General features: G+C 34.5%; 1 protein-coding gene across 1 annotated transcript; it reads left to right on the top strand.

Moving 5' to 3' along the window:
• Nucleotides 1-7,383: 7,383 nt before the first annotated feature.
• RTE1 (protein REVERSION-TO-ETHYLENE SENSITIVITY-like protein (DUF778)) lies at nt 7,384-49,961 on the top strand. Its single transcript, XM_089822163.1, has 3 exons — nt 7,384-8,051; nt 48,647-49,026; nt 49,257-49,961. Exons 2-3 carry the CDS (start codon nt 48,655-48,657, stop codon nt 49,677-49,679), a joined length of 795 nt encoding a protein of 264 aa, XP_089678289.1. The 5' UTR covers nt 7,384-8,051; nt 48,647-48,654; the 3' UTR covers nt 49,680-49,961.
• Nucleotides 49,962-72,089: the final 22,128 nt, after the last annotated feature.

Below are 72,089 nucleotides of genomic sequence, written 5' to 3' on the forward strand. Positions count from 1 at the left end.
ATGGAAGGATCCTAGTGAGCTTCAAATCTCAGATAAACACAAAATATCTTCCCGACAATAACTGTCGACAAGAGAGGTATTTATTTCAAATCGATAGGATAAAGTTTAATGGATCTAAGGATAAATTGTACACAATCAAACATGGCTACAATGTGGTCAAGGCTTTGTCTAAATAAAGGCCTGAATATAGAGAATTTTTTTTTTTTTGGGATCCATCAGTGTTGCCTAAAGCTGGATGTTTCACATGGTTAGCTTTAAGAAAAAGAATACTAACTAGTGCTAAATTATCAAAGCTAAATATAGCACAACCCTTCCAGTGTGTATCGCAAAACTCCATAATTGAATCAGTAGATAATCTCTTTCTTAGTTGTGAGTTTTCACAACGTATGTGGTAACATATCATGCAAAAACTTTTAGTCGTAATGCCTCTTCTTGCAAAACTTTGGGACCTATTTCAAGGATGACATGTTATATCTTTGCATTCTTATTATGTTGTTGCTTTCCATCCTCAATGGTTTGGTCTATTTGGTGGGAGAGAAATAAATGTATCTTTAGGAATTCCCCATCCCTTGTGAATGTAGTCCTCTTATCGTTTGAATCTTCCATTGTTGAAGTAACATAGACTCATGTCAGTAATAGTTCAAAGAAGATAATCATTTCTTCTTGGGACATTTGGGTAGCTAACAACTGGAAGAATCTTCCCCTATGTACTACATTGTACAAAATATAGGAAATTGATTTTTTGTCAAATCAAAATTCAGATGGAATCCCCCAATAGAAGGAATTCTTAAGCTTAATTTTGATGTTTCTTCTCATGGTAACCCAGGTATCTTAAGAATTGGGGAGTGCATTTGGGATCATGAAAGAACATGATTTCCTTCTTGGCTTAATTAATCCTTGCGGGTACAAAGAACACCGTTGAAGCATAAACTTTTCATAGTGGTTTAATTCTTGCAAAAATGATGAGTGTGAACATGATTCATATAGAAGGGGACTAAATAGTCAATATTAATGCATGCATTAACAGATCCTCAACATACTAGAAAATAACTTACATTTTATAAAGAACTTGAAAACTTATGAAATCAATTGAGGAATGCTCCTTATCGCATACACTAAGAGAAGGTAATTTGACTTTGGATATTTTAACAAATTTTGGACATGACAATGTTGTTAGAATATATAGTCCACCAATATAACTAAGAGGGGGGAGGGGGATAAAACAGTTATCCAACTAATATCACAATTAGAAACCTTATTAAACTTTAACCATACGAGCAATATAATCAAAAACCACAACAAGATACTCATACACAATAACACCAGATATGTTAACTAAGGAAACCCTTGATCAGAGGGAAAAATGCATTGGGGATGGTACCCACAAGATGATCTACAAATAAATATATTTTTTGTTAGAGGATGGACCCTGTTAGGAGTCTATTAATACATTCAGTACATATGAGTCCCTCTTAGGAGAATTTGAATCCCTATTAGGAGATTCCAACCCTGTTAGGAGTTGTGGAAGACAACTAGACCCATTGCCCAAGAAACTTCAAGGGCAAGACCAATTGAACCCACTGCCCAAATGATCTCTGTGCTACTCATTGTAGAATAATAGAAATGAAATGTACTTCCTTGCTCTTCTTCTATCCTATCAACCGGACCTCTACTCCCTCTGATCTTGTAACCATATCACAAAACTTGCATCCAATAATCCCTTGGACTGCTTATATGCATTCCTCAAACAATCTACTCCTTTTCACACTTCACACTTGATACAATAATTGCACACTTTGCAAACAAAGAAATTATCTTTTATTTATACCATATCTTCAAAATCATTCCTTAACCTTGAGGCTTTCCTAATTAATAATTATAAAATAAATAAGTAATTATAATTATAATAGCACCGTTGGCTCACAGTCTATACAAAACTTCACACATGTGATACTAGGGTTTGCGCACTTACTAACGTCACCAATGTACTATCCTCTCACTTTTTGAATGCACATATTCTTATTACATCTTAGATGTAAGATAGTGAATAAACATTAGGAACTTCTTTCACAATACTCTATCTCTGAACTACTGTCTGTAAATTAGGTACAACTTCCATACATCTTTGACTTAGACTTTGTGCACTTGATCAAATCATCAAGACATAATTTAGAACATGTCCATGACTACACATCACCAAATAATCAAAACATTGTTCGTACCATCAAGATCTTTGTTTGCTACTCAAGCAGTCTTTACAGAAACCATACTATGTTGACATCAATGAGAAATACAATCATGAATGTGACATGTAAATACTCTCCAATGCTTAGGATACTCCCCCAAAGTAGTATCATCATCATTCATGCTAACAAATGTAAATTTGGATTCTTCAATGCATAACATTAATATTGAAGATTTTCCAAGTCTCGCCTCAATTGTTTCTCAAGAAAAGTTTATCTTATAAGCATGGTCACATGTGGCACGAGAATCATTAATTGTGCTAATCAATATCATATTTGGGCTAAATTTTGATGATAAAAGTATAGAATTAATTATCAAGCGACAATCATTTATTGAGATGCTTCTATATTAACATCCAATATGTGTTTAGAGATATGCTAAGATCATTATCGGTGGAAATGAAACTTTTTAATAAGGATCATTGGTAAATAATTATAACACTAACTCGAATTTGCCTTTGCCAATCCCCTCGCGCGCTTCAACTAGCTCCTTTAATCTCATAGTACCTTAATTGCCTATTATTACCAAGTGGATGGAATTTAATCAATTGTCAGAGGGAACTAAAACAAATTATGCACAATGGTATTATACTATGCTCACCTATACACTTCACACATCTTTGTTCACATTTCATCTCTCCAAGTGTTTTCCTCTATACAATGGATTATTGCCCCAAGGATTTCAGAGTTTAGTTGGGAATAGTTGAATGGGAGCATCCATTTGAAAATTATATATCATATGGTCAACTTGCTCTTGCATCCACCATTGGTTTCCTGCAATATTTTGGTGTCATTAAATGTATTCTTAGTAAAGAGATTAATTCTCCATCAGAATGGTAATTTATCTTTCCATCACAATTGACCTCAATTTTCCTTTAGAACATTATGGGTCAGTTATGGATAGTCCTGGAGGAAATCATTTCAATAAAATAATAAGTGTGAAAAGATTGTGGTAATTTCAACCTACTTAAAATTGTGAAAAAGTATGACCTTTGGAAGGGGAAGGCATTGGTGGCAGGAGTTTTTCCTCAAGGGCCATTAAAGGATGACTAGAAATTCAATTTGATTTTAGATAGTATGAGAAGGACAATCTTTTTACAAGACATTGTCCCATTCCAAAATGTACTGAGGTTTTTTGGTCGAGCTTTCCCCCTTGAAATTCATGTAAAAGCCTACACTAAGTTACATGTTCTAGCCATTTTAGGGCACAAGTATCATTCATTGCCTTGTCTATGGACAAGGGGTCTTTTGTAGTCACCATCTATTGATATTTCTTCATTTGTTCATTATTTAATTAATTTGGATAAAACTAGGTCTTCATACAATTCATTTATTGAGAATGTTGAGCTGAGGGGTGAAATTGAATTATTGAGGTTGGTAATTGAAAATTTGCATATCTTAGAATGATATGATTATGGGTATTGTCAACCCATGGAAGAATAATCCAGGCAAGTTTTTTTGGTTTTTAGGTCTTTGTCAAACACCAACATGCGATTTTGGTTTTCTTCTTCATTTGCAATTCAATGCTTACCAGTGGCTCCTAAGAATGTGGATTTGTATAGATTTATATGGTTTTTGGCCACTTAAGCTTTGATTGAAAAGGGAACTTATACCAATATTTTGATCTGGTGGCCATAGACACACATCATTTGGCTATGAAGCATCATGTGTCGATAAGGGGGTTTACCAGTTCTGAAATGGGCCACATTTTTGCTAATAAGGTGTTCGGGATTACACATTATATATGACAAGATTTCATGGTATGATATAATATCGAATAAAGTAAGCATGGTTATCGATATGGTGGACAACCTTGTTGATACAGAAAATGCTCATTTCCTCATACAAGTTTTCATATGCCAATAGGATGTAAAGTTTTTTGATATGATGCATATATTATCGATTAATATTCTATTAAGTATCAAGTAAAGCATATACTCAGCAAAGCTTATAGATGAGATGTTCATGCTATAATGTGATTTTGAGGAGGTCAACAAGTAGCATAAGTCTTTATACCAATTTGGGCCTTAAATTGTGAATCCTATGTTGTTTCTCATTTCTAGGATTTTGTATTTTAGACTTGCTTATATGTAGCCCAATTTATAAGGGCATTTTTGTGATCATATTTTTTTGAAGGTAAAGGGTCATGAGGCCTAAGATTGTGTTTAGAAACCATCTCAATTGGGCACTGAAGATTAGAGATGGATATGTATCTTTGGTGTAGCCTTAACATAAATATCTCACGATGTTTTATCCAATTTTAGTGCCTTTTTTTTTTAATTTTCAAATTTATAATTTTGCTCTTGATACTTCCTTATGAATATAACATGAAAATTAAACTTGGTTACGATCAAGTTGTTAGAACAAAAAGAAGTATGCTTCATAATCAAAACTTATCTCCTATTAACTTAATCAATTGGTATATAAGGACAAGTTTTGAATAATTGACAAATTATCACTTATTAACATTAAGCTTCCATGATATCAGATATTTTTGTGATTTTATCTTGGACCTATATATTCTTTTTTGTATTCAATAATGATTGGAGGTTTTCTTTATGGTTCTTTCCTCCATAAGCCTTTGAACCATCTTTATATATTAATAAAATATTAGTGACTTGCCACTTTTGCCCAAAAAATTAAAAAAAAAACTTAATTATTCTAATATTTAATACAAGATTTAATTATTCTTATATTATAATTAATCTTAATAATTTCATTTCATTGAGTAAACTATGTTAAAACTCACACGACTAAACCACATGAAAACAACTCAAAAATACTATTATGCTTAAGTTTAGGTTCACAAATTCATGTCATCTTAACATATTCAGATGGATAGTCAATTAGATACTTGTCCTCCTTCTCAGGACAATAATAGGCTTAGGTTGAGATTTGGACCTGAACATTATCTCGTCTCCCTTACTATTGAGATATTGTAATATGACACACTCATCCTTGCAATCCAGAAAAGTCGATGCCCAATACCTGTATAAAAGTTGAACATGTAAGTTTAATATATATCTAAATAAACATACAATGGTGGGGAACAGTAAAACATGTAGATCTTGACTCATAGGTGTCTACGGCTTCCTCCCATCATACCACATCAAGCACATTTGACAAAAATGTAAAACACACACACAAACCATACACATGCAAGTATCAGGTAAGCAAAACTAAATATCCACAAATATAAATAACAAAATAAGAATATAAGGATTACAAATTACCCATTAGATAATTGTAAAATTATCTTGAAATGGAAGTTTCTACTACAAAACCTAGCAACTATATATACTAAAAATTGAGATGCATACTACATATAATATTTTTTTCATTTACTTAGGTTGGACTTTCTTTCAAAACTCTCAATTAATCTAGTTATTTGTGATTTATACAACACAATTAATATTATCATCTTTCAATTTGAACACATTTGCCAAAATACAAGTAATAAAAGAAATAACATAGTATTAAATTGTTGTGTGCCATAATTGTTATATAATAAATTAAAGTCCTCTCAATATTTACAATTAATATAGTTATTTGTAATTCACACAACCCAATCAATATTATCTCCAAAACCAAATACATTCACAAACTTAAAAAAAAACCATCACCAAATTTACACATTAAACAAGAGACACATTGTGTCAAAGTTCTTGCCAATAGTTAGGAAATAAGGAAATTAGAGAGTAAAATATATGAAGAGAGAGTTGAAAGAGATATATTTGTTGTAATAGTTATCTAAAAGAAGGAAAATGGAGATTTATATATATGAAGACAAATTGAAAAGAGAGATAATGATAGCAGAGATTTATAGATAGAAATGAAGGATATAAAGAGATTTAAAAGAGAAAGAATGACATGTTATTATACAGACACTAAATAGAGATAGTTGGAAGAGAATTCAAAAAAAAAAAGATTAAGGATTATGTTATTTTAAGAAATATTTAAATAACAATTATAAAATTGAGTTAAATCAATGAAGTATTCGTTTCTACCTTTTCCAATATAAATTCAAATATTAAATTAAAAAAAATAAATTGTTGACTACTTGATCCAAACCAACAAAAGAGTTAGTAAGTTTAAAGAACAATATCAATTTTACAAATTTTAAAATGTAAAAAAGAATTAAAACAAGATTGGAAAAAATAGCTAGTTAAACATAGTGTGAACAAAATTAGCATTTTACGATTGACAAAAGTAAGGGACAATGTAAAACTAATAAATATATTTAAAATAGAAAATATAAAACATTAAAAACTAAATTTAATTTTTTAACAAAATTTATAAATATTTTTAGTAAAAATTTATCAGATAATTATATTCTTAAAAATATATTTTTATTATTTATTAATTTAATTATAATTTAGAATAAAAAACAATTTTAAAATTAGAATAAAATAATTTTAAATTATTGTGAATAAAAAATTAAGTAAATGTATTTTAAAATGAAATGATAGTTAGTTTTTAAGTAAGATTTTAAATAAACTTAAAATCACAAGATGTTAATAATAATAGATTGATATGTTTACAATCTTTGGTAAGAAAAATGATTTAGTTATTATTGTTGATTAGACATGCATTTAGGTGGAAGATAAAATAATTACTTTTTGGAAACTTTAATCAATTTGTCACAATTGTGAAAAAGATAAAGCTATCATTAATGCATGACGTCATTGTTGTTGGAAAAAATATGTGAATTTTTGTTAAGGAAAATTGATTTTTCTCCCTACCAAAAATAGTATGGACCAATAGAATGAGCACGAAATGTCATTTATAAAATAAGGAAAAATGAAAAATAGATACACACATTGTAAGTTGCATATAAATTTTTAAATTCTTTGATTTGATTGGTTAAATTAATGTCATATTAGCATAACATGAATGCATAAGTATTCTTGCTAGGAGTTAACAATTGTAGTAAAAATATATTTATCAAAAAATTGAAGTAAGAAAACCTAATAATCAGTCGCACTTAAAAGAAACAAAATTAATTATTAGCAACAAATTATTAGCAATAAAAGAAAACAAAACGCACCCATGACATTATTAAATATCAAATGCATATAAGTAGAATATGCAACATCCGTATCACCATGACCTAATGCAAGACATCGAAAATGTCCGACTTTGAAATCCCCCAACAGAAAAAAGGAGAGGCAACATCAATTTCACACGATTGGAATTTTAAGAAAGGTGACTTCACGCTCAAATACAATGGACTCCCACCAAAATACATCCCACTTTACAATCAAAATTGTCAACCATCGAAGAATAGAGTGAAACGAAAACCCTGGAAACATCCGAACCCAGAAGGCGGCAAATCCATGACATCATAGGAGGAAAATAAAATTTACAGTGTTAGAAAGGCCATTTAAAATAGATCGAGAAGTTACGAGGAACTAATTGCGAGTTGGTTTGAAGTAAATTGATCATTTGTCTGTTGGTGGGAATATTGGGCGAGCGTGTTCGTGTTCATGTTCACGTGTTCATGTTCATGCATCTGGTCAATTTCGTCCATGGCCCCAGAAGAAGCGCTGATCACATCCGCATCTGTTGTTTTTAATATTCTGATTTGACATTAAACTGTTTAGGGGGAATAATGTCTTTGGACCTGCGTGGCTTCCTGGGATTTGAACCGGTGACCACTGGACGCGAAGTTTTTGATTTGCATACAGTAGCGCTTTTTATGATATAATTCGAGCAGATTTTCCTTCACAAAGGCGTTATTCCATTTTTGCAGAATTTGAGCTGCTTTGCAAAACTGATCACTTTGCATTTTTATCAATCCAGCTGCAGGTATTTCTCTATGGATAGGTTTAATGACGCTATAAATATTTTTCCTCTTCCTAAGGCCCAATGGTGTGGGTTTTTGCGTGTTCAGAAGAGTCTTCATATGAATGCCTAGTTGTAAGATGAGTAGTTTTGACCATAATTATTTGGAATTTTATGTACTGGGCTATGATCTGGGTAATCGTGAGTGGTTTGCTTTTTCTTTACCCACGAATTGGTGGGTTTTTATATTTTCTACCTTTCCGGACATGAAATTCTGGTGTAGATTTATATACGCAGTGGAGTGACGATTGCTTTTTTTGATTCATGCAGGCATTATGGGGTTTTGTTTGTTTATTTTCATAAATTCTGTTTATTTATTTTCGGTGTAGCGGGAAAAGAGTCTTGTATCATGAGGCGGCTGGTTTGGTTGTCGTGGATTCTTTGGGTTAAATTTGAGAAATTAGCACTCGGGTTGGGTTTGGTGGTTCCTGCCTATTGCATTGTTTGAGCCGTTGAGTTGCAAAATTGTTCCTATTTGTAAAGTTTTTAAAACATTTACCCGGTTGTATTGTTTTAGGTTGAGATTTGCCAAAATGATCTTTAATTTAACACTTACAGAGCACTTTATCTGTTTTTTCTGCTATTGTGAAAAAAGGGGCTGGGTTTTGATTTGATTTTTAATTTTTTATGTATTGTGAGGCAATTAATTAGTAGAACAACCATGCATTCGCATGGAAGCCGCCAGAAATGTACGTTCAGTTTTCACGTTCTTGCTTGGAAAGTCTTCACCCTGGACGAAAGAACCTACCTATGACTCTTGTGGCTGCTCGGACACGTTTTTTATTATTGTCATTTGGGGTTAATGATTAGGGTCTCTCCTTACTAGGCTGTCGCTGTTGAATTTCGTTAAGCGTAGATTTTCACATTACACATCATAGCTGTAGCCATTGTGATTTGTACTAATTGACAACTCAAAGTTTCCAAGATATACTTCTCCTATCCCTTAAGATCCTTAATCACACATTTTCAGTTTTTAATTTTCTGATACAGTTAGGCCGCTACTATTAGGCATCTGATTGTTCCAGAATCATGCTTCTCCTATGCAAATTCTGATGTTCTTTATGTTTAATGTGTTTTGGTAAGTATTTTGGAATCTAGGAAATACTGGATATATGACACACTGAGGAAGACGATATTCTATTGCATTAAAGGTAGACAAGTTTGCCGAATCCCTGTGCAGATCAACGGTGGTGGGAGAGCAATACAAAAGAGTTAATATTAAATGGGGTGTGAAAAAAAAAAAAAAAAAAAAAATCAATACTGATTGGTTTGGAATTCTAGAAAATGAACTGTCATATGATGATTCTATAGGCCAAGTCTAAAAGAATATCAGCCAGAAAACTTGAAAAACAAATGATCCTAGAATTTGTAAAACAAGATTACAACTTGGAAAAGTAAAAGAGAGATTTGTAAATGTAAACCAATAAACTTGAGATCTGAGATTTAATTGCAGAAACAGGAAGAGTCATGGATTTAGTTGCCAATTTGTGACATGAATCTGATTTGGGTACGTGAATCAGATATATAGATATATACTTTTCATATATATATATATATATATATATATATATATATATATACACTTTTCAGATTCTAGTATGCATCTATGAATCTAGTGTACTTGATCCATGATAATTAATCTATTTTCATGATTATAAAGAAAATCAACACATTCGCATTGAATTATTGAAAGTGAGAGTTTGTAACATTCAAAATATAGATCATTAAACTTAAAGTTTGTAACATGATTTACTCATAAATGAGTCAAGAGTCAAGACTAAAGTTTTTGATTTAATCATCAAATGGATTTTCAAGAAAATCCACATCAGAGGGGTCCTGATGAGCTGCAAGTGCTGCATTTGTATCAGTAGAGGAACCCAAACCACTAGTAGTAGCGGGAATTGTGAACTCATGATCTTCCTCCTCATCATCCACATCAATCAACGGGGATCTAGCAAGATCTTGGATGGTCATATCTAAATCAGGAGTCTCAGGTGCTACATCCCAAGCTTTTCGGACCCCTTCTTGTACATTGGATCCTTCTGTGACAACAACTATAAATTGTTGTGAATGAACACAAGGTCTTCTGCTTTTCTTGGAGCCAACCAGTTGCGTTTGATTGAGTGGATAAAAGAGTAAGTACTCCAATTTCAGTTAGCTGTAGAAGAGTTGGCAACCGAAGAGGAATAAAAAATTATCAATACAACAATCAAGATAAATAAATTAAATAATAAATTCAAGGAATTGAAATTGTTAACTTTAAGCTTAATAGATCAACTTTAGGTGATAAATTTTACAAACTTACTTGGGATAGGACCTTTATGGCAAGAGGTTGGAGGTATATGAAGGCTTGCCCATGAAGGTACCACCATTTGATGGCATCCATCTTGCTTTGGTCTGCTATGGCAATAGGGTGGAAATTCTCACCTGAGATGAAGGCAACAAATTCACTCCTCACAATTGCTCCAATCTCTGGATCCTGGAATATTTTAGCTAGTGCCCTCTTATATCCATTTGCAACCTCTACATCTGTAAATGGTGGCACTCTACTTGGAAGGTGAAGTACATTTGCACTATAGTACCTGGGGATAACAAAAGACAATTGAAAATGTATATATCTATATGAACATGTATCTATATATATGTATATATCTATATATATATGTGTACATACATACATACATACGTACATACATACATACATATATATATACATACTTTTCATAGTATGAATCTGTGATTCTAGTATGCATCTATGAATCTAGTATGCTTGATCCATGATAATTAATATATTTTCATGATTATAAAGAAAATCAACACATTCACATTGAATTATTGAAAGTGAGAGTTTGTAACATTCAAAATATAGATCATTAAACTTAAAGTTTGTAACATGATTTACTCATAAATGAGTCAAGAGTCAAGACTAAAGTTTTTGATTTAATCATCAAATGGATTTTCAAGAAAATCCACATCAGAGGGGTCCTGATGAGCTACAAGTGCTGCATCTGTATTAGTAGAGGAATCCAAACCACTAGTAGTAGAGGGTATTGTGTACTCATGATCTTCCTCCTCATCATCCACATCAATCAACAGGGATCTAGCAAGATTTTGGATGGTCATATCTAAATCAGGAGTCTCGGGTGCTACATCCCAAGCTTTTCGGACCCCTTCTTGTACATTGGATCCTTCTGTGACAACAACTATAAATTGTTGTGAATGAACACAAGGTCTTCTGCTTTTCTTGGAGCCAATCGGTTGCGTTTGACTGAGTGGATAAAGAAGTAAGTACTCCAATTTCACTTAGTTGCAGAAGAGCTGGCAACCTAAAGAGGAATAAAAAATTATCAATACAACAATCAAGATAAATAAATTAAATAATAAATTCAAGGAATTGAAAGTGTTAACTTTAAGCTTAATAAATCAACTTTAGGTGATAAATTTTACAAACTTACTTGGGATAGGACCTTTATGGCAAGAGGTTGGAGGTACATGAAGGCTTGCCCATGAAGGTACCACCATTTGATGGCATCCATCTTGCTTTGGTCTGCTATGGCAATAGGGTGGAAATTCTTAGCTGAGATGGAGGCAACAAATTCACTCCTCACAATTGCCCCAATCTCTGGATCTTGGAACATTTTAGCCAGTGACCTCTTATATCTATTTGCAACCTCTACATCTGTAAATGGTGGCACTCTACCTGGAAGGCGAAGTACATTTGCACTAGAGTACCTAGGGATAACAAAAGACAATTGAACACTATCAAATATCAATAGCACAAACATTGGATAAAATAAGCACAAGCATTTGGTAAGAACTACAGTACATCAAGGATAGAGCATATGGAAGGAGGTGCAAAGGTGTGGTCATCTTGTTCCATCGATGATGAACAATTGTTTCCACCTTCTTGTAAAGGGTGTCCTCAGGATTATTCTCCCTCCTCTGTATGACCTAGCATATGAGATATGAATAATAATTATAATTAGTGAATATGTCAATTTAAACTTTAGAATCCAGGTATCTCTCAAATAAAAAATTGTTGTAAAAGAGTGTAGAAGTTAGCATTTTAATTTTTTCCAACATAGTGTCCATGGAATCATAAATATCCCCAAGGCATGGCTCATCACTGTCTGCAAAGCGAAGCATTGCCATTATTGAATTGGTGACTTCCAACACATAAGTTACAAGACCCCACCAATCCTCATCTAGTATCATTCTTCTCACATTTAAGACCCTTGCTATATTGGAATTCTTCCAAACGCCGTATTGGGGGCTGATGACCATATGTTTCAATGCTTCTTTTACTTTTACAAGTCGTCTCAAGATGATTGTGTGAAAGGCTAAGCGGGTTTCAACAACCTAAGAACATGTGAAACTCAAGTTAGTAATACATTTAAAAATTATAACATGTTGATGTAAACAACAAAAAAATTTATGGAATCCAATAATATTCAATTATATATTAAATATACAAATTTTAATATGGTGATTTGTCACAAACTCCTAAAAACTCCTTGTCCGAGAAACTCCTAAAAATTGCTTGTGACATGTGGTGATTTGTCACAAACATTTGAATCTCTTCAACTTCCTCATATATCTTTTTCACCCAATCTATTTCGGTACCAATTGCTTTCATCACCAAATTGAGAGAGTGGATGGTGCATGGTGTCCAAAAGATATGATTATATCTAGACTGTACAATTATCCTGCAGGCCTGCAAACTTTTGCATTGTCTGTGACCAATTGGACAACATTATTAGGACCCATTGACTCTATGGCATCAATGAGAATGCGTGAAATAAATTCTGAATTTTTCACTTGCCCTTCACAATCAATTGCCTTCAAGAACATTGCCCCCTTAGGGCATACAACAATAACATTGATCAATGGACGGTTTTTACAATCTTTCCACCCATCTGAAATAATAGACACACCCGATTAAACCCAAGAATCTCTTATTGGTTGAAGTTCAGCCTCAATAGATTTCCTGTCATCATGTAATATGATAGTACGCAACTTCTCATAACCAAACGGTTTGTAACCACGGGGTGCTTCATATATTGCTTCTACCATCTCCCTAAAACAAGGTGATCTCACAAAATTAAATGAAACACCATTTGCAATTAAACAATGTCCAATTTTGTGATCAGCAATGTTTCTCTTTTCATTTTGGAATGCCCTATCTAGTGGGCCTTTCTTGTGGGTGAGTGGAGATGGGTCTTCATCTTTATCATTTGTAGTTGGCATAGGCAAAAAAGGATGTGTTCTTGTGCTTGTTTGATTGGATGATGGTGTTGGTGTATTTGTTCTTTTGGAAGCACCACGTTTTGCTTTTGCAACTGCTTTATCAGCATCATCTTGCTCTTTTGCTAATGCTGCTATTTGTGTAGCTGGTATTCCCTTCTTATCACTACCTTGACACATGTTAATTCTTTCACCAACAGGGCTCAAAAAATGTAGTTTCATTCGGGAATAGAAACTTCTATGTTGTATATTGCAATAATTACATTTCCATATGTATGCCCCACCCCCAAGACATTGTGTGACTCTTGTTGTGTGTCTCCATAAAGGAGACCCCTTATTAATTTTTGAAGCTTGGTGATGCAGCCCCACCCACTGAGCTTTGACTACTCATTGTTTTATTTTTGCAATCTAGAAAAAAAAATGAAAGAAAACCATGCTTCACACTTACACAAAAACTTGAAAATTTGGAAAATTAAAAATAAATTAATAATCTATGAAAGAACTTAAGAATATGGTTGAAATACATACCTTAAACACTTCTTGCAAGGTATATGGAGCTCCACAACTGATCTCCTTCGAATCCAAGCACTTTACTCCAAACTAGCAAGTATGAGAGAGCAAAATAGAGAGTAAATGAACTTGCATTATGACTTAGAGAGTCGTTTTTAGGGTTTGGGCGACAAAAAATAAAAAAATTGATTGGGCCCACTTTTTACACCTTTTTTTGCCTCCTTTGGAGTCAATCCGCGGTGGATCCTTGAGGATCTGGGTAGGATTTGTAATCCTGCTTGTGGATTTGTTAGGATTTGCGGCTCTGGGTAGGATCCGTAGTCCTGCTTGTGGATCCGTTAGGATTCATGGGTCGTGGATCTTGACGGATCCATAGGTAGGATTATGGATCTAGCCCGGATCCTCATGGATCCACGTGCGGATTTGGATCCGGGATCCGATATGTGAAGCCGGTAACTAAGGTCATGGATATTGTTTCCTTGGTGATTAATAGGTTATGCTTGATATGCAAATGCAGTTTTCATTTCTGTGATATGAAAATGATTTGTTGTGGATGGCAGAAGGCTTCTTCCAAATAACATACTTAGTTGTTTGAAGAGCAATTCTTCATTGTGTTTTATGTGATTGATGTATGCATATTCACTAGCAAATATTGTGTTTATAAATCAAGGCTATATTTTTGATGGTTTAAGAGGAATTTTAGCAAGGACCTTACCCAAAACAATAAAATTAGCTACAATTAGTGTCCATGTAGATTGTAGCTTGGTTGTATGTGGTTATAGACAAAAAGGAAATATTCTTAAACAAAGATTATTAGACAATGTTTACTAGAAGCATGCTAATTCATTTGTAGTGGATTTTGGAAAATTCATGCATTGTCTCTAAATGAGAATCTTCCATACAAAGGGCAGAATTGTATATCATATCTCCAAGATCACCTTACCTACTAGTAAAATGAGGCATTAGGCAACAAAAGAAAAGTAAATAAATGTTGTAAGCAAAAATACTTTTGTTTCAGAATCCTCTTTATTTCTCAAGATGGGGTGTGCCCAGATCCACCATTGCCAGGAATGATGCCACACATGTCATTGTCAGCTGTAGAAGGCGTGCATGAAAATGCCAATTGTTGTGTCAACAAAATGATTAATCAGTTCTAGATTATTCAAATGAGTTTTATGAAATCAACCCACATCTGAATTTTTGCAGCAAATCTCTTGAGAAAAGGTCGAGACACATAAGTGGGCTTGATTCATACATTTATGATTTGAGTCACGATTAAGTTTTCCTTTTGAATCATTGTGGGGAGGTTATTGATGTGCCGTCAATATTGACAAATGAGCATGATGGATAGCTTTTTTTTTTTTTTCCTTAACTAGAGTCTAGATTTTGTTTGAGTTGAATTTGATGATGAACAAATTCACAGATCCTTGTATATCTCGCATGCAAGTAAGCTGTTACAAGGAAGTAAGAAAGACAAAGAGAGAATGGTTTGCTCAAAAAAGAAGAAGATTGAATTTCCTTGTGCAAAATAGAATGAATGAATTTACAAGTGATCAATCCTTATGAAGGAGATCGAAAACCTAAAAGGGAAACCCTAAGAGGCAAATGACATTTAATAATTACTAATTAATTATTAAATGGAAATGCAAGTGCATAAAGGGAAATCTTAAGAAGGGAGTAAAGGTAATTTAATAAATAAAATTAAATTTACCTTTTACTCGAACACTCCCCCTTAAGATGAGCAACAATGTAGCTACAAACAATGCAAAAAAAGCAAAGAAACTACAATGCAATGCTGAAGGAAAACTTGGGTCGTGGCAACAAGGTCTAATGAGGTACCCAATCACAACCAAATCTCTATGAAATGGAAAAATAGAGAAAACCCAGTGGGAAAAACCCTCCTCCAAAAAGAAATAGAAAAGGATGGACAAATGAAATATCTCAAGAGACTCTCTCAAGATCATAAGTACAATGAAAGCCCCCATGATAGAAGCTTGAAACTTCATAGCCCCCCTAGAATGGTAGAACAACATACCAATGCAACTCCAATTTAAAAGAAACAAACGTAGTGGACAAGGAGAGCGAAACCCTTGAATCTAAGGTGAAGCTGGAAGTCCTAGTTGATGCTCATAGGAGAATGCATGAGAATCTTGAAGTGAAATCTCCAATGGAGGTGGGATAATAGGTGTGCTAAATCTGTCATCTAAGAGGAGATGTGTGTCCTTTAATATATCCTTAACAATTGCAGTAGGTGGCTCGATGGTTGGAGCTGTAATTATAGGCAATGCTGAAGAGTAATCCTGTGAAATGGATGTAATTTGAATAGGAGGTGGAGGTGTAGAAGTCACAACATTGGTCTCAGGAACAATACATAAGTTCAAGTGTCCTGACTTCACCTCAATAGTCTCTCGTGAAGAAGGAGAGTGAGTCTTCGATAGTGGAGATGGTGGACCAAAACGAGAGGAGTATGGTTAGGAAGAATGATCAACAATCCTTGTAGCAACAATATTGCCTGTCTCACTATCTATGACGTGCACTGAATCTTGTGCAAACTCAACCGTCTTCCCTATCCCACTGTGTGTAATCTGATAGATAGAGAGAAGGTTAGAGGACAAGGATGGAACGCAAAGTACATCATGAAATGTACCATCAACAATGTCAATAGAACCTTTCCACATATAGTCATAACAGTGTTGTTCCCCTTCAAAATGTGCGGACTAGGAGAAGCCTCAAAAGAAGAGAACAAATCCTGAGAAGATGCCATATGGTGTGAAGCACTTGAATCCAATAACCATCTAGAAGAGGGTGGAGTAGTAGTTGCACATAGTGCATGACCCTTTCCTAAATCTTTACCATCTGACTGAAATGATGATAATGAAGAAGATCTGTGAGAAGAAGAAGGAACATCAATGTTGCTCTTCTAAAGGAGAGTTGTCAAATCTGAAACCTGTTTGGCATAGCCATCTAACTTCTTCTCATAGTAATGTGACTCATCATGATTGGGCTTATTACAATAAGCACACTTTAGTCTTTTTGGCTTTGGTTTACCACTCTTAGGAGGAGGTGGCCTTGATGAACTGTGAAGTCTAGAATCAATCTGAGATTGTAGAATGTGATTTCTGTGTCTTCTCCTTCATCCCAGAAGATGGCCAAGCTACCGATGCATAAGTCTGGAGCTTGTGAGAGAATCCAACTGAGAGAGCTTAGCTTTCTCTTGAGTCAAACGATCACAAAAAACCTCAAAGTATGGCATGGTAAATCTATTACCCAAAGCATCTTTGGTGGAATAGAAGGTAGAAGCAAAAATCTGAAAGTTTACACGAAGCTTAGAAAGGATTAGGAAGATCCTCTCAATGTCAGTCTTGGTTTTCCCACAACTCTACAATAAAAATCTCTGTTGTTTGAACTTCATCAAGAAGTTTTCAATAGAAGGAAAAGATTCCGGTACAAGAGACATAAGCTCTGCCTCAATCTGAAGTGCCTTGAACTCATTCACGGTACCAAACAAGCCATCAAGCTTGGTCCACATAGCTAGAGGGGTATTGCACCCATCAAGATTAAATTGTAGATTGTCGGATGCCTGTAAAGCAATCAACCCCATTGCCTCATCCATCTTGTTTTTGTGCTGCATGATCTCAAAAGCGCTCTATAAAACTAACTGCATTGCATCTAAACAAAACCACAACACTTTCAATCGAAGAAACTATGTCATCAAGGTCTTCTATGTGTGATAGTTATGAGGGGTCAGAAGTTCTAGACAAGAAGAGGTCTCAGCCATTGTTTTAGAAGGTGATGGATTGTTTTTTGAAAAAGTTTTGGTTTACTGATGTAAATAACAAAAATAATAATACAAAACACTTCCCATAATGCAAAAACCGAATCCTAGCTGCTAGAAGGAATGCGTAAACAAGAAGAGAGAAAAAATAGCTTCAGTTTGAGAATCATATGTACCTTTGAGAACTATTGATGAAAATAACAAAGAATCTTGATAAGGTTTGAGAAGAGTTTTTTGGTGCTTCTTTTGGATCGGAAAGCGGAGCTAAAACAAGCAAATTATGCCCTTTAGAAGATCGAAGACGTCATTGGACTTTGAGCAAAAAAAAAGGTACCAAATTGGAAAAAAATCCAAAAAATACTTGCACCATTGTCTTCGTCTTTGAATTAGCTTTTTGGCGCTACTTTGGGATCGGAAAAATACCCTCGTATGCTCAAGTTAGAGCGAAAAGATTGCCAGGGCCTCCATAAAACCAAAAAAATGACAAAACCCTTTAAAAAAAAAATTGAAAAGAGGCTAATAGTTAAGCCCCTTAGTCCTCCATGTGGCCGTTGGCTGTGCGGTGGAGGTTGGGCGGAGTGGTGGTGGTTGGATGGCAGTGCGGCGGTGACCGAAGCGGTTGGCCGCTAGCGGTGATTGTGGCAGCTAGTGGTTTTGGTAATCGCTGCGGTAAATTTGAAACTACTAGTGGTCAAAAACCCACCTTTTTTATTTTTTTTGCGATTTTGATGAATTTTCTGCCTCAATGTGTGTGCCAGAGGTCGTATGACCCTAGTATGCAATTTTTTTTTGCCTCCCAGGTCAATGTTGTCCAAAATTGACAAATTTTATTTGAAAATGGGGGTTTTGATGCCTTCTGAATCTAGTCATGAGGTATGTTTGGCCTCAAAGTGCTCCAAAAATCAAAGACCCCCATTCTCATAGAAAACACCCAAAAAATGCCAAATTTGTTCTGTCAAACCTTCATTCTTTTATTTTCAAACAAGAACAGGCAGCCGCTTGCTGCTTGCAAGGCTCTGATACCATGAAGAATTTGATGATGAACAAATTCATAGATCCCTAGATATCCTGCATGCAAATAACCTGTTACAAGGAAGTAAGAAAGGCAGATAGAGAGAAGGGTTTGCTCAATAACCAAGAAGATTGAATTTCCTTCTGCAAAACATAATGAATGAATTTACAACCAATCAATCCTTATGAAGGAGATCAAAAACCTAAAAGGGAAACCCTAAGAGGTAAATGACATTAAATAATTACTAATCAGTTATTAAATGGAAATGCAAGTGCATAAAGAGAAATCTTAAGAAGGGAGTAAAGGTAATTTAATTAATGAAATAAATTAACCTTTTACTCTAACATGAGTCACTATTGCTATTACTTATGCTGACTGACAATTCCAATGTTTGAATTTGAAGCAGTCATCAGTGCTTGTAAGCTAGGAGACATGGATAGCTTGATTAGAGAGATGCTTCATTCCCTAGCCCTCCTCTAAAGTAAACACGTGCACGAAGTCAACTAGTGCATAATATACAAAAACTTTGCAGTGGCCAACCTTCTTTGAAATCTTAGGTGACTAAACCAAATGGTGTAGCCTATCACAAGGTTGATAGCTGTGGAAACTAATAATGCCGTGCATAGAAAACCCGATGAAAGAAAGGACGGAATACAAGAATTGACATTCTAACAAGCTTGACTGTTAATATTTAGCCAACACAAGTTGAAGTTGGAGAATGACAACATCTTTCTATTTGAAGTGTTCGCTCAAAGGACATCTTCTCAATGCCATTGTGAACACTATAAGCTTGAAGAACAACATTGCAGTATATATTACAAATCATCTAGGTTTGGTAGTTGAATCACACACTCAACTTATTCACTTGGCTAGTTCTACTATCATTGCTCAATGCACCTTCAGTTACATGTAATATGACGGTCACAATATTTTCTTACTTGAGATGATGCACCATTGGAAATTTATGATAATCTTCTTGGTCAATCATTTTTTTTAGATTAGGATGCAGCCTATAAAGCTAAGCCACAACATTGTTTTTTAAAGCAATTGAAAAATGTTTCTTGTGAAGGGCAAACCATATAATTTGGGGTGGGGGGGTGGGTGGGTAGGCTGAATTGTTATATCCTAAATTGAACATGAATTATCATTAATAACCTTACAATCACCACATTTGGATCAATCATAAAAAAAATCTACTTAGTTTATCAAATAAGGAACATAAGCACTAATTCATGTGTATGAACACCAGTTTTACTTATTAACTTAGTAGGGAGAACCCACAATGAGAATAGCTACTTGGATGTAGTAGCCAAATCCAAACCCATACAACATAGATTATTTATAATACAAAGTAAGGATCAACCTATAGGAGACACCCAATCCTCGAGTATGTTTGCAAGCACTAACCTACATGAGACACCAATCCCTACACCAAGATTTGAGCACTAACTCAATACATAATGTACCAAAAGACAGTGAATGTGGACCTTTAAATTTAATAAACAACTTGCTATTGGTCTATACCTTCAATACTTCCTCACACAGTGTATATGATCTTCCAACAAAATTGGACAATGATTGAGATGCAATTCAGATTTCCTTGCTTAGATTACACATAAATCAAACCACCTACTCTAGGATTTTTCTTTTCTGACCTCCTTAGACAAATCCTAGATCAACTATACAAAAATACATAGAAAAACACAAACTCATTATATTGACTTTGTTTTGAGGACAACCCTTTTTCAAAGGCTTTGTGACATTGGTATTTTTGAGATTCTTCTGATAACTATCATGAGACTTTATGAGAGGGTTTTCAGTCATCGTAGGACCCTGTGAATTCTTTGACTTCATGAGGAGAACCATTGGTGTTAAGTAGTGGCCCCTGCCCCCTACTTTATTTGGTATTGACAATGATTAGTTGGAGGGGTTTCTTTAGGTGCACTCTCATATGGTGGATGATTGTTTTCTCCTCTATGTTCTGATTTTTATTTTGCTCGTTACTAACAATGTTCTTCTTGCCTCCTCTTTGGAGGATTACAAAGACATCTTGATGGTCTTATGACCTTTTGTGGCTTTCAACAATTGATTGCTAATTTGGGGAAAACTAAGGTGACGGTTTTCAGTTGTCTCAAGGTTCCTACCTACACTTTCTTTATTGGAGTGGGGGTTGAGATTTCTTCTTCTTACACATACCTAGGAGTTAAGTTCTCTGTCCTTGGTTTAGCTTGAGGCCCTCCCCTATGTTGCACACCAATAAGGGATACCCTTCTTAAGAGGTAATGGTTTTGACATCACTTCTAAGTAAGCATGTCCAAGATGATCCTTATGGACACTTTGGTCAGTGTCTTGTTCTATGTGGCTCCATGGTTTGGAGACTTACCTTATTGGAATTTGATTGGGCTTCCTTGATCTAATTCATATTCTTTTGCTTTGACACATCATTAGGTGCAAGCAGTCCATTTCTTGCAGAGCTTGGGGCTCGCCCCTTTAGACTTGGGGCCATCTTTGATCTTGTTTGGTGGTTGCAATACCTTTGTGGTTTTGTTGATTCTTACACAGGGCCCCATGAGTACTGCTCCTTTGAGTCTATTGCTGCCTATGTTTCTTTGGATTGCGTCTATGGTTGGTTCGCCAAGGCTTTGGCCCTTCTTGGGTCCATAGGGATTGAGATGGATTATCTCCCTCCCGTCTAGTATTCTCTTGATGCTCCTTACAACCTCCTCCCATCCATAAAAGAGATGAACAAGTGAATCAAAACAAACATATGTAGGTAGTTATCCACACTACTTATGTTATAACCCCCATGGGGGTCTTCACCCTAAGATGACATTTTATGTTGAGCACTTTGTAGAGTTGAAGGATGGATTCATCCATATTCTATTCTTATCCCACTAGTTGTCGCATTCCCTCCAAACTCTCCTTGGTTAATTCAAAGTGGGCATTGAGACAAATCATCAACTTGATAGAGAGAACAAGACTTGCTAGTTAGTAGCATTGGGGAGATTGAGACCGATGAGCACTTCATCTTTTGATGTTTTATCTACTATGAGATCAACACAAGATTCATTTGCCTTTTTGTGGAGGTCTAGTCTCTATCCACCTTTTTTAGTTTCACAGATTAAAGATGTCTTGCACTTATCTTGAGGAGCCCATGAGGCTTTGAGACCGCTCACTTCAACTTTAACTCAATGTTAAGCCACAATCTTGTTACCTTATCATCCCTCTCTTCTCTAGGCTTCATTTAGCATGTGGTACCAAGTGCCATCTTGGTCCTCCCTCTAGCCATTCTAAATTTGTGAAGCTCTAGAGGGGTTCTTTCCAGCAATGTTTTTCTTTGTCTTCTAGTAAGCTTCAGAAGCAGTTTGGCCCCCTCGATATCACTTTGATTTACTCTTTTGTTTCAGGGTACTCTATTGCTCGAGTTTTGTAGTGAGATTTTGGGGTTTCCCTGTTGGTCCTTCTCCCAATCTCTTTCTTTCTTTTTTGTTGTTATCTTTCTTTGGGTACCGTTTGGTGTCCCTACTGTGGGTTGGCGCTTTGTGTTGTGTCTATAGTCCGGTTAACCCTCTTGTTAAATTTGCCCAGAAATATTAGATAAACAACAATAAGGAATAACCAAAATTGATACAAGAGACTCAAAAATTACCTTGGGAAACCCTTTTGAAATTGAAGGGAAAAACCTAGGCACACAACAAAATATCACTTTATTGATCATAAAATTTTCAAGTGTACAATGCTTTTCGCATGATGCAATATATATAACATATAGAGAGACTTTTCACATTATAACTGAAGATCTCTTCAATTTCCCAAAAAATGACTCTTTTTTTCAAATATAACTCTTCATATTTCCATGCCTCAACGCATGTTGTATGGCACATGTCTTAATATTTAAAATTACAATTTATCATAAATGTTTGAAGGTGACCATAACGATAATAACATCCATATTTCTAGAGATAAAGATCTCTATCGCAACTACAATTGCCAACACTCACTTTTAGTGAGAGAGATCTTTAGCGTATTGTTTACACAAGGCTGTAACCAAGAATGTCAATAAATTCTGATCACATTGATCCAAAACATAATTCATGGAATCATTCAACATGAAACAATTGCAAGAATCACAATCTGTAACCAAGAATGTCAATAAATTCTGATCACATTGATCCAAAACATAATTCATGGAATCATTCAACATGAAACAATTGCAAGAATCACAATCTGTAACCAAGAATGTTAATAAATTCTGATCACATTGATCCAAAACATAATTCATGGAATTATTCAACATGAAACAATTGCAAGAATCACAATCAACTTTCATCACGGACTTGGTCAACGTGATGCTGTCATTGAATCTCTCAACATGACAAATCTATAAGAATCACAAACAGCTTTCATCATGGTCTCACTCAACCTGATGCTGTCATGGGATCTCTCAACATGACAAGTTAGTAAGATTTACAACTAGCATTTTATCATGGATTCTCTCAACCTGAGACAGTCATGGACTCTCTGAACATGACTTCCAACTCCCATTACGGAATCTCTCAATGTGATGACATCATTGACTCTCTCTATATGATGCTTACTATGAATCTCTCATAAGTGAAAGAGTTATCAGTTTGACCTTATAACTTTAATTTATTGCACATAAATAGGATACCATAATTAACAAGAAGGAGAATCACAACTGATACTCATTTCCATCAAGAGTCGCAATATCCTATATCAATAACTTATCATAGATAAGGAAACTCATTAACAACATCCATTCAATGATTGAAATACCCTCTCAACAAAGACTCCCTCTTAACAGGGATGGCTTTGATCGACACAAAAATAGTGATGTAACCTCCCTCTGAGCCTGCATATTTCCCTCGTAATAAGTAACATCAAGGCAACATCTTTATCTCGTTGCTTTCTGTAACCAAGAGAGATTAACAAGATAGATTAGAACTGAAGTTACACCATTTCTAGTTAAATAAAAAAATGGAACACTTATCTCTTTTCCAGTCATCTATAATTCTGACTCAGTCTGCATTTGTATATGCAATGAGATTCAAATGTGTGCTCTTCGGATACCATAGACCAAGCTTGTTTCTAGATATCTGAATATTCTCTTCACTGCTTTGACATGAGTTTCCTTAGGTACTACCTGAAATCTAGCAACCATTCTGATTACCTGCATTATATTCAGTCTAGATGCAGTAACTGCAATGAGCTACCATCATTGATCTGTACACTGTCTGATTTGCAGGAGCAGATTCATCATCTTTACTCAAATTACACCCAGTAATCATTTGGTATACTTATCGATTTCATTCGTACAGCTTGAACCTGCTCTATATCTCTTTTATGTATTTGGTTTGAGATATGAATTTGCCCTTTTCAGACTAAGAATTTTTTAAACCATGAAAGAAAGATAACTTACCAACCATCGACATTTCAAATTCCTTTTGAATAGCATTCTGGAATTTTCTGCACATATTATCACTACTACTTCCAGAGATAATGTTATCCCTATGAAGTATGAACAACTACTATCAACAAATGATTCCCTTTTGTCTTTATGGAAAGATTGATATCTGCATTACCTCTCTTGAATCCTTTCTATTGTAGATACTTGACCAACCTAGGATGACATGTCCTTGGCACTTACTTGAGTCCATACAGAGCCTGCTTCAATTTGCATGAATAATCTGAGTCATCTAAAAGTTGAAAACCTAGAGGTTGTTCGATGTAAACTTCTTCCAACTCGATTTAGAAATGCAGATTTGATATCTGCTTGATACACTATGAAGTTCTTGAATGCTGCAAATGCCAGGAGTATTTTGATTGCTTCCAGTCATGCCAATAGAGCAAATGTTTCCTCAAAATCAGCTTCACTTGCTTCTTTTGCATGCAAGTCTCGCCTTATTCCAGATTACTTTTCCACCTTCATTCTGTTAAAATTTGAACCAGAATAAATAGGAATGCAATACACTGAAACTTAGAAGACAAAAGAACAGAGGACACAAAAATTATCCTGGGGGAACCCTCCACTTGATGGTGAAAAACCCAGCCATACAGAATATAGATCCTTTATTGTAAGCTCAAATGAATACAGAGTTCAAAAGCTTAAACAGGAATAGATCACCAGCGCTTGTTTTCTCTTAACAATCAAGCAATATTCCTTAATCACAGTTCAAACACACTTGCTGCTTTTCTATCAAACATACAAGGCTTTAAGTATCACACAGATACTACCAATAATGAAATGATTAAACACAACAAATTGATCATGCCCAGATCACTGAGAGTAATCTTTCAGACATGAACAAGACTCTTTGGATTCTGCCTATATGGTTATCATGCATAGTTCAATCGATCACACATTGTGAAACAAACAATAGATATCACAGTCCTTCAGACATCCTCTACAAAAAGTTATCTCTTTACGACAATATTTTTCTCTTCACTTGAATCATTATAAAAAGACAGAAAATGAATACTAGACTGGCTCTTGTTCTGCCACAATAATATTGCACTTGCCTTCTCCAATGATCACTGCACACACATAACTCTAACAACACACAAAACCGTCCAAGATTAAAATGGCAGGAAGCCCAAAAGGTTATTGCATCTAGCATTATTAATACTCGTCAGTGGTTACAAAAATACCAGTACATATCAATAACTGTAAAGTCTAATTCTCTTATTAACAACATTGACAGCGAGCATGATAAATTCCATATAACTCAACACTCAATGTGCCTTCATATTAATAGTTAGGAGAGAGTCATTTCACCTTGAAAAGATTCTAAGAGCTGAAGAATGATAATCACTGGTGACAGTAATGGTAAGAAGATGAAACATCACAAAACATATAGAGTAACATACTTAGACAAGCCATCTGAGATACTCGATCACTAATAGCTGTCTGAGATACACTAATAGCCATCTGAGATACTTGAGCACATGAAGCCAATGGTTGACATTAGAGAATGAATAGCAGAGATGGAATAAACTCATCAGCACCATAAAAGCAATACAATAGCTGCCAAGCATACCAAGGAAGTAAAAACTCAACATCATGAAACAGACAAGGCTAGAGAGCAATTGAAGTTTAAACAACCATCACAGGTAGATGATATCTCCTGCAGCTATAAAATGCTAGCACTTCCTCTTAGCAAAGGAGATATCACTTAATAACAGATCTCTATCACGGATTCTCTTAACGTGGTATAGTCATCTTAACATGAGGTTCACCATTGCTACTCTAGAAGGTGAATATTTAATAAATGCAAGTGATAAGTCATGGAGTCTCTCATATGACATCCACCATGGCTATTCTCAAAGGGTGGAACAGCGGCTTTCACTTCAAACTTCTCACGCAGAGAAGAATGCATTAACAAGAGTCTGTACCTCAAACTTTTTTCTCAAAGAAGAATGCATTAATAAGGACAAACTTCTTTTGCAAAAAAGAATGCATTAGCAAGGGCTTGCACCTCAAACTTCTTTAGCAAAGAAGAATGCATTGAGAAGGGCTAGCACCTCAAACTTTCAACTCAAATTTCTCTGTCTTAGAGAAAAATACATTATAACGCATAATAGGAACAACTGAATGTTGAGACTCCCTCTCAACAAAGATTCCCTCAGTAGGGGTAACAATCTCATTGCTTTGACTATCACAATGAATTAGAGCTGATTCCAATGTTTGACCAGCCAAGGATATTTTGCAGTCACACTGCTACACAAACTTGTTGATACTCTTGAATGGACTTAGCACTTTTCATCTGCCACTCAAGCTCCCTCTGAATCTTTTGGTGCTTGCATCAGCCTCTTGACTATCTCTTCTAAGATTGCTTGCAGTGCTTGCCAGAGAGTAATGATATTCAACACTCTAAATTGAATGAAACTGCGGAGCTATCAAAGTCAAAACCAGATTGATTGGGTATTTCTGTTCTCTGCAGACTTTAGAACTTGACCTTGAACTACTGCAACTCACATAGCTGACATCTCCACTTCATAGAACTCCCTCTTGATCTCTGTTGCCTCAGATTGCAAAGAGGTTTTGTGGAATTGAACTCCCTCAATAATCTTAGAATATTAATGCTTTTAACTCATGCCTTGAATTCTCGGAATTTATCTTACGCTGAATGTCATTTCCTCCTCTTAGAAGAGACTGAATGCAAAGTCAATCTGTAGGTTCTTCCTCTCCTATGAAGTTATGTGCCATTAACTCAGACCCATGACAGCAAGTTGTCTTCATACTTCAGCCTACTTGACTTCCTCACAGGATGCACCAAGCTCTTCCTCCCTCTCATGCTCCTCGATCATCCTTATCTCTTAGTTGTTGATACATCAAAGGAGCTAGAGTTGAGCTGAACTCATTCTTTATCTTCAGATTTGAAGTTACCATCTCTACTAGTTGAATTAACTCAGTAAATACCAATGCAACTGTTCCAAACTCCACTAAGTTGATGTTTATGCCATGAGAATACAAAACACCATGCAAATCTACCATCATGAGTGATCGTGAGCAAGCTGAGTTGATACAGAACCCTTCCAAAAAAAATAATCTACATAACATCATAATGTTTCTTAATTCATCCTGCAAACAAGAGAGATTAATAATAATTCACGAGATTGAACTATCTTGAAGATAAATATAGAGACCAAGGCTAAAAGAGACGTGAATAATTATTCCAAAAAGAACTACTTAAAAGATGCACAACATTAGTTAAGAGAACGAGGTACTTTTCTATTTTGACTAAGATGAGATGGCAATAGCTTCCACTTTGATCAAACAATAAAGATCTCATGTTCCTACAAGATTTTAACACTTGTTTAACACCTTCAATGAGTATATATAGATCTGATGCTAAAATCTCGAGATTGCTATAGCAGATTGTGCAACTCAAGCAGGGCAACTGAGTCTTTGAGCTTCACACAATGTTCTCAAAACTCACCCAGTTAAAATTTTTGGTAGTAATGATAGAGATCTTTGTGCCTGTGCAATTTGTGCGTGTCTCTATCCTCTGTTGCCTTTGTCAAAGTTCAGCAGTCCTCTATATCCAATGTTTCAGATTGTGATATCAGCATAGATGGCTTTGTTCTTTGTGTTTTATTTGCATTTGTTAGTCCTGTTTTATCTCTTACTGTTTGCCAGAAATAAAATGGTGACATAGCACTGTAAGTGTTTTGGCTTGATGTGATTCAGTACCATCATGATATACCTTGGCATCGTGGAAGTGCATATGCTATGCTGGATATGAGTATGGTCTCTGTCCCACTCATCTGACACGTTCTATTCATTATGGACGTCCTTTATAGAAGTTGACAATTCCCGTATGATTGTTGTTTTCAATTATGAATGCATCCGTTTTTCATATAGCTGTTGCCATGTATGTTTCACGATGATGGTCAATTTGTATTCACGAATGTTGGAGATAGTAGCTGCGATAGAGATCTTTATCTCTAGAAATATGGACTTTATTATCATTATGGTCACCTTCAGCTGAAAAGGACATTTATGATAAATTGTAATATTATATAATGACATGTGTCTACATGTGTTGAAGCATAGAAATATAAAGAGTTGTATTTGAAAATAAAGAGTCATGTATTTAGGAATTTGAAGAGACCTTCAGTTGTAATCTGAAAAGTATTTTTATGTGGTATATATATCACATCAAGCGAAAGGCACTGTACACTAGAATATTTTATTATCAATAAAGTGATTTTTTGTTGTGTAGCTGGGGTTTTTTTCTTCATTTTGGAAGGGTTTTCCCAAGGTAATTTCGGTTGTTTATTGTATCTATTTTAGTTCTTCCTTATTGCTGTTTATCTCTGTTTTCTGGGGAAACTCTAACATGATATCAGGGCCAGGTTGATAACAGCAATAAAAGAATGCATCTAAAGCTAAATGTGATTGTTATTATAGCTGTGAGAAAATTTCATGTATGTGACTACTCATCTATGATTTCTCTTGATCTCATAGATTGTTATGACTGTTTTCTTTCTGTCTTAATCAACACTGCCTAATGAATTAGCAGTGAATGAGCTGTTAAAGGCCACATTTGTTTTAGTTTATGTGCATGGCTCGAAGTTAATATTGCAGACCATATGTCATAGCGGATCTTGATGTCTTGGTACTGTTCTAAATGACTTTGAATCATTTTTTTTTTCTTGCTTCTTTTTATTGTTGATTGTTATTTTTCACCAGTTTATTTTTGTGAAAAATATTCAACTCTGTAGAGTCTTCTTCCGTGACTGTATTTTTTTATCACTTCTTCGATATTCTCTTATTGATAGAGTCTCCCATTTCAATAACTAAATTTTACCAGTATTGAAAATTCGTTCAAGTTCCAAGAGAACATTAGTGCCTTCTGGATATCATAAGGTGTCATTGTTCTCACTGGTTCAAAATTTGCATTCACATCATCCCATAACTGACATGCCTCTGTTTGTGTTTCCATAACGATTCTTGTCTGCTGTCAAAGGTTGTCTTCCCTTTATCGTCGAGATATATCTTGGTGTAATGGTTCTTCTTCGATATGTTTGTGTGTGGGAAAAGTTTGATATGTAATGAATGCCGACTCCAAATGCATGAGGCTCTTTCATGCAGTTTGAATTATTCATCTGTGTAAATTGTTTTTGTATTCTTTTGATCATTAACTCAGCAATATTGCCTTGAGAGTTTTGGTTTGTTTGTGTGATTTGAATCACTGTGGTTTGTGTGTATTTTTTTTCTTGGAGAAGGATTATTATAGCTCTGAATCATATATTATTTCAAACTACATCATTATCTTCTGTCTAAGGTCTAAAATTCTCTTGTATCGACAGAATTCAAAGTCATTTAATCTTCATTCAAGAAGGTCAAGATTGTTAGTAACGTGTTTTCTTTTGGTTCTGTAGGAGTGTTACGAGCATTTTAATCTGGATATTGCCAAGGTGTCAAGCTGATAGAAATAATTTGATGAGCTCATCTTTTATTGTTTGTGTGTTGCACTATGGGACATGACAAGTTAAAGGCTTCGTGTGTAGGGCATTATGTTACCTGGCATTGTGTGTCTTGACATCATTGTCCTTGTCATCATTATCACATGGCATCACTTTGGTGCCACGTTGATTATTCATGGTGTCTGTTTGTATGTGCCGTTTGCATTTGAAGTGTAACGGGTGTTGCTCAGGCTTCGTTTTCACCTCTTCTTCTCTGAGAGGAGGTTATGTCAATGAAATAACTTAAATGTCAGTTTCCTTTTTTCTCTTTGATTCATTGTTTTTCATCTTCTTGGTTCATGGGGTTCCAAATTATTCTTGTTCCTATCATTTTCTTTTCTGATGTCATTGGAATATTTTCTTATCCGTAGTGTTACTTTGATGTATTTACTGTGAAAGTCATCCACTGACGATGAAACACCTCCCTTGTATTTTATATATCCTAGAGATCATTTGATACATGTTTGTGAATTCATAAGGTTGGAGATTTACAGAAAATATGAGCTGTAAAATTTTTAAGGAGAATTTTGGGTATCGGTTTTAGGAATTTTGGTAAAAAGGAAAATAAATTATTCTTTTGAAGTAATTGAATTCTAAAAGGATATTCTTAAGGATGATTGGAAGCTACCAATATGGTAGCTTAGTTTATTGAGAGTTGACTGCCTGTATGTGTGTCGGAAGTTGTGTGTATCCATGTCAAGAGTTGTCTGTGTTATGTGTACCAAGCTTTGATGTTATTGTGTATATACATATAGGGCTCTGAGTCAAGAATAGTCAATTTGTGTATTTGATCAATATATGATCAAGATCCTTGTTAGTCACTGTGAGAAGTATCTGTTAGATCTTTTTAATCTGCATATTCAGCATACTGTGAGAAAAGGCTTATTGATTGACTGTTGAGAACTTGAGTCATCATTTGTAAGGGTAAAGATCACATTTTGCTAAGAGATCTGTAGGAGAATCGTCCTGTAAACTGAAGCTGTGAATATTCAACACCAAGGGTTTGTCTATGTGAAAGAGATGAGTATTCTATTTTTGTTATTTAACTAGAAATGGAGAAGGCCTTAGCATTAATCTCTGTTGTTAATCCCTCTTGGTTACAGGATGCAACAATATATAATGAGATGAGGATGTTGCCTTGATGATACATGTTCAGAAAGAGGTACTCATCTCCATAGGGAGGTTACATCAACCATTGTGTAATCATAGTTATCTTTGTTGAGAGGGACTCATTATGGAATCCCCACCAGTCTTATATATGATATTGTAGGTTTTGAGACTCTTGTTGGTAAAGAGTTTCTTTCATATTAGATTTTGACACTTGTTGGAAAAGAGTTCTTAGCTACGATTTCCTTTATTGTAGATTTTGAGACTCTTGTTGGAAAAGAGTTTCAACTGTGATTTTATGGGGTATTATTCACATGAAAGTAATAATAAGTTGTAAAGACAACTTGATAGCTCTTTAACTTGTGATAGCTTCATAGTAAACATCATGCAGAGAGAGTCAATGATGTCATCATGTTGAGAGATTCTGTGATGGTAGTTGGAAGTCATGTTGAGAGAGTCCATGATTGTGTCACGTTAAGAGAGTCTGTGATAAAATGCTGGTTGTAAATCTTAATGGTTTGTCATGTTGAGAGATTTCATGACAGCATCACGTTGAGCTAGTCCATGATGAAAGCTGATTATGATTTTGGCAAGTTTGTTATATTGAGAGAGCTTGTGATGAAAGCTGATTGTGATTCTTGCAAGTTTGCCATTTTGAGAGATTCCATGACAGCATCACGTTGAGCAAGTTCGTAATGAAAGTTGATTGTGATTCTTGTAGGTTTGTCATGTTGAGAGATTCCATGACACCATTGCATTGAGCGAGTCTGTGATGAAAGGTGATTGTGATTCTTGCAATTGTTTCATGTTGAGTGATTCTGTGAATTATGTTTTGGATTTATGTGATAAGAATCTATCATTCGCATTTTTGGTTGTGGCCTTGTGTGACTGATTAGCTAAAGATCTCTCTCACTAAGAGGGAGTGTTGGACATTGTAGTTGCGATAGAGATCTTTATCTGTGTTCCCGAGGATACGTTCCCCACCTAAAAACCCCTGTCTCCATATCGGAAACGTTTAAGGTACTTTGGGATGGCTAGGGGACATCCCCATCGCATCCACCTTTCCTGAAAATCCTTGTGAAAGGAAATTTGGGGACTTGGGAATTTTTTTTGTGGATGTCCATACGTCCCGGTGACGGTTAGGGACACCTTGGAAGTCCTTGGGATGGATGGGCGTCCCCGATATGATAGACAACATTAGCATTCATAAAATATTTTTTTTTTATAAAATATATATATTTTAATTTCAAAGTGGGACTCTCCTTCCAAGTTCACCCTAATATGCTTATTACTGTTTGGTTGTTAATTCCTGCTATTTGGGGCCCTCTGATTAGTATTTGACAACATTATGCTAAGAATCATGGAATTAATATTGCTGTTACAGTCACGCTACACACTCAGAATTATATAGAAGACTGTTTGCAAGGTGCTGGGAAAGTCTGAAAAGTGCATTACAGGCTCAAAACATGCATCCTCATTTTATTTTCTGTCAATACATCAGTACTGAAAGACAATAATCACTGGTGATAGTAATGGTAAGAAGATGACATATCACAAAACCTAGAGAGTAGCACACCTAGGCAAGAGCCATCTGAGATACTCGAGCACATGAAGCCAACAATAGACATTAAAGAATGAATAGCATGGACAAAATAATATCATCAACGCCGTAAAAACAATATAATCGCTGCTAGGCATAGCAAGGAAGTAAAAATTCAACATAATGAACTAGAGAGGCTAGATAGCAATTGAAGTTTGCACAACCATCATAGGTAGATGATATCTCGGGCAGCTATAAATCATTAAGACATTCAACTTGGTTTTGAATACTCACTTTGTTCTTATAACATTTTTGCCCTCTGGCATTGGAGCCATCTCCCATGTTTCATTCTTTTCAATCTTAGACAATTCTTATTTCAAAGCATCTAACAATCCTTTATCTTTGCTTGCTTCTATACAAGTACTAGGTTTAATTTTTGACAATAACGCAAAGTTTATGTACTCATTTGCTTCTAAGCTTTTTCTGGGTTTGAATTCCATTGTTTGTCTCCTATGATCTAATCCTCATAGTGATTTTTCTAAACATATATTGTTGGACTCTTTGTAATTGTGTTTTCTAATCCACATATGATATTCACGTATTTCTGCTGATTGCTTTTTTATTCTCATCTTCCTGATCTTAATGTTCAATTGATTGATTTGTTTCATCCACTCTTATGTTTACACTTTCAAGACTTCACTGCTATATCTGTTGTAACATTTGCAAAGTACCTCCATTAGATCTAGTATCACACTTACCCAAATTCTCTTTGTCTGTTCATGTAGCATACGCTTCCAAAAATCCTAATATATCATTGACGATGTCCTTCCTTTTAGAACTTTGTTGTAGAATATATATCAGGTAACTTCGTTTTACTTAACATGGCTCTATCCATCTCATGAACAATCTGTCTTTTCCTTTCGGCTACTTGATTTTGCTGAGGAGTCCTGGGTGTTTGTTTTTAATAATCAGAAATAAGATAAACAACAGAGAAAAAATAACGAACTCAATATACACCAATTTATCCTGGGAAAATCCTCCAATTTGAGGGGTATAAAACCTACCCACACAAGAATCATTTTATTAATGAAAGAGGAGCAAACAGATTTACAATATGTCCAAAACTAGGTCAAATCTGAAGCAGACAATAAATGAAAAATCCCTTATGATACAATCATTCTGCAAAGAATGTCAAAAATCCATCAGTGAATTCCTTCTTGAAGAATATAAAACATTGTCTTGACCTGTCATTGTCTCGTTGTTACAAAGTGAAGACGCTTTGTTGTCTTGGTTCTTTAATGTGTTGTCCCTTCAAGGTGAGGACCCTTCTTTGACTTTAATAAAGAATATATTATTTATATATTTCAAATTTAGGAGAGAAAGATATCTCCTGAAGCTTTATCTCCAACACTTGGAGCAGAATGCCTTTCTCTAGATTCCATGCGTCTCACCAAAATTTTCATATCTACTAAAAGTTAATTCTCCAGCTTTTTCTGATTTTAAACAGTTTATTGTTATTCCAGTTTCATTCTCTACCATTGCTTTAAACGTGTCAAAATCTTCAAGGGTTTCTGATTTTTCTTTGAGAAAAGTAATCCAAGTCTTTCTAGAATAATCATCAATAAGCATCATAAAGTACTTGTCATGTTGTGGACTCTGTTCTCATTGGTCTGCATAGACTTGTATGCACTAGATCCAATGGCTTTTTAGTGATATACACTTTGGTTGGAAATTCGGTCTTTGTTTCTTTCCCTTCATGAAATGGTTTGGAGATGGTGGATGGGGGGCTTTTTGATCTTTGGCATGTCTCTTACCAATCTATTTCCACTCATAGTTTTAGCTAGAAAGAATCCCAACCACTTATTTTTGGTTTGTTTGCCTACGTGCCATCTATATGGTGATATAAGTTTTGTAATCCTTCATGGGTCTTCGGATCTATCTCCATTAGATATTCACAATTTCTACTTGACAACATTGATACTTATTGGAGTGGTCACCTTTGCTTGATGTGATTATTGTGTCTGTAAACTTCCTATCAATAAATCTTAACTGAGATGTTCCATTGGTCCTTGAGCGCTTTTGGGTACATCCAAACCCACAACCCTAACCAAGACCTTGATAATCGAGGCATTCACTAGTTGCTTCCTCTTTACCTCTCAATTTCAACATCTTAGGCTTGTGTTTGTGTTTAATGAGCAATTCTTTGGTGCGTTAGAGATTGCTGTCATTTTCTATCTTTTCATTTGCCAAACATTCCTTAGACTTTATTTTACTCATAGGACATTCAATTAGTTCCTATAGCCAAGCTTGATTTGCGAGATCAATGCATGCTTATTCAAGCAAAGAGAATGCATTAATATTTTGACTTATTCTTTCTTTGTATGGTTGTCTATAACGGGTTGATTGTGTTTATGCCCTCACAGTTGTCTACATCATCACCTACACTTGCTTGTGACTCTACTCCAAGTTGTTCCTCAACATTAAATTTGCATTGATAGAGTTGTTTTGATCTCCTTGTTCCAACTGAAACATACCATTTATGCTAGGCTGAAAATAGAGAACATATCCTAAGATTATAATCGAATATTATAGCGGAATGACATAAAGTAGTTGAAATCCATTACATCATATAGAAAGGAAAACTATCAATTGAATTCATTATACAAAGATAAGTAATCAGAATTTAAGCAACAACTATATCCATTTCATATGAAAGACAACTAATATAACTTCCACAACCAACTTCTACATTTGCACTTTGAAAGAAACTAATAATCTAACTATATCTACAATTATGCATTTCAAAGTAACATAAAAAGTATGTACAAGTAAGAGATTAAGAATTCATACATGAAACGTAATAACTGTCTATGAGTTGTGCAAGCCTCGACATGTGGTGAAGAGGAGAAGCATGGACATAGGCTTAACCTCCCAACTGCGAACCTTATATATGCCCACACAATCTCTTACAAGAAAGGCCCTCCCTACTTGGGGTTACGCTTGGGGCACCATAGTCCTACCATCCGAGCATTCCGATGTTGTTGGCTAAGCAACAGACAAGGCCGAGGAATTCCTTCATCAACCTTTCCTTTGTTAGCTAGCACTCTTGACCTCTAGTGATCAATTGTGGCAAGTATGCCTCTAATCTACCTTGGCCAAGGATTTAGATGGGCAAATAAATAGCTTGAACACCACCCCTTGACTTGACAACTAAATATACTTTGGACAATCATGAGCTGACTTGGACTAAATAGTTTACTTTTTTAGATTTTCATGCTCGTTGGTTACTGAATCTTAGTTTATTCTTGCAGGGGTGCCTTTCCTCTTCACCCATTTATATTCGACCCTGCTGGTCTTGGGTGCATCCTGGGAGATAGGCTGATATCTATGTACTCTTTATCAATCATAACTTATGTACACAAATCTGATTCTTATCTTAACTAGTAAATGGATAATACCACTGTATAAGTCAGATATTCCTTTGTAAAATATCAAGAAATATTCTTATACCAGCGTTTAGTATTAAGCATTGTACAAGTAATTAATCAACAAACATAATGGAGTCACTTCGGTTTTGACTCTGTGGGTCTGTACTAGCACCCGACATGTATGAAAAAAAAGAATAATTACATAAAATAGAAAGCAAAGCTGATGTTCTATCCGAGTGCTTAATACTCTTGAGCCTTGGTATCGCCTACAATACTTATTCAAGATTGTGGATGCATTTAACATAATATTCTATCATTCCTTGTGGAATTTATCTGAGAGAATGCAACGTAAGAGGCATACATATGAAATAAGAAATACGACTGGTCAAATGATTTCATAACCCAAGATTGTAACTTCATATTTGATGCCGTGGTCTGGCAACACGACTCCAGCATGGAAATACTATCAAGCGTGGCCGATACTGCAATTGAGGTATCGAAATATGATCCTCCAAGTAATGCTGTTCTCAAAAAGTGTAATGGAGAGAGAGGAGTTTTGGTTTAGAGCAATCGCATGAGGAAAGAAATGACTGTGGCTGTGGGGAGAGTAAGTAATGTCTCTCATGGTTTCGTCTATTACAAGAAGGAATTTCGATCAAAGCCAAATATCGGTCACAAGAAACTTCTCATAACTTTCAAAATTTTAAAAGAAAATAAAGCCAATATGAAGGTGACAAGCGCTCATCGATATGGAGCCAAAATTAAGACATAAAGATTATACTTTCTCATGATATATATATATATATATATATATATATATATATATATATATATATATATATATATATGTTTGTTGTTATGCTATTGGATTTTTACCTATAATTGTACATACATATACATATATCTATGTGTGTGTGTAATTTTGAGAGTACATATAATTCATTTTTATCATTATATTCTCTCTAGGTACACATGCATATATGTATACATACATGTAAGTGCAAATTATAGAGATTAATAGAATATCACATATATATATATATATATATATATATATATATATATATATATATATATATATATATATATATATTGTTGACCACTTCCATAGTCTCAAAATAAAAGAGAGGTAATAGTTCTTCTCATGATATTAAATGTTTAATGTTTTCTCTTGTTTTTAAGAACTGACCATGTAGCTCATGACTGTCCAAGTTGTACATAAGTATTCATTTAGTCGAAATAACAATAATAAACTAACAAGTCATTTTCACATAAATCAATTCGGTTAATTATAACTTCTATTTCACTAGATCATGATATCCAAGAGTTTTCAGCTAACCATTACAAAGACTATAAGATTATTTTAAAAGATCAAAACTCTGGGATGTAACACCAACAACCTTTGAAACCATTAGATCTATCGAACTTGACCTTATCATGATCTCTTTTCACCTTTGTTGGTGTCTATGGGCATTCATTTTTAAATTCGATCTGATTTCTTTAAGAGAATTGTGCCAATGTTTACTATTTCTTTTGATAAGATTAGTAGTTGCATAAATGAATATGAATAATAGTGCCTGCTGAGTAAAGTGACAAAATTCGAAGTTTATTCATGTGAAGGTCTTACACAAAAGTAGACCAATGATCCAGAAGCTACACTTGCAATTAACATGGACCTAGAAAATTTGATGTTGTAGACCAATAATAAAACCACTTTCGAACTACGAGAAGTCTTTTTAAATACTTGATAGTTGCGAAATAAGGCACAGTCAATGACAACTACCAACTCCCCACAAAGTTACAAAAGATTAATGCATAGGCGGATAGTAGGATACAAATAAATGATTGAAACATCAGAACATCATTTTACGCTAACTACAAACTGCAAGCATGATTTTGTTGAGGGTACATCACTGTATGAGTGGTCAATAGTCCAAGAAGACAAAACTCTATGGAATTGGACCAGTCTCTGCTCTACAATGCTGGATTTAGAATTTGAGAGGATTAGGATCATGTTAACCAGTACGCCAAAATAGTTGAAGTGTTGGAAGGATACATTTAGACATTCATGGAAAATGCAAGGGATGCATTTTTATTGTCTACAATTACAAGTTTATTTGAACACCAGTTTTTCATTTTTTCCCAAGTCGTAGTATCTAATTTCTGTCTCAGACTAGTTTTCTTTACATGATTCGGCCAGAGGTGCCAACACTTTATGCATTTGATGGTAATCTGGACGTCATATGGTTTTCATATTTTTCACATGACATTCACAACTGTGTTGCTGAAACTGTGTCCTAGTTTATAATTTGTCCCATTCAGAATTGTATTTTATGTCTCGTGTAAGGCCTTTGGGAAGGATCGTGCCTTAGTTGCCCACTTTAAATAATTTGGTGTGTGTGCACTTGTTCTAGACATTTGCATGGAGTGATTGCCACACTTGTTTGAACTGTGTTTTTGCCACTGATTTCCATGCCCTAGACATAAATCGTTTCTGGAAACAGAGAAATACACCTGAATCGCTTTTATTCTTGTGTATTCTGGAAAGCAACTTTGTGCACTGGATGCTCTATTTTAATGATTGCCAACAGGCAATTTGTTTTACAGTATTGTTCACTTGTAAGCTTCAAAATCTAAATAAGAAACTTTGACCATCATTGGTCCAACATTGCTTCCAACAGTTTTCTTGTCTAAATTTGATGATTTCCATTTTCCATTTTCCATGTTCCATGTTCCATGTGCTGACTTAATCTTGATGAATGGTATCTTAGAATATCAGTGAAAAAGGTATAAATTTTGAACCAGGGAAGTTTCATTAGTTTAATAAAAATGCAAAACTCAAATAGAATTGAATTATAAATATATGTAGACGGAAGGCAAAACCTAGGGAATGTTAACATAAATTTGTTTTCTCTAAATCAATTTATTCTGTTAGGTGGTTCTGATTCAGAACTATAGCCCCCTTGACATTTTAAAGAAAAAAAATTAGATTTGGGACGAGTTGAATCCATTATTTGGCTGGCAAGCACATAACACAATTTTGGTTTATTAGCCAGTTACAGTGACTTAATATAACCATTGATATAACCATGCCATGTGTTATGATTTATAAATGAATAGAGATCTCCATTCAATTAAAGATCAAATTTGAACGTAAAGATTCTAAAGCCTAATTGTGGAACATCTCAGCCTCCATTTACAATTTTAAAAATAATAGATTATTTTACACTCAATTAATAGCATCCATGATCATTGGAAGCTTTTGATCTATACAAATTCTTTCAGAAGGAAAAAAAAACAACCGAATGGAGGTGAACCATGATAAACTGTCTTGTTTGAAGAGGTAACCTGTAAAAAAGTAAAGGATAGTAAGAGAGATTAAGGAAATTTTGTCTAAGTAGGATTCTTTTCCTATTACTCTGGCAATCTAGGATGTATAATTTGATACTGGACAGTTAAAGTTAGAGCAAATGATATTCTTGAAGGAAGAGAAAGAGTAACAGCAAGGACAAATTACTATTGTGATTTACAATAATGAATATGGCAGGAGAAAGTGTTGGTTATTCATATATGATAACTTCTCTTATTATTGCATATTTGATAATGAACAATGGTCAGACAGGGAGACCAATGACGATGTCAAATTTAGTACATTGTTGAGGTGAATATATTGTATCTAGCAGAGTTCTATTAATATGGTAATGAGATATATTTAAGTTTATGAAACAGCTATGAAGTGGTGTCCATAGCCTTAGTCTAGTTATGGGCTGAATTAGAGCTCCATAACTTTGCGAGTCTTGCAGGTAGTCCGAGCCACTGAGCCAAGCAGAACTTGCCAGCCAAAATTCATTACTTCTTTTAAGAAGCTATATTGATTATTCCAAACTTATACACATTTATATCATTGGAAAGATCATATTCAAAATAATAACATGTATCATTCAAATGGACTATATCCATATAGATAAATGATAACAATACACATTCAAATTGATACATATTTCAAACTAATACATATTTAAAATAATAATAAACATCCTCAATGTAAAATATAATAAGAATCCATATTCTAATAATAATAACATAAGTAAATTAACATTACCATTCAATGTCAACTCCAATGATAAGCAACTTGTATGTGGAGTCTGCTCAATTGCTTTGTACAGGTTCTGAGTAACCTGTCCATATCTGCTGCTCTTGGGTGGGCCCACACTATTGTTACACGTGGGTTCCGTTCTCCACATGGTCATCCTGTACTCACTGCTGGAAAAGGAGTTAATGCTGCTTAGTATGTGGTTTGTTTTGTTTATTTTCCATATCTCCTATGGATGCGTAGAGTATACTTTTCCATTGTTGCATACATCATTCCTTCAATGCTGACTATGAATTGTTAGTGTGTAATTCCTCATGACCCCCCGTTGCTCTTGCCCAATGAGAATCTCTTCTTTCAAATACGATTTAACACATAATTTCTGATGCCCTTTTCTCTATGTCTGGTGGAGTCCATGTAGGATGCTCCTTTAATCGTATGGATTATTCTTATTATATATTCTATTTCATAGTAATCTGCGTATATCCATACATTTCATATTTGTGGCTTATATACATGCTGCTTGATTTGTGAAGGTCATGATGTATGATAGGGTTGGGTCAATAGTTATCATCCTATTCAGTAGTGTATTTAGGTATTAAATTATTAGTTAGGTAATGTTATTAATTCGTTCATATAGAATTTAGCGATTACTTGTATCAATTATATAGTATTTGTTTATGTAAATATATTTGTTTAAAGTCAAGTTTTCTCATTTTATTGATTTTTAGTTGCTTATTTAATAATTTGATTTTAATCATTAAATAGTTCATATTGGAGTATTCAAATCTATTTATTTATCCTATAATTTATTATAGGCGTATAATCAAGATGTCTAATATTCATTCTATTCTATGATTATTTAGGGATACCAGATATCATGATTTAATATTGAATTCCATTATTAGAGGGGATTTCACAGATGATTCATTCAAGTGGATTAGTAATAGATTTTTTTTTTGTGTAATATGGCTTGTGCAAGTCTATTTTGCAATATTTTAGGGTGACATGACTTCTTATATGTTGTAACTGAAATATCTTTATCGGAGCGCCAATTCAGGTATAGCTCAACGTAGTTTGAGGTAGAATAGTGTGTCATCTCACCGAAGTTGTCATAATAGCTTTTTTTAAGGTAGCATTGCATGAGCATGACCCTATAAACTGCTGTTTTTGTTTAAACTAGACTGTCTTTGCAAGTTTTTGGATTCAATTGTGTTGCTGCTTTTGCATCAATGTTTCAGATCACACTCCGTGATTCATTAAACTAGACTGTGTTATGATGTAATTTAATTGAGTGTTTGATTGGTGGTCACTTTGTTGGTGCTTTAAGGAGATTTTCCCGTTGCTTCTAGAAAATTGTCATAATAGAGATCTTGAGCAATTTAAGGGTGATACAGCCATTTGAAATTGACTTTTTATCAGCATTAAACCCTCAGTAGAAAGGGAAAAAAATCACCACTTCACATTAGGATAAATTATTATTATTATTTTAAATTTCTTTTAATATTTGTGGTTTGAAGAATTTGTTCCTAGATCCACTTGTTTGTTGGTGTTCACAATTAATATTTTATCAGAAAACGAGATACATTGGATGCATGTTTGCTCTTTGAATAAATCTTTAACTTAGTGGAAATTGGCTCAAATTGACTTGTTTTTTTGATTGGGTTTTGTCAATTATAGGTAAAGCTAAGTTTTGATTTTTTCCTGAGTGAGTTTTAGTTATTATAGATGAAGTTGTGGATGGGAAGATGACCTTTAAGGAATTAAACAATTGTCTTGGAAAAAATTGAAGCCTTCATGGTATACGAGGTGGAAATAATAAAAATGTGAATCTAATAAGCAAAAAGAGGAGCATGAGATTAATGGAGAAGAATTTGAGGAGGCTCTTCATTTGGATGAAGCTGTTGAAGTTGAGGAAAGCTAAATCCACAACTCCCAAGAATCACTTGCATACAAACACCTGTCACAGAACATTCTTGATGTGCAAAAGATAAATTGTAATTGTATTGAATGAATAAATGTTACAAAGAGAGATCAAATTTTTATAAAAGGAGATCAAAACCCTAAAAAACAACTAGCCTAGGTTGCATGATAATAATTAATAAAAGAATTAATTATTATATGCCTAAAGTTTAGCTTAAGTGAATTAGAGATAATAAGTGATTTAATAATTAAATTAACATGGTTTTATTAATAAGACAATATCTTATTACTCTAACACCCCCCCAAGATAAACTAAGGGAGTAGCTAAAAACCTCAAAACTACTATTGGAAATAAATTTGGGTCCCAACAACAAGGCCTAATGAGGTACCCAATCACAACCAAATCTCTATAAAGAGGAGAATTAGAGAAAATCACATGGGAAAAACCTTACTCCAAGAAGAGATGGAAAGATTGTTGAAAGACCAATGCAAAAGGCTCCAAACTAGAGAATGTTCCATAAGATAGGAAAAATGACGATCATGAAGAACACCATTGAAGCATGAAGTTGCAAATTGTTGATTTGAAGAATCTCCACTATATAGAACATTGACCAGGTAGAGAAGACTAAGTTTGAAGAGTTGATCAATTGAAGACGGAAGATATCTTCATGGCCTCCAAAAACAAAAATGAAAGAGTGTTCATATAGTAAATGATCCATCTTACTGAAATGCATAGGTACCTAGCCACTACATCTGCCTAGTATAGAGGAACAAATATTGAATACATAGTGCACTTTATCGAACCAAGAAAGCATTAGAACCAACAAAACCCTCCTATAATGCTGAGAGGTAAGACAGGTGCACAGAAACTAAATGCATAAACTTTCGTAGAATGAACCATGAACGTCGAGAGTGCGGAAGAAGTGCAAACACTTATAAAGGCAACACGAGGCTAATGTTGTGGAAGGAACACTCACTTGACAAAAGATGACAAAAGGGCCAGCATTCCCCCCTTGACACTTTATAATATAGTGTGAGTACAACAAGACACAAAGATGTGCAAGATCCTGAAATGCAATAGAGTGGCTCTTTATCTTAGTGCATTTGCAAAAATGCGTATAAAAGATGTCAATGAAGATTATAAGAGATATAAGGCTGGTACAACATAAGTACAACCCAAGACGAGTCATCCCAAGCAACAAAATGATCCCCGAACTTGAAACAATCAAGATATCCACTAGAGTGCAAAAAATAAAATAAAATTGAATACGATGTTTTTGGAGCAAAATCTGAAAAAGCAATTAGCATCATTGGAAAGAGTACAAAACTAGCGTTCCAACGATATAAACTTTTCCCAAAATGTAGATCAAATGCTTAAGATGTCTCCCAGAGTGCGAAGAGTGCAAAATAAAACCTCTGGCTTTGATTGCATAAATAGGCAACCAAACAACAAAATCAAAAAGCAAACCCTGAACCATCATGAAGGGTTAGAGCTTTTTGACGATATATGATTTGTCAAAAAATACCTCTGTACACCCAAGATACGACCAAAAACCATCAACAATTTTTTAAGGATAAAACAAATCAAAGAGATGACGGTTCGAAGGCTGTCAAATTTCGGCTCAAGATGATGATGTCAGCAACCTGCACATGCGTCAGTGCCATTGATGTTAGGGTACTTTTTGCATTTTTTTTGGTCACTCTTTTTTTGTTTAAAAAAAGGCACACTTTTTATTGTAAAAGCATGAGACTTTTTTAAATAGAAGTTTTGTGCTCCAAAATTTTTCTAAAAGAAACCTCAAAAAATCTATTGTTTTTTGAAAAATAAATAAATTGCTGCCTTGGGAAGCATGCCAAGGGGCTGGGGGCAAAAATATTTGCCTTAACAATCAGCTGTGTCCAAATTGGATGTACCTTACATGGAAATGAGGTTTTTGGGTGTCCTGAGCTCAATTGTGATGTCCTTCTGGGCTTAAAGTGACCCAAAATGTCCACCCAATCCAAAAAAAATCCTTTGAAAAAACAAGGCCAAACCTGTCATAAAGAGACTAGGGGCATGAAAGTCTGAAGCTCTAATACCATGTTGAAATTGAGGAAAGCTCAACTCACAACCCCAAGAATCACTTACATGCAAACACTTGTCACAAAAAGAGAGAAGCAAAGCTACAGAGGCTTGAATTCAGAGATCCATAGAAAATGAGACATTCTTGACGTGCAAAAGATAAATAGCAGTTGTATTGAATGGATGAATGTTACAAAGAGAGATCAATACTTATAAAAGGAGATCAAAACCCTAAAAAGGTAACTAACCTAGGTTGCATGATAGTAATTAATAAAAGAATTAATTAGTATATGCTTAAAGTTTAGCTTAAGAGAACTAGAGATAATAAGTGACTTAATAATTAAATCAACATGGTTTAATTAATAAGACAATATCTTATTACTCTAATAGAAGCAAACCATAAGGATGAAAGTGGTCAAAATTTTTTTGTTGATGAAACTCCATATTGCAAATTTGAGGAAATTTAAAGAACATCCTTGTGTTGTAGCAATAAATTTTATTTTGCAATGTTGACTTGGAAAAGTATTTGTATAATATATTGGAGATCTATGAAACATGTTTATGGTGACAAATTCATAGTATACACAAATTCAAAGCTCTCTATCTCAAATACTTTTTATGGTAATGTTTATGTTTTATCTATGAATGGGCTAGTTCTTGTTCTTGGTTTATATTGGTTTGAAATTTTGGGAATTGTCAATTTTAATGGACAAAAGAAGATTATTAAGCTTTCATACAAGAAAATGAAATAGCTGTGTAAGGTGTTCCATATCACAAGGAATCAATACATTGCTGTTTTTATTGAACAAAAGTCTTTTGTATGGTAATTAATCCGAAGGAGAGCTTATAGAGGATGTCTGTACATATGAAGGAAGTTCCGTTCCACATTCAATTGCATGTAAAGGAAAGCTGAAGCCCTTAACCTTTTTAAGAGCCAAAAGTACATGTGGAAGAGAAGGGCAAAAGCTTACAAATATAGAGTAGATTAAGTCTGCAAAGATCAAAGCATATAAACATATAGTCAACAACAAGAGGCAATAGTCATGCAAGCATAGTGTGGAGCAACAAATCAAATGAGCAATAAATACTGGAATACACTATGTTAAAAGAGTGATGACAATGGACATGCATGGAATCAAAGAATTGCTATCCATGAAACATGGCACCGGTACAACTTATTGCCTTTGAAGATTGAATGTGGATGGATTGATTTTTAAATTATGATCCCAATTGTTTGCAATATCAATAAAGTTAAAATGACTCTTTTCATATATTTCAAGGTAGTATGCTAATGGGAAATGTTATGTTATCTCTCTTAGTTTTGTGTGTTAACAACGGAAAGGCTTATGGAGTAGTTGACAAGTGATTGACTAAGAGTGAGTATGAGTCAGATGGGTAGAATTTACGGTTAGTCGTTTATCTTTATTAAGGTTCAGGCTATATATATGAGATTGATATCATTTCATTCTCATGCGAGTCTTCATTAATATTGATTTGCAGTTTTTTTGAATTTTTGGAGTGTATGCCGAGAATTTCTTATGGTATAAACCTATCTTAAGTTTTATTTTTTTGGTTGGGAGGTACCCAATATTTGGGTGCTTTGGACACTACATTTATCTTTATTTGGCTTTTGTCATTTTCATTGTGTTTATAGTGCTGGTATTTTGATACATCAAATGAACTTGGAGATGAAGCAATATCTTCAAGGGGGGGTTTCAGGTCCATTTGAACACTACTTATATCCTTTCTTGTTTTGGTCATTTTCAGCTTATTTGTAGTACTGTTATTTTGTATCTATGCATGAGTATTCAAGATAGCTTAAGAGGAGGATGCATGCAATTAGATAAATACATTGAATGCAATAAGAGATGGAGGGAGATCTTCATTGTTCAAGAGTCACCTTGGAGATGATATGGATCATCATGTCTTTGTTACAAATGAGAATTAGACAGCCAAGGCTTCAGTTTCTATATTATATTATCTGCTACATTTTTACTATACCTTAAATTATTTAAATTTTTAAGACAAATGAAACTTTTTATATTATTAAGAAATAAAATTTACAACAGCCAACATGTGAGAGATAAAATCAGAACTTTATGAATGTTTGAGATATGCGCCTGAGTAATGTTTTAGGAAATGATGATTGTCATGCCTGAGTTATGAATGTGTGAGATGTTAAGTTGTAGTCTTCGTTCTCATGGTTGTTATTTCATTTCTTTTGATTTTCTTGTTGTCGACTGTTAAAAAATTTAGTTTGAACAGTGGCACATATTTTGTCTCTCTTATTATAGGAGCCTTCAGAATATAGTATATACAGAATTTAGATAGCATATAAGGCGAGGATGGGATGTTGTGAAATCCATGGCGGACTAGGCGTCTATCTTTATTAAGGTTTAGGCAAAACATTTGTGATTGTTGTCATTTCAATACGATGTATTGATTTTCAATTTTGTGAGTTGGAGTATGTCCTAAGGATTATAATATGGTATAACTGTCATTGGTACTTTTTTCAAGCTATGCAATATTTGAGTACAGAAGCAACTGGCATAAATTGTTTGTGTTTTAAATTTTTTCTCAAGTTTTTTGCATAATTACAGTACTATTATGGTATCATAGAGAATGTGAGCCTTCTGATGGACAATCAAGATAACTGAAGTTTGATTCAAGTAATTGGATTACACCAATTATAATGCAATCAGAGATGCACAAAATTTTCAAGAAGCACTGTGGGATGAATTGAATCATGTTTTGTTTTTGAATAAAGAATATAAAGTTGAACCTTCATTGCTCTATTTATTTTATGAACTATTTATTCATTATGATCAAAACGTCAGGAATAAAATTGTAAAGGTCCATGAGAATGATGTACTTTGTGCTGTTAATATATATACCCATATTTTCATACATAGATTATAGATGCATGTATGTAAATATATGAGTATGTATATACATACATGCATATCTTTCTTTATATATATTTGCATATATTTATATACATGAATGTTTGTATGTATATATGTAAATATGAGTGTTTATATTTATATATATATGTGAATACATACATGTATATATATTACCCTAGTCAAAGTGTTTGCGAAATTTTGGCCATGAGGTTTGAAATTCAGTGGACTTCAAAAGCATGGCTAAAAGTTTGGTTGAAATTTATGTAGTGTTTGTATAGGTGAAGTTCATATATTCTTTTAATAAAATGCATCTTAAAATCCACTTTTTTATAACTCCTTTGGTGCAAATTCCACTCCAGGCTTTTCCTGTCTGAAAGTTATTATGTCTGTATATCATCAGATAAGCAAGATCCACTACCTTACATGTTTTAAACGTATTTGAAGAAATGTAACTCTGTTCACGGGGTTGTCTTCAATGAATGTGAAGAACATGTGATTAGGACTCTTTTTGTTACCTGAATGTTCATCACGTTAGAGTTTTTAATTCCACTGCCAACTTAACATAATCTGTAATGTGTGCCTTGCCATATCTTTTCCAAATTAATTGCTATTTATCCTTGTTCAGGGTCAGAGGCTTGTCAATACATCTGTTGACTCTAGATAGGGTGGTTTGTATGGGCTAAATTATCACAAGTTTTTTTGTCAATCAACAATAGTAAACAATGCAGAGCTTCTGTATTAGATGTACAAAAAGCTTATAGATTTGCCAAAGTTTGCAAATATATTAAATGCATCCTATATTATTTATCAAGTATTAGCCTATATCATCCCTTCAAATCTTGCTTGTGCCTGTATTTTATAAATTATCTCTGTACCTCATATTGGATTCTATGAGACAATGTTCAAGAGTTATTCTTTGTTACATTTTGTTAGCTAAGGGCGAGGAATGGTCTACGAGCTTGGAGATTTTTTTCCTCCTTAAAATTTATCTTTAGTGCTTGGTGGTACCAATCAATCTTATTCCCCAGGAGCTGGATATCTTTTGCAAATCTTAATTGTTGACAGATTTCATTAATTTGCTCTACAATCTAAGAGCATTAAGGTGGTTCTGATTGTCCTGGCATATTTTCTTTTGCTCCAATTTCTGACAATACATAATTGGTCTGTATAATTTTTTTTCTAAAACAAATGCTTCCAAGTTGACAATTGTTCAGGCTCATTCCTGAACTTGATTCTCTCATCGGTTGAGAAATTTTATGGAGAGCCATGTCTTCATGCTACATAGCATGTCGTAAACATGTCTTTTTTTAATCTTCATAATTAGCTTCTGTTTGATTATTGAGTGCACACGTTCAATATTCTGATCGATATATATAAATTACAGTTTCTTCCATATTAATCGTACGACACAGACAAAATCACAGATTTTATTTATTGATGTTATCGCACCATTTTATCTGGGAATAACTGTCTTTAATAAATACTGTCAAGATTTGATGATGTACGATATGAAAGTTTGTTCATTTTCTACATTTGTTGTAAGAATAGGTAGCCTCTTACATTTTGCTATCTCAATTATGGCTTTCTTAACAAACAGTAGAGCAATTTTTTGGAGTTTAGAAAGACAATGTTAAAGACAAATCTAAATCCTACCTGTCTGTCCTATGCTTTTTTGAAGGTTATGTGACCTTGTCAGATACTTAAATTTTGCACTACACTATATCTGTGCTTTCCAATCTCATACTGTCAAAGACAAATCTCAAACAGTTGAGCAATTTTTTGGAGTTTAGAAAGACAATGTTAAAGACAACTCTAAATCCTACCTGTTTTTCCTATATGCTTTTTTGAAGGTTCTATAGCCTTGTCAGATATTTAAATTTCTCACTACACTATATCTGTGTTTTCCAATCCCATACTGTCAGTGTGAAAATTTTTCATGCATTGACATAATATTATTTGTTGAAATGTAGGGACTTGCATGGTATGTGTTGAAAGAAAGCTGTCAAAATCTCTTAGGCTGGGAAAGCGAGGAAAGAAAGTTGTTAGGACTAAACTATCTAAAATAATGGAAGTATCCCATGATGAGGATGAAGAGATGTGTCTGAACGATAAAAAATTCAGTGAATCCTTATCGCAAGTCGCACAAATAAATCCTCAACAGTCTAGGTTTCCTTATTGTGTGGTATGGACACCACTGCCAATAGTTTCATGGTTGGCGCCATTCATTGGTCATGTAGGTATCTGCAGGGAGGATGGTATAATTTTGGACTTTGCTGGATCAAACTTTGTGAGTGTTGACAACTTCACATTTGGTGCAGTTGCCAGATATATCCAACTTAGCAAGCAACAGGTTCGCATTTTCTATTAAATTTATTTAAACTATTTTAATTAACAGAGCATTATAACATATAACCACTCTTTTGGTTACTTGAGGCTGTGAAGTTTTGTTGACCAATTTATACAACTTTGAGATGATTCTGTTCTTTTTACTCGTGATAAATTTCTTACGAATGGACATGTTCCTTACAGTTCCTTAATATGGGAAAGTAAACAGTTTATTTATTTATAATTGTTTTGCAGTGTTGCTTTCCTTCGCATTTATCTGGACATACTTGTAAAAGTGGATATAGGCATACAGAGATTGGCACATCACTTTCATGGGACGATGCTCTTCATGGTTGTACGCAACATTACCAGCATAAATCCTATAACTTGTTCACCTGCAATTGTCACTCATTTGTGGCTTCATGTCTAAATCGTTTTTGTTATCGAGGATCCATTGGGTGGAATGTCATCACTGTGGTTCTACTTGTTATTTTGAAGGGCCAGTGGGTGAATAAGATGGCAATTGTCAGGTCATTTGCACCTTTTACTATAGTAGTGTGCATGGGCTTATACATGGCTGGTTGGCCCTTTTTAGTTGGATTGGCTCTTTTTTCTCTCCTCTTGGCTGGATGGTTTCTCATTGGAACTTACTGCATTAAGAGTCTTATTGAATGCTGAATAGAGTTTTTTCCTCAAAAGTTTTTGTTCAATAAGCTTTTTACTGAAGAAATCTGAGAACAGGCACTCAAATATTAGCACAAGTGCTGTTTTCTATAAGAGTGAGGTGTAAGCATCCTTTGTTTTTCTGATTCACAAAATTGAGATTGAACATACTTCGCAAAGTAATTGACTCCAATCTTTGAGTAATCCCTACTATATTTGCTTGATAAATCGTGGCAATTGTTTCAGTCTGAAACGCTGATCTTTATTCCAGACAAATAAAAATTGTGTTGAGTAGTATTGTGTGACTTTTATAGAAATCAAGAATGATGGATGGTAACAGTAATACTTGCTGGAAGGTAGTGAAGTATTTGACAGATTTTCATTCATTCCATATATATCGATGTTGCTTATTTGAAATTCTGGCACAGAAGTTGGGAGACTAGTTTAAGGAATCTAAGAATGATGAATGGTCAACTGAAATGCATCCTGGAAGGTGTTGAACTATTTGTCTGATTTTAATTTTTACACATTTTGTTAATGATTCTGGTAGAGCAGTTTGGAAACTGGTGGTAGGACATTTCTTATGTCTAGCTGCAACTTTTCTCGCACAGTACACTACAGAAGTCCCAATTATTCAATTCACAAAATGGTGGGCTATGATATTCCCTGCCATGTACAACCAGGAAACAAAGGGAGGGTTGCAAGGCATGACATGCATCAAGATACTGCCAAATGAGAAGTTAGAGGGTGAGAAGTTATGTCTCCTGTTTTTTTTGTGTTAATTATCACTGTTCCTATTTCATGCCAACAAATGCTTAGAGGTGCTTGTGTGCTTTGTGGGTCCTTCGGGTTGTGGTTATTAGCACGTACTCACTGTAAATTAAGAATTTGACAACTATTTCTAGAAAGCTGTAATTTTAATGCGAGGACTTCTCTATGAAATTACTGATGGATTGAAAATTCTCACAACATTAAAATACGTAAATAGCTCTCTTAGCTTGAACATTCTTTCTGAGAATGTTCAAAATGTTGTGCACTTATTGTGTGGAGACTTGAGTTTCATTCCTCATGTTTGGATCATGGACTAGTACATTTTACCTGTCAACATGCTATGATTTTCTATATGAATTATATTAAACTTGTTAAGAAGCTACTACGGATATGTGACAGCATTGCTGGGTATAAGTAGTAGTCAAGTTCTATAGTTTGCAACATCAGACTCGTCCGAAATTTTTGATAAGAGGGGCATGTAGAATGCTTAATGGTGTTAGGTTAGCACATAATTCAAACTCCTCATGCACTTGCATTATGGTGGGCACAAAGGGCACCAAATTTTCCACATCTATGTAAGATGTTCAACAAGTAGACATTTCTAGGAATTCAATCCTATGTTCCCCTAGGTTTGAGTGATGAGGGGACTGAGCAATGGGTTTCAGGCAGTGGGAATATCAATATAAAAAATAGTGAAAATGTAAATATAGAGCAATTTTAAATATTCATATGAAAACATGGATAAAACATGTTTATATATATTATAGAACTTTAACATATAATATTTGTGTTAAATAATTCAAGTTTATATTTCATATAAGAGTGGAAGTTAAACAAATTATCAAACTGAAACATTAATTTTATGGGACAATTGGGAAATGAGTTTCAGAAGCTTCCAGTTTCCAAAATGTCCCCATTTACGAGGTGGGTCAAATAATGTTGGAAATGCATCCTTAACTAACACTGAAATTTCAATCCTTTATTTTGAAAAATGTAATTTGGATGCCCCACATTCTAAATTGGGATCAATGTTTTATGATTTACTAACAATGAGTTCTAATAGCAAACAAAAGATGTCTGCAATATTAAAAGTTTGTGCTAGTGATTTCTTCTTTAAGTTAGATATCAGTGAAAATATATTTGTTTAAGTGAAGATGCTCATGAAATATATTTTCCAAAATTATCAAAGATGTAAAATGACTACTTTTACTTCCAAGGTATAAAAGATGAAGGTGATAATTAGTTTTGGTGAAATTTGTATTACAAATGTTTGCAAAACTTCTAACCTCTTTGTGAAGTACAAACATGTAAATTTTTTAGAGTTGGTGCAATTATTTTTAAAATTATCTTTGGTTCAATAAGACCCATTAATAATGTGATTTGTTGGGAGGCTTCAATTTTCAAAAAATATGTACGTGTTCATGTTATAAGAGTTAAATTAATTCTAGATTTGAGTTCAAAACACGAGGCCAAGCACATAATTAATGCATTTTACAATGAAGAGGGGAAGGAAACATGTTATAGGTGGTGAAAGGAAGCACATTGCTAAGGGCATATTTATTGCATTTCACAAATGGAGAAGATTGAAAGGAAATAAGTCATAAGTGGTGGAGGGAAGCATGTTGCTAAGCATATAGTTGTATTTCACAAATGGGGAAGAGTGGAAGGAAACATGTCATAGGTGGTGTAAGCATGTTATATTGGGTAGTGAAAACTTAGATAGATAATGCTATTGTTTTTGGTTAATATCCATTAAATGCCAAAAGCAATATTTTTAACCTTTCTACTAGATATGCGAAATAATAAAATATCTTAGTTTTTGATTAATACAACTTATAACATGTTTGAAAGACTTGACTATTTTCTCAAGTAGGATGTACCTGATTAAAGGTAAAGAAGCCATAATGTGGGCCAATAAGTAGGATGGGTGGAATGACATATGGTGTTGGGTAACTAGAAGTTGATGTTGCTATCTAATTTGACGTATGGATCAAATCGACATGGGGCAACAACAATGACTATAAATGGGAACAACCATGAATGGCAAAATGGTTGTTGTCAATTATAGACAAAGATTAAGAAATTAAGGTTTATGGGGTGGTGACATGAAGCTTTTGTCTATAGATTTAATAACGAATCATGTAGCATTTTATTTATATTCCATATTGAAAGTATAGAAAATCCAGTACACCTTTTTAATTTGTAAAACCAAAACATGTGAGAAGACCAAAATGTATAACAAAAAAAAAATTTGGATCATTGAATCCAAAACAAAACTTCTCTAAAACTAATCTTATTGCAAATTATCATGTTAAATTCAATACATGTTTCAAAATCTTATTTGAATCTAAAAGATAATTTACTAGGAAAAAAAAATGATTGCCATTTTGAAACGTTGGCTATTCCATTGTAGTTTTGAGTTGCCACTATGCATTAGGGAAAAATGTTGCTATGATGCTAGATGAGCATGTTGCTTGCATATTATTTAAACATTACCTTTAAAACATTGCCATCTTTTGCGAGGGGCTTCAAATCTACGACGTCACTAAAAGATAAATCTTGATAGTGAGATCTATAGGGAACATTAAAAAAGGGTCATATCTATCTTTAGCACTTCATGAGAGAGTTTTGGTTTGTGATTTTAATACAAGGATTGCAAACAATCAATTTATCTAGTTGGACAACACGAGGGGATACATCAATATTTTATGTCTAGAGGAAAATAAGGACCAATTTTGAGGTCTTCTGAGATTTGGAGAAGAGCTTCTAGGTATATGTAGCTTGTATGACACGGAAAATTTGAATAGATTGAATTGTTTTCCATAATATGGAGTTGTAACATATACAATGGACAAGTCATGGTAGATCATGTTTTGTGTTCTCAAAATTCTATTTATAGATTTTTGGATTTCAAATTGGGAGTTGACCCCTTGAGTTGAGATTTGATCATATGTGACTCCTTGTTAAGTTTGACATCTTGTAATGTCCCCAACTTTTTAGCAACTCAGTGGAGTTCTTAGCCTTTACATTCTTCAAAGGCTAAGTGGAGAAATAAGAAATTGATTAAATTAATTTCTTATAAAGTCATTAAATAAATTAAAATTAAAAGGTGACTTTATATTTAATTAATTTAATTAATTATTGTATTGCAAGGAGAAGCTTCTAGATAGTGCATTAATTATTGGAAAAGGGGAAGCTTTTGATAATTTAATTTTCTAGAAGCACAATTAATTATTGTATTGCAAGGGAGGAGTTTCTAGAGAGTGCTTTAATTATTGGAAGGGGGAAGCTTCTAGTAAATGCAATTAATTAATATTTTATTTCCTTCTAGAAGGATGAAGGAAAAGTATAAATAGAGGTGGGAGCTTCATTGTTTAGCATTGGATTATTCTATCGGATGACTATGAATTGCATTTGATAAGAGTTTGGAGGTGTGAGTCATAGATTTGTTCTTGGCATTAGAGGACGTCTATCCTCTCTTGTGACATTCTAGACATCATTCCCTTGGGGTTTGGCCTTTGAAATTCATTGCTATGTATTTGATTTTATTAGTTTGAGAACTAATATTATTTCAACAGTGGTACAATCTTCAGTTTGCATAAATTCCTTCTTGTTCATGTTATGTGGTTTTAAATATATGCAAAGACATTAAAATCTCTATTAGTAGTTGGAGTAGTTTTTGGGCATTTCTAGGGTGCCCATTATAGTGGTATCAGAGCGGTTTCCTGCCATCTTGCGAGGTAGGAAATTTATATTATTGTCAAAATTTCTATTGCATTTAGAGTGACCAACACTGTAGCATTTTCTAGCCATGGACAAACATAAGAGGACGGACAGTTCTAGAAGTCAGTGGAGTAATGATGAAATTAGCGCGATGATGAATGCTTTGTAGGAGGGTATGGAGAAACTTGAGCTTCATCAACAAAAATTGAGGGAGAGCTTTTTAGATCTAGAGAAAATTGAAAGTGCAATGAGGTATATGGTTTTTTCTTTTAGAAGATAAGGTTATAGGGAAGAAAGTTTGAGTTTTTTGCAACGGGAGTCCCTGATGCAAATGTACCTATATTTAGTACGACACCTGCTAGTCCTATCTGTAGTGTTGATGATGGACTTATTTCACAAGGACATGTGGTTGTGTCAGTGGCAAGTAGCATTGAGCTTCATTAGGTTGAGACTCTCAGAGTTGTTGCCACATTTAGTGTAGAGACAGTTGATGCAGTTGTTACCATTGATACTTTTGGCTCTCTCAAGGACAAGATTATTATTGAAGATTTGTGTGTGAGATCTCATGGTGTTGCTCTAGTGCTGGAGGTAGTTGATTCCTTAGGTGGGATCGAGACACGTGTAGAACCACCCAGCTATGATGTTGGTGATGTGTGGGCATTTCAACGGAGTCAGTAGATGTGGACTTACGCTCTAGTATTATTGATTTGCAATTTGGTGTTGAGTCATGTGTGCAGAGTTAGGAGTCCACAAATGAAGCTTTGTCAGGGGATGACGATGCAACAATAGTGGGATTAGGAGAATGTGAGGATATTGTCATATCAACAATGACTTCTGTGTTAGTTGAACCATCCAATGAGGAGTTTAGCAGTATGCATGTAGTGGTTGATGTGTGTTCTAACGATGGCGCACATGTTGATTATGAGTTTTCATCAACTACATATTCGGTTTAGTTTTTCATTGCAGTAGTTAGTGTTGTTCCTATGTCTATATATTTTGATGCAGCTACACCTATTGTTGATACAGTTAGCATGAGTGCATATGGTTCACCTATAGCTACATCTTTTTCAATGCATGTTGGTGATGATTAGGATTCCAATCCAATATATATTATGTGGGTGGATACAGGGAAGAAGAGATTTCATAGATCTTCTACAGAGTTGCCTTCTGGCGACATTATGACTTCTACATCATCAGCACAAGTTTTGGGTGCTAGGCTGCAAGACATGTGGTTGCTCCTTATGATGCTGGTTTGTAGTTGGATTAATGTTCATAGGAATGTCACATACTACTTCATTTGGGATCCAGGTGGAGGTTGGAGTTCATTGTGTTGCTGAATTGCTTGAGGACAAGCAATTTCAAGGAGGGCGGACTGTAATGTCCCCATCTTTTTAGCAACTCAGTGGAGTTCTTAGCCTTTACATTCTCCAAAGGCTAAATGGAGAAATTAGAAATTGATCAAATTAATTTCTTATAAAGTCATTAAATAAATTAAAATTAAAAGGTGACTTTATATTTAATTAATTTAATTAACTATTGTATTGCAAGGAGAAGCTTCTAGATAGTGCATTAATTATTGGAAAAGGGGAAGCCTCTAGTAATTTAATTTTCTAGAAGCACAATTAATTTATTGTATTGCAAGGGAGGAGTTTCTAGAGAGTGCATTAATTATTGGAAGGGGGAAGCTTCTAGTAAATGCAATTAATAAATATTTTATTTCTTTTTAAAAGGATGAAGGAAAAGTATAAATAGAGGTGGGAGCTTCATTGTTTAGCATCAGATTATTGTATTGGATTATTGTGAATTGCATTTGATAAGAGCTTGGAGGTGTGAGTCATAGATTTGTTCTTGGCATTAGAGGACATCTATCCTCTCTTATGACATTCTAGACGTCATTCCCTTGGGGTTTGGCCTTTGGAATTCATTGCTATGTATTTGATTTTATTAGTTTGAGAACTAATATTATTTCAACAATGGTGCAATCTTCAGTTTGCATAAATTCCTTCTTGTTCATGTTATGTGGTTTTAAATCTATGTAAAGACATTAAAATCTCTATTAGTAGTTGGAGCAGTTTTTGAGCATTTCCAGGGTGCCCATTACACATCGACCATAACAACCCTAAAAAGAATTGAATCATCTCTTGCATAAGACAAATCCTCTACAAGGAAAAATCATCATGAACCAAGAAAATCATGAGCAATTTGTTGCCAGACTGAATCACCATCTTCAAATATAAAACAATAGCATTTTGTGCAAGGAAGTTAGGAAAGAAAGTGACATCAATAGCAACGTGCTAGTTCCTTTAATTTACAAGCCCCTAAAAGTGTGCAAGAGGTCTTAGCCAAAGAAGAGAACTATTGAGCATCGTTATTACACGATGATGACAACATGAATTTGGTACAAATTCCTCTCTTCAAAGGATAATGAGATTATCACCAAGGTTTGTTTAAATAGTTTGTCAATTGCTTAGATAACTCAATTGAAGATTGATGTTTCTATTCACAAGCCTTTGTTGGTTCGATAAGAAATCTATAAAGTTGTAGGAAATAACAATATACGAGTTTTTTTGTATTTGATCATAATGTTGAAATGCATATTTTACTTGTGCAACTAAGCCTATCTTTTAAAATCAATTCCTAAATTAATCAATATGCAAAATAAATCGTAAAGAGGATATGGTAATAAGAGCTTAAGCAAATTGCAGAAATGAAAACCTAAACAAACATAAGTTATTGCTGAATTGTCTTGTGAACTAATCTCTTAGGAAGATGAGAGAAAATCCACGTAGCAAAGAGAAACACAACCAAAACTCCACAAATGTGATTACCAAGAAAAATCACAGAGAGGTGTGACGTATAAAAACTCATTGATCATGAGGCTACCATAGATGTACACACACGTGAGACAAACTTATCTTAAAGCACACAACACAAACACTCTTCCCAATTCATCACAACAAAAAGATAGCAACAATGACAAACTCCATAAAAACTAATAATTGCATACATTTCTTATACTAAAACAATTGGCTCATCAAAATTCACAAATTAACGCTTAATTTATAAACCCACTCAAACAACAAAAAATTCACATCATGAGTGAAACATCAATTGCATAAATGCTATTATGGAAATTCTTGACCTTAATTATATTATACATTTGTGCTCTTATAATGATTCAACTTCTAAACCTAGAAAATCATAGCTAGGGTTTATCTTATGCAAAAACATGAAAATATAATGCAAATACAATAATTTTTATACAAAACTACTTCTAAACTAGTTTCTAATTCATTATTTGTTTTTGGATTAAATTGTATATTTTTTAGCATTAACGTTTTAGATCACACTTTGATCCATCGACAGGATGAGAGAATGTAAGAATAGAATGACAAAATATGCAGACCAAGCCTCACTCATGAGGAATAAAAGAGGGGAAGAAGGTAAGCACACAAAACGAGGAGGTAAAAAATAAAATAAAATAAAAGGAGGCAAAATAAAATTAGGAACAACAAAGAAAAGAAAGACAAAAAGAACTAAACTGAAAAAAAAGAAACATGCAAAAATAATAACTAAAAACGTATGCCTACGGGATACAAAAATTCAATAACAAAAAATATACCAAAGAAAAAAAAGAAAGAGAAAGGAAAAAACAAACAAAAAAACCAACAACTATATATGAAAGAAAATGTAGATGAATACCAAAATACACCAATAATTAAATAGTATATAATTTTTGTATCCACACACACACACACACACAAGTGTTATATACATTTAACATGCATATATATAACTATATATAAAACTTACTTATATGTATAAAATCTATGTATGTGAGTCCTATATATGTTACACACACACATTCATTATATGTGTGTGTGTGTGTGTATATATATGTATGTATGTATGTATATGTTATATATATATGTATATATAATGAATGTTTATATATATGCACACACAAATACACATACACACACATATATACATATATATGTGCACGCGCATGTGTGCTGCACACACATATATATATAGAGATAGAGAGAAAAAAAATCCAGAGCAAGAAAGCCACACAACAACGAAATAAGCACAAAGAGTAAAAAATAAGAAGGGGACACAAAGGAAAAAGACAAAGGAGAGCACTAAATAGACAAAAAGCCAAAAAGCCAAAAAAGTGAAAAAAAAGAGGGCAAGGAGATACAAAAAGGCCAATGAAGGATAAAGGGGGCCATTTAGATGAGAGCGACAACAAGGACGACCAAACAAAGAGACAAGAGAGGAGATGAAACAGGGAGGGAGGCCAAATAGATAGAAGAGATAATCGAGAAACTAAAGAATGGGTTGAAGATAACTATGGTCAAGAGCTAACCAAAATGGAAAGGGGTCCTAGCATAAATGAAGTAAAGAATGAAAGAGGCCAAGGGGAACCTAAAGAAAAGCAACAAAAATGCAATCCCAAGAAGAAAAGAAGGGAAGAAGGTGCAAAGGAGCATGGTAGACAGAGGAAGACAACCAAGGTGACATGATGACTTGGGGGAGGGGGGAAGCAAGCATCAAGGTTGATGGTGGTTTTTGAGTGTACTTACTAGAGGTTGCCAAGACAAATTTATGGACCAACCATCATCTCGATTGAGGTTCATGGGATGGTAGTTGCTTTCAATAGCCTCCTTGAGCTTCCTCTTGAAATAGTTATACTAATGAATTCAAAATATATTGTGGAAATCTAATAAAGTTAGTTTCTAATTACTGTGCATTGATTTTAATCCATCTTAATTGTGTATGTAGTCATTACATCCAAAGAAGACTGAAGAAAATGAAGAGGAAGTGCAATAAAACTAGTCTTCAAATTGACATTGAATCTTCACTTCTATTTTTATGGCTGAATTCTTGTCAATGGATGTATCTCATAATATGCAACTGATATATACTCCCAAGGCATGCAACCTTAGCAAAAAAATCACATAGAAGCCCTCTAAATTTACAACTGGCATTAAAAAAAAGTGAAAACCTATCATTGGCCGAAATCATCAGAGCTTGGCCTCAAAATAAAAATTATGGGTACACAAAATTCTTAAGTGCTGATCACTTTTTGTAGTTTTCAGAGTTGTTGGATGTTCGACTAGTCTGAAATACTAAACTGCAAAAATGACTAAGTCCACAAAATTGAATTTCTATCTTCTGGGTTTCTTATATTATTCATCCAACAAGATGTCTAGATGCTTGGCACAAAATCTATTAATGATATAGAGTCTTCTTGTATGCATGATATTGGAAGATACTTGAGTATTCTCTATTTTTTCTTTTGAAACTTCATGATATGCAATGCAAACTCCTCAAGCTCATCAACTTCATTCATGGCTTCCAAGATAAGTTCCTTGTTCTTAAATAGTTGCCGAAGGCCTCTTTAGTATTCACAACTTCAAATATTTCTTTAAATTGTTGGATCATTGTCTCTTCTAGGTATAACTAATATTTATGATCATCTTTGTATATCTTAAGACTAACTTTGGTGAAAAAATTGTCTTTCATTTTACTGCCACTTCTCACGCTCCCTCTATGTCACTAAACATTTGGAAAGGTTCAAGGATTCTAACCTGTATTTCCTGAAGCCTCCCATTAAACTTGTCAAGCTCCATGCTTTGATACAAGTTGAATAGATTTTGGAACTTTTGCTTCCTTATTTTCCTTAGATTGGATATCACTAATTCCTAAGCGTGCACTTGCTCTAATATGCTATTTATGCCTTTCATATTGTCATCCTATACTTCTTTATTCTTAATAATTGAATGGTGAAATTATAAAATTGTTTTGACACACTCCTCTCCAAAGGCAACACAATTAGGCTTCATCTATCCCACTAGCTTCATAGCTCAGAGTCAGGTGTCCACCTTGTTTCAGTCACTAGCCACCGTGATTTGGGAGTTGGTTCTCCTCTCTATCCCTCATTGCTCCATTCCTAGCACCCCAAGATTTGTTTGACGAAATATTTGCCCCATGAACTAGTGGTTTGATGATACCTATAAAAATTTCCACTATTCCTTGTGCTTTGCTTTCAATACGCATTCCCTTGCTTTCACCAACATATGACTCTCTTACAAACTCTTTCTTTGCCATAAGAAGTGGTTATTTATTGCTTCACAGGGAAGATCCCTCTGTGACACACTTCTTCAGTGTCCCAAGATGTTTTAGCACATCATGTTCCCCTGGCATAGCATGTTGGAATTATAGATGAAGTAATTGAGGGGGGGGGGGGGGGGGGTGAATCAATTATCACAAAAACAAATCCATAGATCCCTTAGATGTTTTAAAACTTAATTACTGCTATCACTCGATAGCCACACAAAAAATTTTTTGTAATGCGGTAGATTAACTTGTTACTGATCTTAAGCATTCATAATTATTAACATGTATGCAAAAGAAAATAACATGAACACAAGAGACATCGAATTTAATGTGGAAACCCAATATGGGAAAAACCACCAAGTAACTGGCTACCAATTTTCACTCTTCTGAAGTGAGCCCTGTTAGGAGCCAACCCTGTTAAAGGTTACAAAACACACTGTTAGGTGTGACCTGGTTAGAGGATTTAATCACCCTATTAGGAGTGGCATTGCCAGAGGACTTTAGAACAATTCAATTGAATTGTCCACCTTGTTAGAGGATTTACAAAATGGCTATTAGACCAACTCTATTAAGAAATTTAGGAATTATTGCTACAATGTTGAGAAAGTAACAATAAGTGACTTGAATGAGATGCAATTGAACTTTGCTGATATAGATCTCTACTCTGCTTCAATAGATCCTCATTGATCAAATACAACTCTGCTGCTCCTCAAGAATATCTAATCCTTCTTCAAAATTTGCTCACACTTCCTCTTCACAATCTATTCACTTGCATGCTCACTCATTCATACATCCATTCATACATTTGAAAACTTATCTTGACCTTTTATTTATACATTACAGATTGTCAAGTTGACTCATTTACAAGTTACATTTACTAATAAATAATACATCAGTCGGCTACAAACATTACATGAAACAATTAAACTTTATTTTCCAAATCAATGAAATCCTTCATTGGCCGACCCTGTTCGGTAACCACTGCTCTAGAAATGATTTCCAGTGTTAACCAAGTGAAGCTCGGTAAACACTGCGAATTTCGCAAAATCCTTTGGAGACCGAGAGAACTCGGTAAGAACTAATTTTCTTTCGCTGACCTTGTGAGCTCGGTAGAAACTGTCTTCATAGTGTAACCACTAGAAATACTCAATAGACTTTGTAATTCTCTTTGCTAACCTTCTGAGCTCGGTAGACTTTGTCTTTTACCTTGCTGACAAACTAAGCTTAGTAGATTTTGACTGATAATTGATATGACATTTGTGCAACATCAAAGACAACACAAAATTGAATAACTGTATCCAACAATATCCGTTTTTGGCATTGATGGCAACACAACATGTCATAGTAGAATGAAATTTGAAAGCAAGTCTTTTTTGACAGAATGTTTCTCCCTCTTACGTTTCATTCCTCAAACTCCTCAAATACAAAAATCTCCCTCTATGAAGGAATTACATAGCTTCTTTACAAACATCAAAATTCAAATTTTAGAAAGATATGATAGTATACTCTCCCTCTTTGACAACACATGCCAAAGATAAAACAAACCAAATGAATAGCAGTGTACCTTATGTACTGATTCATATGCAATGTTTCCATGATTATTTTCAATCAATTGAAAGATCTTCAACTTGATACCTATTGATGCATCACTAAAACTTCATTTTAGTGAGCTTCAGATAGGGGAATGATCCCTAACTTACTTCTTAGATACAAAAAATGCATCCTTAGGTAAAGGCTTTGTGAATATGTTAGCAATTTGTTCTTTTGTATGGACATACTCCAATCTGATCTCCTTATCCTACACCAATTCTCTGACAAAGTGATACTTTATTGCAATGTTCTTGGTTTTTGAATGCATGACTGGATTTTTGGATATGTTAATTGCACTTGTATTGTCACAAAACATAACAACAGGTTCTTTGATTTCCTCCTTCATGCCTTCGAATAATTGTTTGAACCAAACAATATTAGAACAGTTTACTGTTGCTGCAAAATAATCTACTTCTGTTGTGGATTGGGATGTACAATTTTGCTTTTTACTTGTCCAAAAAACCAACCTCTTTCCAAGAAAGAAAGCTCCTCCACTTGTACTTTTTCTGTCATCAATGTTTCCTGCCCAATCTGCATCAGTAAAAACTTTTAAATCCATATTACCTCCAAATTTGTACCATAATCCATAATCTTCAGTTCCTTTCAAATATCTTATGATCCTTTTGATTGCCATCATGTGATTTTCTCTTGGTTTTGTTGAAAATCTTTCTACAATACCAACTGCAAGGGCAATATCTGACCTTGTATGCACTACATATTGCAACTTTCCAATCATAGATCTATACAATATCTGATCTACCTCATTTGACTCATCATCCTTGGTAAGTTTCAATCCAGTACACATAGGAGTCCCAACTGGTTTGCAGTCTTCCATGCCAAAGTTTTTCAGTATCTCCTTAATATATTTAGATTGAGTGATATAGATGCTATTCTTACTTTGCTGAATTTGAAGACCAACATCGAATTTGATCTCACCAAACATTGACATCTCAAATTCCTTGTTCATTTGTTCTGAAAATTCTTTGCAAAGATCATCATTTCCTATGAACAAAGTATCATCCACAAATATTTTTGCCAAAACAATTTTATTATCTCATCCTTCCTTGATATACAAGCTACTATTATCATTAGTTCTTTGAAAACCAATCTAAATAAGACAGTTATGCAATCTTTCATACTATGCTCTAGGGGCTTGTTTCAGACCATACAATGCTTTGTGTAGTTTGCAGACTATGTTCTTCTTGTCTGGGTCAACAAAACCTTTAGGCTGCTTAATGTAAAATTTTTCATTCAGTATACCATTGAGAAATGCTGACTTAACATCCATTTGATAAACCTTAAATCCTTTGTATGCAGCATATGCAAGCAAGGTCCTGACACCTTCCAATCTTGCAACAGGAGCAAATGTCTCTTCATAGTCTTTTCCTTCTTCTTGAGAGTATCCTTTGCATACCAGTCTAGCTTCATTCCTTGACACCTTACCATCTTCATTCAACTTATTTCTAAATACCCACTTAGTTCCAATCACATTTTTATCTTTAGGCTTGGGTACAAGAGTACATGTTTTATTTTTCTCTATCTGCTCTATCTCTTTATTCATAACCTCAATGCAACTTTCATTTTCTAATGCATCTTTGACATTTCTAGGTTCAAAATTAGCAAGTAAACAAGTACCTTTCAACTTACTTCTTGTCATAGTACCTTTAGATTTGTCTCCAATGATCTGATCTAGTGCATGATGTCTCTTGACATACTTAGCTAATACAGGTTCCTTGCCTTTTGAATGCTTTGCATTCTCATCCTCTTGTATTTCAACTTTAGGTTCTGGCTAATTTGTCTACTGCTCGGGTCCTTTAGACTTGTTAGGCATTGGCTCGGTAGCATTAGAATGTGACTCAGGTTCCTGTAGCTCGATTTGAACTTTGTGCAACTTGGTTACTAAAGACTCAGGAGTAGAAGATTTCTGATTGATAGGTGTATTTGGCACCGTATCAGGTTCAATTAAAACAAATCTCCTATAATCTTTTGGTTCCCTTTTGCTTTTTCCTTTAGCTCTTTTTGCAAACTCATCAACTTTCACATGTGCACTTTCTATGACTTTGTGAGTAGACAAATTTAAACATCTATATGCTTTACTTTTGCAAGAATAACCCAAAAATATTCCTTCATCACCCTTCACATCAAATTTACCTTTTCTAGATTCTTTCAAAATGCAAAATTTGCTTCTAAATACCTTTAGGTAACTTACATTAGGTTTATAGCCATACCATAACTCATAGGGGGTTTTGAATGAATCCTTCTTCAACTGTACTCAGTTCAAGGTATGAATTGCAGTGCTAATAGCTTTCTTCCAGTATTTGATAGCAATGTTCTTTTCAATTATTAAGGTTCTTGCATAGTCCATGATAGATCTGTTGCTTCTTTTAGCTATTCCATTTTGGTCAGGAGTTCCAGGGGCGGATACCTATCTTTTGATTCCTCTTTCAATGCAAAATTTATTGAACTCATGTGAAATGAATTCACCACCTCTGTCGGACCTCAAGCATTTCAACCTTTTCCCTGTTTCTTTCTCTACTCTAGCCAAATACCATTTGAACTTCTCAAATACTTATGATTTCTCTCTTAGGTACATGACAATCATCATTCTTAAGTAATCATCAACAAAAAGAATGAAAATTTTTTCACCAGTATAGCTTTCAATTCCAATTGGTCCACATAAATTAGTATGCACAATTTCTAAAACTTCTTTAGATTGATAGTTTTTACTTTTGAAGTTAGTCTTTCCCATCTTGCCAATTTGACAATTCTTGCATAGACCAACCTCCGGTTTCTTTATATTAGGAATGCCTCTTACTTTCTTGAATTTACTTATTTTCACCAAGTTATCAAAGTTCACATGACACAACTTCCTATGCCATAACCAACTTTCTTCAACTTGAGCAATAAAACATGAACATTCACCAAGTTCAAGATAGAACAAGTTACCTTTTGTCTGTGTGCCTGATCCAATCAACTTTCCTTTTTTATCCATCAGTCTTGCTTTTTCATGCATGAATTCCACTTTGAATCCATTATTGAGTAGCTGTGCCACACTCAACAGATTGTATTTTAGTCTTTCTACCTAATATGCATTATCACATACAAGCTCTTTGGTTAGTGAGATTCTTCCTCTTCCTTTTATGCAACAAAGTTCATTATTACCAAATCTCACACTACCACCATCATAGTCTTCAAAATGTTCAAACTTATTTTTATCACCAGTCATATGATGAGAGCAACCACTATCTATAATCCATGTATCATTTTTGCTTACATGAGAGATAAGTGCCATTTCCTCATCATTGTCAGACTCATCTTTCACAACAACATACACAATTTCATCTTCTTCATCATCAGAATCATTAGAATCCTTAGCCGTGAAACATGGTTTCTTACCTTTGTCTTTGAATGATTTGAAGTCTTTCTTGCCATTACACTTGTGACCTTTCTTCTCATCCTTGTTCTCCTTGTTTGGGCACCTAGCAGTAATATGTCTAATTTATTCACATGAAAAACAAGTTAGAGGAACCTTACCTTTGTATTTCCCTTTGCTTCTAGAATATTTTCTTGCTAGTAGAGCTTCAACTACCTCAAGATCACTGTCAGAACTCTGTTATGATTCTTCTTCACTTTTTGACTGAAAATCCTTTATCTTCTTGCTTTTCTCCTTGAGTGAAAGCTTGGCTTTAAATGCTGATTTAATGTTCTTGGTAGCTGGAACATAGTTATCATAATTATCTAGCTCAAATGTAGTCAATCTTCCAACTATGCCCTCTAAATTTATCTTATGATTTGCTTCACATCTTCTTTCTTGAATTGCAAAAACTCTAATTGCATAAATGGGAAGTAATGTTCTAAGAACTTTACATATAACTATTTCCTCCTTGATATCTCCTCCAAAAGCTTTGATTGCACTAACACTTGCTTTGACTCTTTCAACATATTTTGCAATGTTTTCATCCTCTCTCATCCTCATCTGATCAAATTGTCCTCTTAAACTTTCTGCTTTGGCTCTTCTTACATTATCATCTCCTCCATAGATATCTTTCAGCTTGTTCCACATTTCAAAGGTAGTTTTGTAGTCCTTGACATCATCAAATTCTTCATAGCTTAGGGTAGATGCAATATCTATCATCATGATGTTATGAGTCTTCTTCTTAGCAATGTCATTAGCAGATAATGTACCAGAAGGAGTTACGTATGCTTCATCCATATATTTCAATCCTATGTCTCCAATAGTATCTAGAGGGAGTCTCATGAGACCTTGCCATGCTGAAAAGTTATCCCTGTTAAGCCTTGGAATTTCCCTCTTGTAAGACATCGCAATCTTTAGTTTAGATCCTTGAAATCCTTCTTGCAAGCACCAAAAGCTTTGATGCCGATTGTTGGAATTATAGATGGAGTAATTGAGAGGGGGGGGGGGGTGTGAATCAGTTACCACAAAAAAAAATCCACAGATCCCTTAGATGTTTTAAAACTTAATTACTACTGTCACTCGGTAGCCACACAAAAAAATGCTATAACTCAGTAGATTAACTTGTTATTGATCTTAAACATTCACAATTATTAACATGTATGCAAAAGAAAATAACATGAACACAAGAGACACCATATTTAAGGTGAAAATCGAATATGGGAAAAACCACCAAGTAACTAGTTACCAATTTTCACTCTTCTGAAGTGAGCCCTGTTAGGAGCCAACCCTGTTAAAGGTTACAAAACACACTATTAGGTGTTACCTGGTTAGAGGATTTAATCACCTTGTTAGGAGTGACCTTGTTAGAGGACTTTAGAACAATTCAGTTGAATTTTCCACCTTGTTAGAGGATTTACAAAATGGCTGTTAGACCAACTCTGTTAAGAGATTTAGGAAATACTACTACAATGGTGAGAAAGTAACAATAAGTGACCTGAATGAGATGCAACTGAACTTTGTTGATACAGATATTTTCTCTACTTCAATAGATCCTCATTGATAAAATACAACTCTACTGCTCCTCAAGAATATCTGATACTTCTTCAAAATTTGCTCACACTTCCTCTTCACAATAAATTCACTTGCATGCTCGCTCAAAACACAACTTGACCTTTTATTTATACATTATAGAGTGTCAAGTCAGCTCATTACAAGTTACATTTACCAATAAATAATACATCAATTAGCTACAAACATTACATGAAACAATTAAACTTTATTTCTCAAAACAATGAAATCCTTCATTGGCCGACCCTGCTTCGTAAACACTGCTCCAGAAATGATTTCCAGTGTTAACCAAGTGAAGCTCGGTAAACACTGTGAATTCTAAAAAATATTTTGGAGATCGAGTGAACTCAGTAAGAACTGATTTTCCTTCGCTGACCTTGTGAGCTCGGTAGAAACTGTCTTCTGCCATAAAATCCTTCAGCACCCGAGTGAGCTTGGTAGAAACTGTCTTTACAGTGTAACCACCAAAAATGCTTGGTAGGATCTGTAATTCTCTTTGCTAACCTTTTGATCTCTGTAGACTCCGTCGTTTACCTTGCTGACCAATTGAGCTCAGTAGATTCTAACCGATAACTAATATGACATTTGTGTAATATCAAAGACAACACATAATTGTATCCAACATAGCCAACCCTCATCCCCCCGCAACCTTCACCTCCTTGCCTCCCATTTCTCCACATTATATGACATTCTAGGTCATGTTGCTCCCCTTCTCTTCCCATCCCCCCATTGTCACTTGTTCTCCACCTCCAACATTTACGAGGCCATTAGACTTATGAGATGTAGTAGGGTAGCTAATGAGTAGGGTTTTCAGGTTGAGCTCTTCAAGCTTGGTACCATGATCCTGGGCCCTTATCTCTCTACACTCTTTAATAAAGTGGTTTGTCTTGGTTTTTTGAACTCATGGTCGAGACACATTATTCACCTCATCCATAATTCTGGGTTGGCCTTTGATCCCAAAAACTATAGGACCATCATGATTAGGCATACATTTTCCAAACCTTATGCTACATCGTTGAATACTATTTTGTCCAGTGATCTTGATAGGAGAAATTGTAGGGCTAAGGGTCAAGCATTATTTAGGGCGAACTACCTGACCATGAATCATATCTCAAAACTACAACCTATTATCAAGGAGGCTCGACACCAGTAAAAGAAAGTCTACTATTGTTTTGTGGATTTTCATAAGGCTTTTGATTCCATCCCCAGAGTGACCCTTTTTTAGAGACTTAGAGATATTGGTATTTTTGAGATCTTACTGACGACTATCATGAGGTTATATGAGATAGTGGTTGGTAGACTCAAGGCCACTGAGGGGCTCTCTAACCCTATCTAGAGCACCATGGGGGTGAAGTAGGGCTGCGCTCGTCCACTTGTTCGAGATCTACATTGATGAGATGAAGGCTTTTCTTAGTGACTCCTGGCTTTTGGGTGATGGTTGTCATCTACACCATGTATTGATCTCCATCCTTCGCTTTGCTGACAATGTGGTTGTTCTTACTTCTTCCCCTAAGGGTTTCTAGAGGCTTCTGGATAGACTTGCATCTTTTTGTGACATGAGACAACTAGTCGTAAACTTAGAGAAGACTCGTGTTATGGTCTTCAACGGTCTGAAGACCTCACATCTCCATTTTCACTTCTAGGGTCAGGAAGTTGAGAATACATCATCTTACACATGCCTTGGGGTTAAGTTTTTTGGATCTCATTTGAGCTTGAGATTAACCATTGAGCCTCAAATCAGTAAAGTGTTGGGTTCCCTTTCCATGCTTGAGAGGCAGTGCTTCAAACACCACTTTCGAGACACACTGTCTAAGCTATCCCTTCTAGATTCCTTAGTAAGACCCACAGTGCTCTATGGTTTGGTGGTATGGGGTCCTTCCCTTTTGGACTCAGATTGGGCCATGATCGAGTGCACCAAGACTTTGCTCCTCCATCAGATTATTAGATGCCATAGATCTACCCCTCTTAGTGTTATTTTGGTTGAGTTTGGAGTTCACCCATTTAGGCTTGTAGCTATTTCTCCACTATCTTTATGAATTTTTAGACTCAAATGAAGGCCAACAAAAATACCCTTACTTAGCCTATTGCTCTTCAGTTGCTATTACATACTCTGATCTAGCCATTAGGGTTTGCTATTGGTATGCTCACGCTATTATCTTGTTGAGTTTAGTTGGGATTGACATTGACTGTCTCCCTCTGTACCAGTTCTCATTGGATGCTCCTTCTCATCTCCTCCCCTCTTAGTTGGAATTGAACAGGTATGTCAAACTTGACATCGACGGGTAGTATATTGTATGGACCTAGTTTGATCCTCTAGGGGGACCACGTTGGAGGATGGCTTTCTATGCATAACACTTCTTAGATATTCGAGATGGGATTATTTTATGCCCTAAGTACTTACATAGATATTGGACACATGCCTTGCATATCTCCCTTGGTTCCTTTAGGGTGGGCTTGCATCGACGGTGTGTAGACTTTGTACCTTAGCAGAGGCAGAATCTGAGGATCCATTTTCTTTTCAGATGCCCCATGTATTATGAGATTAGAGGGAGATTTTATTATTATTTTAGAGATTGTAGATCCCTCTTGGATTTTTTAGGTACACAGATCAACGTTGCATTGCACTCTATCTCCGTGAGTCCTTATAGCTTCGTGACCATACTTTATAGCTATCATTTCCTAGGAGTCAATCCCAAGCACAAATTATTATGACCTTCTTCTCACCCTTAGCTTTGAGTCAAGGTGTGAAGTGACTATGAAATTTCCCTAACAAAGGCCATTCTAGATCTGTGAGACCTTGTAGGGGACCTTTTCGCCAATGACACTCCTCTTGTAGCACTTAGCCTCACCATAGGGCCTCTGGTAGTCACCAGCCATATCAATCACTATTGGACTTTTTCCCTTTAATGACATATACCTAATATTTTCTGTGATGTCTCTTGCTTTCTTCATTTATCATACTTTTTCTTTTGTGGAGACCATTTGGTGCTCCATTTGTCAACTATCTTCTTGGTGTAAGCTTCTAGTCCCATAGGGCCAACTTTCTAGTCTTTTTTTGGACATTAGTAAAATCATCTTATCTTATCTAATGTGGATTCCAAATTATTAAGGTTAATGGGACCCACAATCTTCACAACAAAATTTATTAAGGCCTCATTTCACATTCTCAACTCCTAAATTTCAGATTCATCTTGGTTTATGTATTTGCAATCCAACAAAGAATTTTATTTCACCAAACATGGACATCTCAAATTCTTTGCTCATTTCTTCTGAGAATGCTTTACATAAATCATCATTTGCTATAAATAAAGTATCATCAACAAATATTTCTGCTAACATAATCTTCTTATCTAGTCCTTCCTTGATATACAGACTACTGTTATCATTAGTCCTTTGAAAACCAATTTGTACCAAGTAATTATGGAGTCTTTTATACCAAGCTCTGGGAGCTTGCTTGAGAACATATAAAGCGTTGTGTATTTTGCAAACTATGTGTCCTTTACTAGGATCTACAAAACCTTCTAGTTGCTCAATATAAATGTCCTCATCAAGGATTCCATTCAAGAATATAGATTTAACATCCATTTGATATACTTTAAATTCTCTATGTGTTGCATATGCTAGTAAAGTTCTAACACCTTCAAGTCTTCCTACAAGAGAAAAAGTCTCACCATAGTCAATACCTTCTTCTTGAGAGTAACCTTTTCATACCAATCTTTCTTTGTTTCTTGATACCTTTCCATCTTCATTCAACTTATTTCTAAATACCCATTTTGTATCAATTACATTTTTATCCTTAGGTCTAGGAGCGAGTCCAAGTTTTGTTCTTCCCTATTTGTTCTATCTCTTCATTCATTACTTCAATCCAACTTTCATTTTCTAGAGCATCTTTAACACTTCTAGGTTCAAATTCAACAGGTAAACATGTATCTTTTAATTTGCTTCTTGTCATTGTTCCATCTTATTTATCTCCAATGATCTGATCAGGTGCATGATGTCTTCTGACATATCTTGCTAATATAGGCTCCTTGATCTTTGAATGAGTTCCATCATCTTCTTCTTGAATTTCAATTTCAAGCTTGGGTCCTTCTATTTGTGACTTGGGTCCATCAAGCTTGGTTTGAACTAGCTTGGTAGCCTCTGTTTGTGACTCCGGTCCTTGTAGCTCAGGTTACACTATCTACAACTCAGTAGCTATTGGAGTTTCTAGGGAATTGAGAGTTGAAGCATCTTTTCTTTCAAATAGATTAGGGAGGGTATTAGGTTCATAGTAAATGAATCTTCTGTAATCTTTAGGTTCCTTGCTGCTTTCTTCTTCACTCTTTTCTACATATTCATCAATTCTGACATGTGCACTCTCTATAATTTTATGAGTAGATAAATTCAAACATTTGTATGCTTTGCTTTTGCAGGAGTATCCTATAAATATGCCTTCATCACCTTTTACATCAAATTTTCCTTTTCTAGATTCTTTCAATTGTTAACATTTGCTGCCAAATACCTTCAAGTAACTTAGTTTGTAGCCATACCATAGCTGATAAGGTGTCTTGTTTGAATCTTTCTTTAGTTGAACTCTATTCAAGGTATGAATTACAGTGTTGATAGCTTCCTTCCAGTATTTGAGAGCAACATTCTTTTCAATCATCAAGGTTCTTGCACAATCCATGATATATCTATTTCTTCTTTCTGCTATACCATTCTGCTGTGGTGTACTAGGAGCAGATACTTCTTTTTTGATTCCTCTTTCAATGCAAAAATTATTGAATTCATGAGAAATGAATTCACCATCTCTATCTGATCTTAAGCATTTCAACTTCTTTCTAGTTTCTTTTTCTACTCTTGCCAGATACCAATTAAATTTTTGAAAAGCTTCTAATTTTTCTTTTAGGTACATTACTGTCATCATTCTAGAGTAGTCATCAACAAAGAGAATGACATTTTTTTCTCCATTATAACTCTCTATTCCAATAGGTCCACATAAGTCTGTATGAACAATTTCCAAGACTTCTTTTGTCTAATAGTCTTTTCTTTTGAAGCTTGTCTTTCCCATCTTACCAATTTGGCAATTCTTGCATAGACCCACGTTAGGCTTCTTCAAATTAGGAATGCCTCATACTCTTTTATGTTTTCTTATCTTAACCAGATTATCAAATTTCACATGACATAGTCTTTTGTGCCATAACCAACTTTCTTCTACTTGAGCAATAAAACATGAACAATCACTGAGATCA

This window comes from Cupressus sempervirens, chromosome 1, assembly GCF_028749045.1.
Source record: "Cupressus sempervirens isolate cs-2001-9-10 chromosome 1, ASM2874904v1, whole genome shotgun sequence".
Lineage (NCBI taxonomy): Eukaryota > Viridiplantae > Streptophyta > Pinopsida > Cupressales > Cupressaceae > Cupressus > Cupressus sempervirens.

Excerpts from the sequence above, each read along its gene's own strand:
- RTE1 (XM_089822163.1), top strand. The coding sequence starts at position 48,655 with ATGGTATGTGTTGAAAGAAAGCTGTCAAAATCTCTTAGGCTGGGAAAG. Across the intron at positions 49,027-49,256 it reads TCCAACTTAGCAAGCAACAG|TGTTGCTTTCCTTCGCATTT; the intron begins GTTCGCATTTTC and ends ATTGTTTTGCAG.